The following is a 72,089-nucleotide window of genomic DNA, read 5'->3' as shown; positions in this document are numbered from 1 at the left end:
ACTTTTAAGTATTTTGAGCATTTTGGAGTGGTTTTTGATACACGAAGAAAAACCTTTGAACATTTTGAGCATTTTAAGCATTTTGGAGTGATTTTTGATACATGAAGAAAAGCCTTTAAGCATTTTAAGCATTCTTCGCCAAGTAGGCATATTTGTTGATTATATTGTTAAATGGAATATGTTGTGTTGTTTAAAATTGTTGATTTTATAAAATGGAATTCAGTAGTTTTGGTTGTTTTTAAGTTTTACGTAATTAGTTTTTGGACATTGCGTAACTAGTTTTTAAGCATTGTGTGACTAATTTTTAAGTATTACGTGACTGGTTGATAGGCATTGCGTGACTAGTTAGTAAGGCATTGCGTGATTAATTAGTAAGGCATTGCGTAACTAGTTTTTAGGCATTGCCTAAAAATCAGTCACGTAATACCTAAAAGCCAAAGACGCAATAATTAACTCACACAATACTTAAAATCCATCTCACAATACTTAAAAATTAGTGATACAATATCCAAAAACCAGTAATTAAATAGCTAATAACTAATTGATTTGCTTACTCACAACTAGATTTAAGTTGCCAAAGTCATACAGTATTCTAATTTACAGATATGTCTAATCAATTTCAACTCCTTAACTTTGGGATTTTAATGAATATAAACCAATAAACTCAAGAACCTAGAACATATACTTCGATGTCATCTTTACTTTTTGGGATAGCGAGAAAGAGCTGGATGGCTAGATAGACAGTATTTGGCAAGAAAGAGAAATCAGGATTTAATTTTGAAATTTTTATCTGGATGACGGGGATAGAAAAAACTGAAGCTATTTTAATTTATCTGAAATTATTTAAAAAGCATTATTGTCCAGTCATACTAAAAATTGGCTAAAAATAATTAAAATTATAATAAATGATTTTTTTGAATTGGACTTATGAGAAAGATTATCTTTCACAATTTTTTTTTTAAAGGTCAAGATATTATTAATATAACAGGAAAGGAAGGAATCCCTGTGCAATAACCACCAGCAAACAGCAAAACAACAGAACAACTCAACCAAAGGATGAGAAAACACAACAGACGAATCCATCTTGGCCAAAATAGGAAAAAATAACAAGAAACAGCCTTGCGGAAAACAACCAAGAACTTGAACCAGAAGGCACAAGAAAAAATGCCCATCAACAAGGGAAACACGAAGAATCAATATTGTCAAACAACAAGGCACAGAAAAGCAGCAAAAATCATGATGAAATCAGAAACTATGCCGACCCCCTCCTTAGCCAAGCAATCAGCAATGCCATTACCAGACCTTGGTAAATGAAAAATCTCCCAATTGATCACTTTAGAACTGATGCTCTTAGTTTGAAACATAATGTTGCGAAAATGCCGAGGAACAGTCGATGGATCACGAATCCACTTAACCACATTCATTGAATTACTTTCAATAATAAGATTATGAGAACTCACCCATGTTAAAGCAGTAAAAAGGAGAAATGCTTCTCTGACAACGAGTAACTCAGACATATTTACATCTCCCCAACCTGTAGATTTAGAGAATTGCATCTTTATTCTACCTTCACTATCTCTAAGAACACCACTAATCCCAGTCTCACCGGGACAACTTTTAGAAGCTCCATCCATAGTGAATTTGAGTTGACCAAGAACTGGTGGTTTTCACAAAATATTTTCCTTAGTCAATTTCTTTGAATTATGATCAGGTTTTTTCCTTTTGGGCTTCCAGATATTCTTAAGTCCGTATTTAGTGCTTTATGGGGTTTTTTTTCTATAGTTTTATTTTATTGTAAGTATAAAATCCAAAGTTTTCTACTTTGACAATTACTAATAAAATTGCATACCTTTAAAAAAATTTTGATCGCTGATATTTTCTAGTCAAATCGAGTTAGAACCGGTTCGAATTTGAGTGACATTACAACAATATTGAGTTTTAATCACATCTCTTTAGGCGACATATTTTTTTATATAGTAAAATCTTAAAAAGTGCACCTATTTAATATTTAGCTTCGCTTTTTTCACATTTAGTAGTAATATAAAAAAGTGTAACCTTTGTTAGTGTATGCAATTTCTATGATTACATTTTATTCTTAATGAATCTAAAAATTTATATGGTCAAATCAGATTTACAAAAATGTTCTTGAAAACATAAAAAAAATATTCTTAAAAATATTTTTAACAACAGATTTTAAAAATACGCTGCATTAAATCAAATTTGTTGTAGTGTCGAATCAATTTTTCAAGTTTAGATCAAATGGGCTAGCTCTATCCATCTTTCAATCCCTAGTACAAATCTCCAATGATGTATGTTGCATATCCATCAAAATGATTTACACATGGGTTCTACTATTTGTTGGCATAATGCTTATATAAGTAAATAATTTAAAAATTAATTATTTGATTAACAAAACCGAAAGACATATTTTTTATCATTTCCTACTTTCCAATTGCTAAACAAGATCAGCTATTTCTGCTATTAGGTTATGAATAAATTCTTCATTGCATCTCTATAAATACCTGTAACCGGTCGAGTTACAATGCAATATTAATCATTTTAATATTATCATGGAAGCAAAAGGTATTGAACGGCGATCAGCAGGTAACCTTCCTACTGTTTGGAATGGTGAACTCGTCAAGTCCTTTACCACACCCTACTCAGTAAGTTTACTTTCATTAGATGCCCAAGCTTCATCACCTTGGAATTACTCTGTGTTTAACCTGCACCACTTTATTTTGGCTAACCTTGCGGTTCGAGAGCCATGGCACTCGTCTTGAGGAACTTAAGCAAGGTGGCAGGGATTTACTTGCTACCATGAAGGAACCACGTGACCAACTGGATCTGATCAACACACTGCAACGCTTAGGAGTGGCTTACCACTTTGAAAAGGATATCAAGGATATTCTTGCTAAACTTGTTGATGCTAACATTGCCACTGATCTTTACACTGTTGCCTTGCAATTTAGACTAATACGTCAAAATGGTTTCTTCATTAGTACAGGCTATTTGCGCAAAATGTTATCGTTATATTTAATTTATTTTTTTAATTTTTAGAATAGCATTTCATTAAAGGACATTGTATCTAATTTATGGTCATTTTTTTTTTATTTTTATTTGTGCAAGTAGTCGAATTTGAAAAGTTTGTCATTTCGTCATAGATAACGTTATCAAGCCCCATATTAAAACTTAAATATAATAATTGTCCCTTTCCTATCAACTAAGGTTTTGGAATAATTCGACACCTAACTTAACATGATATTAGAGCTCTAATTTCGAATCGTAAAAGATGTATTTTTCTCCCTTTAATATTGTTTCAAGTGTTTGGTTACAAACTAAACTTTGCAATACTTCTGTAATTTTTTTTGGTCGCAGGTTATTTCAACACTTGAGTCCACCTGCAAGCCTATTAAATATTCATATGAATTACATGTGAAGGAGCGTGTTAGAATTTAAATACAATAATCAAGTTCTTTTCTATTAATTTAACCTTTTAAAATAATTGATCATTCAATTTAACATGTCAGATTGACTAACAAGGCTCAAATGATCATGTTAACATCTTTTTTATTTTTAATTTTGCTCCTTATTTATTTATATATCATTTTTGACAAATCTGATTTATTTTGATTTATACGAAGCTTCGTACCTTGGGATGCCAGAAGAAGATGTTTTAGACGAGGCCCTGAATTTTAGTACAAAACATCTGTTAGTGTTAAGGAAGAAGATGGATGGAAATAAAGCTGAGCAAATACAACAATCACTGGAATATCCACTGCACTGGAGGATGCCCTGGACAGAAGCACGAGATTTCATTGCTATCTACCAATATGATGCTAAGATGAATTCGGTTTTGCTCGAGCTTGCCAAGTTGAACTTCAATATCATGCAATCTGTTTATCTGAAGGAGCTGCAGGAACTAGTGGAGTAAGATTTATTAAAATATAAATCTTAAAAAGAAAAAAATAAGAACTGTTAAGCTAAGATTGTTATCAGGATTTTAAATTACCATTACTTGATATCATTAATAAGTTAAATTACATTGGTAAGAAATCATATTTTTAAATTACTATTACTAGATATCATTAGTTAAATTAGATTGAAAATAAATAAGATTTTAAAATGTTATAGTTTTTTTTATGGGTAAAAATAACAATCTGATAGTTAGGAAATTTAATTTTCTCATCAACTTAAATCATTGAAATTGTTATTGTTTTACAATTGATTGGGCAGGTGGTGGGAGGACTTGAACTATAAGGAAAGGCTACCTTTTGCTCGGGATAGGCTACTTGAGTGTTATTTTTAGGGGTCAACAGCTCTTCCTAACAATACCCTTTATGATACTGTCACTATCTGTTTTTAGGGGTCCACGACTTGCACAAAAACATAGAGACGGGTATAGCCCACTACACCTAAGCAAGCCTCTTACATTCATATTATGAAACTCTTACCTTTTATGAAATGATGTTGTTTAAACTTAAGTAAATGTTGGACAGGTTTGAATGAATTATATGTTAATGTAATTTGAATGTTGGTTGAGTTTTTCCAACTATATTCACATGAACATCCTACTGTGATGTTGTTGGATTAATTGGTATCAATGGTTGAAAGTATGATTAGATAAGGAAGCCAAAGGAAAGTAATTTTTGCAAATAAGGCATGAAGGGTTGATCCCATGGCAAGGACGGGTCGATCCATAGAGGTTTTAAGCTTGATATAGCTATTGGAATAGCCAAGGATCAACCTCCATGGACAAGTAGATCGATCACCACAGCACAAGGTGCTTGTATGAGTGTTGTTGAGTTTTCACATGAGTGCACGGTATCGTAAACAAGTAATATAATAACAAGTAGAGTACTGTTCCCAATAAGGATTTGTTCCTAAAGTTTTACTAAGTACTAAAATTTTATAACAAATCAATCTTATTTAAATAACTGAAATTTTAAGAAAATTAATTAATACTAAATAAAAACAAACACTAAATTAACTAACAAAAATTAAAGTTACTTGAGAAAGACCACTAACTAAAGACCTAGGATTATGGTTTCATTTAACACTTTATCTGATACCAATTTCTCTTATTATTTACTTTCCTGGGTGGTTTTACTAACCTAAAATCCAATGCTATGTACAAGTCTCCATCTAGATGCTTGCACAAATATCTAACTTAATTAGTTAACTATATGTTTATAGGAATCAATTAAATTAAGTTCATTAAAATAGTGTCCTAATTTGACTATGTATGGCAATTGACATATGTCTACCCGCATCATGATCACCTAAGTGGCATGAGCATGCACAATTCAAATCTTAGTCAATCTAAAATCTCTCTGTCGAGTCTCAATTAGATTTACAAATTAGTTAATTGTTGATCAAGCAATTAAAAGCATTAAGAACATATTTGAATAAGCAAAACTATATCCATTCATGATAAATAAAAGAGAAACTAATATTCAAACTACATTTTAGAATCAACTATAATCCTCGAAAAACAAATTAGTTCATGATATCTAAGTAAAATATTATCCAAAGAAATTTTGCCATGAATTCAAGTCAAAGGAAATAAGAAAAACACAAAATAGAGAAAGAAAATAATGTTGAAGCTTTTTGATCTCAAATCTCTCTGAATTTCTCTTGTTCTCTTGCTTGATTCTTAGCTCCAATTCTCTAAACTAGTTGTTGCTGTTGTCTCTCTAAAATTCTCTAAAAAAGTCCCTTAAATAAGCACAAATTCACTTGATTTCCAAATTTCCTGTTAGACAATTATTTTTGGAAATAGGCTCTAGTGCCCCAGCTCTCAACATTTCTAACTTTGAAGTTTGCCACAAATTCCTTTCAGTGCCACGGCTCTCAAGTGTTCTATCTTTGTTTTACTTTCTTGGTGCAGTACTCTCTATTTGACACAGATTTTAACCACCTTCCAATTAAAACAAGGCAATGTGATAAACAGAAACGTTGTAGCCCTTCCTCTCAACTTTCTATTGGTTAAAGAATCATATCATTTGAAGTTCTTTAAAAAGAGTTATGGAAGAAATACTGCAACATATTCAGCAAATTCTGCACCTAATCATTTTGTACATTTCACTTCCATGAAGCTTTTTACAGTTGAGAACATTCAAAATAGAGAATAAATTAGTGATTTCTCAAATTAAGACTTTTGATATGAAAATGAGCTCAAATTACTCAAATTATAAATAATTCAACATGCATTAAACTAAATAAAGAAAAATATAAAAATTACCTAAAATTAACTTGAAAACACAAGGACTTAGCTATTTTTTTATTGTCAAAATGCGGCAAAATAACTCTATATCATATAGTTATTACACCCCAAACTTAATATTTTGCTAGTCCTTGAGCAAAAACTAAGAAAACAAAATAATATAATTGAAAACATCAAACTAACAAAATCGGATGCACCAATTCATTGACAACATTTAATTTCCTCATAAACTATCCATTGACAACATCTTATTTCCTCATCAACTATCTTATTTTTTCAATTCAAAGTAAAACATAAATATTATCTAAATTCACATTATATTCAAATGCAAGCTGATTTTTGGATAAGTTCTTATGTGTGTGTGTGTGTGTGTGAAGTCTCTTGCCATGAATCTCATGCACTTTGGATAAGTTTATGCTCATGCAAACTTCAAGCTAGTTTNTAAGTGAAGTGTGTGTGTGTGTGTGAAGTCTCTTGCCATGAATCTCATGCACTTTGGATAAGTTTATGCTCATGCAAACTTCAAGCTAGTTTAAAATTTCATAAGGTTGTTTTTCATCTCCCTCTCCACTAATGTAAGCTAATAATAAATTAAGGATCCTTAGAACTTTATTCAGCTTGTAGTGTATGGCTAGGGTTGAGCTAGAATATGGGATAATATATAACTTAAGTCACCCTAAACACATAATTGTTTTAAGACCTATATAGCCTCATTATTTTTCTTCACTAAGTACACCCTTTTTCTTTCAATTTCACTTTTCCTTCAACATACTATATATTTTTTTATTTCAACACCCCTAAACTTGGTTTTTTCATTAATAGTGGGATGAATACATTAAAAACCTTTTGCATGTTTCTCTACATTTCATCTTTTTCACTTTTCTTATCAAATAGTCTAAACATACATTTCCTAAAACAATATATATGCTTAGGAGTGAGGGTTGTAAAAATGAGAGAAATTTGTCAAAGGTTAAGCTAATTTTATTTATGGGTTAAATCAAAGAAAGGACAATTTAAGCTCAAAATGGCATACTAGGGATAAAGATGTAAAAAAGTTGGTTTAAAAGGCTCAATTAGTCCAAGGATGGCCTAAGTCATTTCCCTAACTAAGTATAGCGATATGATTTTTCCTCGAGGAAGAATTAAGCTATTTCTAAAACTCCAAACATATTTCTAAAATCTTAATTTACATAAACTTTCTCTAAAGAGACATGATATTTCAAGATAAGAGATGTAGTGCCCAAGTATGAAAATTTCATCCGATCATGATGCTAAGATAAGACTTCACATGACATTGAAACAATATTCATGATTACTAAGAGTAAAAGATTAACAAGATAATTAGTTATCATTATCGGATAGGTGAATTAATTTTATTGGTGCAATAATTTAGCTTTAATTTTTAAACAATTTCCTAAATTCACGTACTCCTAAATTATCATGCTAAACAACTTTTAACTTGAAAACATATAAATTTTACACATAAAAATTTTAAACCCCCCCCTCCCAACAAAAACGTAAAGTAAACATTGTCTCTAATGTTATGAAAAATAAGGAAGAGAAAATACTCCCTTAAATCGTGGTTGCACCCTACTGCTCATCCTCATTGTAGTACCCTGTATTTTTGTATGGTGACTAATAAAGTTTACAGATGCCAATTGAGGTTAACTACCGAGTTAAAAAGGGTAATTCAGAAGTGAACTTGTGAAATCTCGATCTTCATAGACACATAACTAGAAGTAGACGTGATAATGCGGACCAGAGGTAATTTCGCAATTTCTCTTGGTGAGCTCGTACGAGTGGGCTTTTTTTATGCTATTAAGGTCTAATTAGGCCTAAGGAATGAATGAATGATGTTTATGATGGTAAAATAAAGGAAGAAGATAAAAATAATGATAATTTCCACAGTAGGGGCAAAATTATCATTTTGTTTCTCGAGTCTAACTTTTTATTTTTTCATGTGCTTGAGTATTTCTAAACTATTATGGACCTTGCCCTAGTGTCAAAAGAGTAAAAGGTTGCACAAAGGATGGGAAGAAGACAACGTCACCATGTTAAGGGTATTTTGGTAATTTATGTGAGAAATGGATAAACTTTAGATATAAATATCCAAAGCTCTAGCAAATTTCCAGTAGCTTTCAACAATTCTTCTTCTTCCTCCCCTCTCTTCTCTCCATTTCATGTTTTCTTCATCTTCCATGGAAGCCTCCCATGGTAACCCTAAACCTTGTGTTTTCTACACCTTTTCATAGAGTTTTTCATACTCTCTCTTCTACACCTTAAAAGCCCTTAAAGGTCTTTCCTTGGTATATTTTCTCACTAGCTGGACGGGTGGAGAGAGAGAGGGAGATTGTCCACAATAGCTTGGAAGCTTTTGAAAAGGAATTCAACTACAGAAAAAGCACCAAGGTGAGTAATGAATTAGGTTTAATTTTCAAGTTGTTGATAATGGCTAACAATGGGGTTTGTGAGTGTTTTATCATTGAGGTTGTTTATTCACTCTTAGGGTGACTAGAGAAGTGTGAATAACTAGCCACTTAATGGCAATTGGAAGCTAGTTAGAAATAACTAGTAGAACTTGATTTGGGAAGAGCTTTTGGAATTATATTAAAGCCAATTTGGGTTGGTTGTGATGTTGTGTTTGTATAGGTTCCAACAAGGCCTCACATATCCATTTGGAGCATTAGTTGAGGTTAGAGTCAAGCAAAAGAATCAACAAGACCAGTGAGTGAACTTGCATCAAAGTGTTTTTGGGAAATACATATGTGTTGAGATGAAGCATTTAAATGATTTTAATTGGTTTTCATTAAATTATGCATGGGAACAAGCCCTTGATAAATGTTTTGATGTTGTGAAAATGTGAAATGTGTAAAAAGATGAATCCATATGCTCCTATATTATGTTGGTATGTATATATATGAATATGTATTGTGCATTGATGAATAATGTTGTGTGATAATGATGGCCCTACTATGTGTGATGTGGGAGTGCACATGAGCTGATGATGACCTGACTATGTGCGAGTAGGGAGTGCACATAAGCCGATGATGACCCGACTATGTGTGAGTAGGGAGTGCACATAAGCTGATGATGACCCGGCTATGTGTGAGTAGGGAGTGCGCATAAGCCAATGATGACCTAGCTATGTGCTAGTAGGGACTGCACATAAGCCGATGATGATGACCCGACTATGATGATGAATGAAGTGGGGTGGTGTACATGTTTATATATGTTTATATATGTATATGTGATAAGAAGTTTATGATTATAATATTTGATTGAAATGAATAATGAGAAACTTGATTATTGTCAATGTGTTCACTTTGATGTGCAATATGGTAGGAATGGATTTTGTGGCATGTGAAAATCCCTTAATTGTCATCTGCCCTGAATCTCGCTGCAGCGAGAAACTCTCGAGTGGTTGGGACACAAACCAGCCCTGTTTCTCGCTGCAGCGAAAAAGAATCTCGCTGCAGCGAAAATAAATCTCGTTGCAGCGAGAAACTCTCAGGTTCTAGTGCAGTTCTTTCACTTTTACGAAGATTTTGATCACTTTCCTATCATAACTAAGAAAAGTAGTAAACATAAAAGTTGTATCCCTTCCTCTTGTCTTTCTAATGGTACAAAAATCAAGTCAATTGGACTTCTGTAGTAGGAGATATACTTAAAAAACTGAAACATATGCAAACTAAGACTGTTTCTCGCTGTAACAAGAAACTTGCTGTCATGCTTGCTATCTTAGTTGATTTTGACATATTTTTCACCCATTTAACTTCATGGATTGATCATGGGTTTTTGAAACACTATGAGGTTATTAATCAAAGTTTGAAATGAGGGGTTTTTAGTAAGAAATTAAATCAATTGTATTGTTTTTGAAACAAGTGCATCATGATTTCCCAGTTCTCCTTATCGATTGCTTGTTCCCTTCTTATGTTCACTCACTGAGTTTTATACTCACATTTTTAAACTTCATGTTTTTAGATTTGAAGGAAGTTGGGACCTAGATTGAGTGTCCACGTGTGCTCGTCCTCTGGGTAGGTACTATGGCAACTCAGTAGTTGTACCTTCACTCACAGTCACTCCGCTGACGATCACGAGTCTGTTACTTGTGAACATGTATATGTAGTGTAATCCGTAAGGATCCATGTCATAAGTCAAATATGTATATTTGATTACTAATGCCACTATGAGTTGGCAAACGGGTTACATTATTTTGATATAATAAAATGGTAAGTATTGGGTCACTATAAAATGTTATTGAAATATTTATAATTGAGAATTGAAATATGTGGTTTTAGAAATGACGGTTGAGAATGATGATTGGGATTGCATAAAAAAAAAAGCTTTACTTAGGCTTAGTGGGCTATGCCCATTGGGCCCACGCCCAGGTCATGGCCCAAGATTTGAGCTATGACACTCATCATCCTCACTAAAATTGTCATCAGAGTCTGAATCCATAGGCAATGAAGGGAAAGTTGTGATATCTATCCCGACATGCTCTGTGTCATGAACTGCGCTCCTTCGCCAAAGTATGTGATAGTCTATGTGACACTTAAGTGGACACTTCCACACAAGTCACCTGATACTTGGTTATATCTTATCAAACATTAATAATAGTAACAAATCAGACTAAGAGAATCCACATCAAAATCAAAGGGCATATCGAATGCCATATATGCAACCACTAAGCCATAAAAAGAAAAAATGTTTTATTAATGTGAAAATAATTACAAAGAGACCAAGACACACCATCGTTGGTGTAAAACCCGACCCTATAAACACATGTCATGACATGCATGCACTGAGTAGCATGTTATTACGTTAGGAAAGCCCTTAAAAATAGACAAAACCCGATATTGTACCTAACGGTACACTTGAGTTGATTTAACCTCGAACCAGTTCAAATAGGAATCGTAGGATGAAATTTAATATTTTACAATCCAGGAATGACTAAAAATGATTGTTCAGAGTTCAAGAGTTCATTTAGGGAAAAATTGAAAAGTTTGATGTTTAGGGGTAAAATCGTCATTTTGCCACCTAAGATAATAATTTGATCATGGAGTGAAATTTTTGACCAAGATTAATTATTTGGAGTATAATTTAATGATAGGAAGTGAAAAATTTTAATTTCGGTAATTTTCAGAACATAAGGGTAAAACGATAATTTTGTCGTTCCAGGGTAAAAACAATAATTTTCACCACCCAAAACTTGTCAAATCATAAGATTTATTAATTTTTGGTATAAATAACTATGGTATATTAAGTGGTGAAAAATTTAAGTTTAAAAGATGAAATTTTAAAAACGGGCCAATGGGAAAGTGACACATGGTACTTTTTAATAATTTAATATAATTTTAATGAAAAGTCAGCCCAATTAAACCCCATATTAAGTGATGGCCAGCCATAAGGAGAGAACAAGAGAGAAAATAGAGAGGAAAGGAAGAAAAGGGAAAAACCAAAGGAAAACTAGAAAATTCAAAGGGGAAATCGCGTTTTTCGTCTGTTTACGCATCTAAAGGTAAGATTTTTCGACTTTAGCTTGATTTCTACCTTTCCTATGCCTTTATTTCCATTTAGCATGCTTGAGGAGAGAGATCAAAAAGTGAAACCAAGGGCTGGCCAAATTTCAAGGGGAAAGATTTTGAAATTTTTAGGTTTTGATTCTTAGTTAAATTAGTAGTTTTAGTTAGTTAAGTGTGTATAGAAATCAAATTGGGCAAGAAAGCATGAAATTCTTACAATACCCACCCTTGGCCGAATATGCATTGATGTACAATGATGATGAACTGATTTTTATTCTAAGAGAAATGAAGAGAAAATGATGAAAACTGGTTAAATGTGATAGAAAAACAAAGTGGAAAATTAACAGAGTAAATGTCCCATTTTTGACCGAATTTTCCCAGGAGGAAAGTGAGCTGATTTTGGTGATTTTAGAAGGTTATTGGCTGATATTTAATGGTTAGAAATGTTGGAGAGAAAATGGGACAATTTAGAGCTAAAATGAAGCGAGTTAGCAATTTAACAAGTAAAGTGCCAAAAATAGGTTAATACCGCGTTTAAGTCATTTTAGGCTATTGCATTTCATACCATGCATTAGTATAGGATTTAAGTCAATTATATAGTGATTTAGCATTAATGTGGTGAATTGGGTAAGTTTTGCAATTTGTTTAGGAGGAGAGCCTTTCGGTAAAGGCAAGGAAGTCGTACCTGATGAACAGTGATCGGGGGACCTAAAAAGCAATTAGTTTGTACAATCGGTGAGTAAACCTATTATTATTGTAAATTATCTAGAGTTTATTTTTAAATGCTCTTCATGGATTTTATGAAACGAAAATGAGATTAAAATGGGATTTGTGATGTTTTAGAAATAAATGTGACAAATAAAAATATATTGTGTTCATTATGAAATTGAGTAATTGAAGGCTACCAATTGTCTTGAAAAATATATTTTCCTATGAATGACTTTTGATATATGAGTATGTGTGGCTATATTTTATAATTGGATTGGGAATTTATGTAAGTTGTCTTTTACTATGCAGACTAGGTAAATAAATAAAAGTCACGTTATATTGTCGAAGTTTTATTAAAATTGGTGGGTTTAGTCAGTGCAGTGACGGGTTTCCATGCACTGCCTATTAAAGGGGCACGGTAAACCCAGTTATATAGTTACTCCGATAGTAGAGGCGAGGAGGGTAACTCTTGGGGTAGTGTTAGAGTTCACTTCACGTCGAACCCCCACGTGAATGTGTAACTCGGCCAATGCCAAGGAACGACTTGTTTTCAAAACTAACATGTGTTTAACATGTGAATATCTTGACAACCTTGGCGGACTCGGTTAGATGCCTAGGCCAAGGTATCCCCGAGGACTAGTTTTTGGCTTGAGCCCTGTTTTTAATAAAAGTCAGAAGCCTTAACAACTGTTTTGGTAAATTATAAATATTTTATGGTATAAGAAATAAATTGAAAACCTTATGAAATGGTTTGTGATTTGTTGTTTAAACTTGCCTCCATGTTACTCACCTTTAGATATTTATGATAATGTCTGTTTACTCATTGGGATTGCGAAATCTCACCCATCTTTTTTCCAAATATTTCAGGCCTGTGGTAACTTGTAGTTACTGATTTTGTCGAGGATTCCAGTTGACCCCTCTATCTCACAGACAATAGGTTACTATCGCCAACACTTGGTATATTTAGGGGCCACTTGTCATTGTAATTATTATTGTACATTATAACTTTGTAAATTATTGTATGTATGAATTTATTTTACTTACATGTGTTTTTATAAATATTGTTTTATATAAAAATGCTATATTTTTGTCTTTTGATTTACTTGAGCTGGAAACAACTGGAAATTGTTTAAAACTGATATGTAAGCCGTGCGGGGTTCCGATTGGTATTCTGGGTAATGAGTATCAATCGGGACTTCGCGGCGGTTGTCATGGGCTTGAGGGAGGTTTTGGGTCCTGACAATTCGGTTGATATTAGAGCTTTTGGTTTAAAAGCTTATGGTTTTAAAAGAAGTTTTTGATTTTTGAAGTTCTTGGATTTAAAGTTATTTAAAAATAAATTACAATGTCAGTGTGGCCCAGTTAAGATTAGTTAGTTGCATGTAGTTACATATAGAGTCTTAAGTCGTCTAAACCAATTTCGTTTTTCTTGTAGATCATTATGCCTCCTCGACGTGAGCTACCACCTATCACTAGATCTACCAGTAGGGGAAGAAGTCACCTCAAATAGAGTCGGCTGGATTTCATAGAAGAGGAGTCGGCTACATCTTCTTTTAGAGCAGTTCCTACTGTTGAGTCTACTGACATTCCTATACCTCCTCCACCACCTGTTGCTACTCTTGGCGTACCAGCCATGTCACCCGAGGCAGCTCAGGCATTAGCGGCTTTTCTTGCTGCTCTTACGAGTCAAGCTCAGGCTGGTCCAATTCCACCCGCTGTTTCCCCTGTAATAGCCCCAGTACCACCACCTCCTATTCCACCCTAGACACCGGACGTCTTCATTTCTAAGAAATTGAAAGAAGCTAGACAGTTAGGTTACGTCTCGTTTACTGGTGAGTTGGATGTGACCGTAGCTCGAGATTGGGTTATTCAGGTATCGGAGACACTGGTAGATATGGGATTAGATGATGAAATGAAATTAAAGGTGGCTACACAGTTATTTGAGAAGAGAGCCCGTACCTGATGGAATTCAGTAAAGTCTCGCTCTTCTATATCGCTGACTTGGATAGATTTCCTTCAAGAGTTCGATGGTCAGTACTGCAGCTATTTCCATCAGAAAGAGAAAAAGAGAGAATTTTTGAGCTTGAAATAAGGGAACATGACCATTGAAGAGTATGAAACTTGTTTTAACAAGCTGATGCTTTAAGTACCTGAGTTAGTGAGATTGGAGGAAGACCAGGTAAACTACTTTGAGGAGGGACTCCGTAATGAGATACGAAAACGTATGATAGTGACTGGCAAAGAGTCATATAAGGAAGTTGTGCAGATGGCCTTACTGGCTGAGAAGCTCGACACTGAGAATAGATGGATCCGAGCTGAGTTTGCAAAGAGAAGGAATCCGCCTACGTTCCCGGGTCAGTCTTCAAAGAGAAGTAGAGATTCGACATCGGCTGCAGGAAGTACTACCTCAGCGTCTGTGGCATCCACTAAACCTCCATCTCAGCAGTCACAGCTGAGATCTTCTAAATTTGATCGGCCAGTGAGTAGTAGTCAAGAGGGGACTTCAGGAGGATTAGACAGATGTCGTAATTACGGAGGATTTCATGTTGGGTCATGTAGAAAGCTTATAACGTGTTTTCAATGCGGCCAACAAGGGTATATCAAGAGAGATTGTCCTTAGTTGAGATGAGGTACAGTAGCTACTTTTACTCCTCCGACTCGTCTTAGTATACCATGAATAGACAGTTCGAGATCACAGTCTAGATAGGGCCTAGTGATACGGTCAGGCATGAGGAGTAATACCCCAAAGCAGCCATCTTCCAGACCGCAGCCTCAGATTTTGACCAGGGTTTTTGCAGTGACTGAGGATGAAGCCCGAGTTTGACTTAACGCAGTGACAGGTACTATGATTGTGTTTGATAGAGATGCACATGTTTTGATAGATTCGGGCTCCGATAGATCATACGTGAGCATATCATTTGCATCATTCTCAGATAAGAACCTATCACCATTAGAGGAAGAGATTGCAGTGCATACTCCTTTAGGCGAGCGGTTAGTAAGAAATACGTATTATAAAGACTGTGGTATTAAAGTTGGGGAAGAAGAATTTATGGGTGATTTAATCCCTTTGGAGATTCGGGACTTTGATTTGATCTTGGGTATGGACTGGTTGTCCACTCATTGAGCAAAGGTGGATTGTTTTAAGAAAGAAGTGATTCTCTAGAGTTTAGAGGGAGTAGAAGTTGTATTTATTGGGGAGCATCGAGTATTACCGTATTGTGTAATCTCGGCCCTCAAGCTTTGAAATTGGTGCGAAAGGGATATCCAGCATATTTGGCTCACGTGATTTATATATCGAGGGAGGAACCTAAGTCAGAGAATGTCCCCGTAGTAAGTGAGTTCCCTGATGTATTTCTTGATGAATTATCAGGACTTCCTCCCGATCGTGAGTTCGAATTCACCATTGACTTACTTCCTGGTACTGCTCCAATCTCTATTCCTCCATATAGAATGGTTCCGGCAGAGTTAAAGGAGTTGAAAGTACACTTGCAAGAGTTAGTGGACAAGGGTTTTATACTCCATAGTACATCTTTGTAGGGAGCACCGATTTTATTTGTGAAAAAGAAAGACAGTACACTTCGGTTATGTGTAGATTATCGACAGCTTAACAGAATGACCATTAAGAACAAGTATCCATTGCTAAGGATTGATGATCTTTTCGATCAATTACAGGGAGCTACAGTATTTTCTAAGGTTGATTTGAGGTCTGGGTATCATCAGTTGAGGATTAAAGAACAGGATGTACCCAAGACAGCGTTCAGGACTCGGTACGGTCATTATGAGTTCTTGGTCATGCCTTCGGGTTAACTAACGCACCAGCAACTTTTATGGATCTCATGAATAGGGTGTTCCACCCTTACTTGGACAAGTTTATTGTGTTCATTGATGATATCCTGGTTTACTCGAGAGATAATGATGAGCACGCTACCCACTTGCGTATAGTATTACAAACTTTGCGGGAAAGATAATTGTATGCAAAGTTTTCGAAGTGTGAGTTTTGGTTATAGGAAGTGGTATTCTTGGGACACGTAGTATCGGGAGCTGGAATATATGTTGATCCCAAGAAGATAAGAGGCAATTTTATAATGGGAGCAACCTAAGACAGTGACGGAGATTCGTAGTTTTCTCGAATTAGTCGGTTATTATCAGAGGTTTTTTCAGGGGTTTCCTTAATAGCAGCTCATTTGACTCGTTTTACTCGTAAAGGAGTTAAGTTTGAGTGGGATGATGTTTGTGAGAGTCGATTTCAGGAGCTAAAGAAACGGTTAACCTCCGCTCCCGTTTTAACACTTCCTGTTAATGGAAAAGAATTTGTGGTATACAGTGATGCATCTAAGTTGGGGTTAGGATGCGTACTGATGCACGATGAAAAAGTTATGGCTTATGCTTCTAGACAGCTAAAGAGGCATGAAGCAAATTACCCTACCCATGATTTAGAGTTAGCAGCAGTGGTGTTTGCTTTAAAAAATCTGGAGGCATTACTTGTATGGTGAGCATTGTCGGATATTTACGGATCACAAGAGTTTAAAATATTTGCTCACTCATAAGGAGCTTAATTTGAGGCAAAGGCGATGGTTGGAGTTGATAAAAGATTATGACTTGGTGATAGACTATCATCCGGGAAAAGCGAACGTTGTAGCTGATGCCTTAAGTCGTAAGTCTTCATCGTCTTTAGCCGCACTTCAGAGTTGTTATGTGCCAGCATTTTTAGAGATGAAATCTCTTGGGGTCCAGTTGAGAAATGGTAAGGATGGATCCTTATTGGCAAGCTTCATTGTGCGACCTTCATTACTTAATTAGATCAAGGACATTCAGAGGTCTGATGATGAGTTAAGAAAAGAAATTCAAAAATTGACTGATGGGGTATTCAGTGAGTTCAGATTCAGAGAAGATAACGTCTTGGTGTTTAAAGACCGAGTTTGTGTTCCTGAGGGAAACCAACTGAGACAGGCGATCATGGAAGAAGCCCATTCTTCTGCCTTTGCATTACATCCTGGAAGCACCAAGATGTATAAGACTATCAAGGAAAATTATTGGTGGCCAGGTATGAAATGAGACGTAGTAGAATTCATAGCAAAGTGTCTCGTATGTCAGCAAGTTAAGGCGGAGCATCAGAGGCTAGTAGGTACACTTCAGTCTTTACCTGTTCTCAAGTGAAAATGGGAGCATGTAACTATGGATTTTGTTTTGGGACTACCGCGAACACAGAGGGGAAAGGATGCGATCTGGGTGATCGTAGATCGGTTGACTAAGTCCGCTCATTTTTTAGTTGTCCATAGTACATACTTTATTGAGAGGTTGGCTCAGCTCTATATAGATGAGATTGTGAGGCTACATGGAGTTCCCGTTTCTATAGTGTCAGACCGAGATCCTCAATTCACTTCTCTATTCTGGCCGAAATTTTAAGAAGCTCTCAGAACCAAATTGAAATTTAACACTACTTTTCACCCACAAATGGATGGTCAGCCAGAGAGGACTATCCAGACTATGGAGAATATGTTGAGGGCTTGTGTCATGGATTTTCTTGGGAGTTGGGATAGACACTTGCCATTAGTGGAATTTGCTTACAACAACAGCTTCCAGTCTAGCATTGATATGGCACCGTGTGAAGCTTTATATGGAAGGAAATGTCGTACTCCACTTTGTTGGGATGAAGTGGGTGAAAGAAAGTTAGTTAGTATAGAATTGATCGATCTAACTAATGACAAGATCAAGGTTATACGAGAAAGGCTAAAGGTAGCCTAAGATAGGCAGAAGAGTATGCAGATAAATGGAGAAAAGACTTGGAGTTTGAAATCGATGATAGAGTTTTTCTTAAGGTTTCTCTGTGGAAAGGTGTGATTCGATTTGTGAAGTGGGGAAAACTTAACCCGATGTATATTCGACCAATTCGAATCATTAAGAGAATTGGACCAGTGGCTTATCGGTTAGAACTACCTCCGGAGTTAGATCGGATCCACAACGTTTTTCATGTCTCCATGCTTAAGAAATATGTACCAGACCCCTCTCACATCCTTGAAGCACCTCCGATCGAGTTGCATGACGATTTCAAGTTCGAGGTGTAACTTGTGAGTATCTTGGATTGAAAGGATCGAGTATTGAGGAACAAGAGTATTTCAATGGTCAAAGTGTTGCGGAAAAGTGCTCGAATGGAGGAAATGACATGGGAACTAGAGCATCAGATGAGGAACCAATACTCACATCTATTTGTCGAATTTGGTAAGTGAAATTTTGAGGTCAAAATTTTATTTTAAGGGGGGTAGAATTGTAAAACCCGACCCTATAAACACATGTCATGACATACATGCACTGAGTAGCATGTTATTACGCTAGGAAAGCCCCTAAGAATAGACGAAACCCGATATTGTACCTAACGGTACACTTGAGTTGATTTAACCTCGAACTAGTTCAAATAGGAATCGTAGGATGAAATTTAAAATTTTACAATCTAGGAATGAGAAAAAATGATTGTTCGGAGTTCGAGGGTTCATTTGGGGAAAAATTGAAAATTTTGATGTTAAGGGGCAAAATCGTCATTTTGCCACATAAGATAATAATTTGATCATGGAGTGAAATTTTTGACCAAGATTAACTATTTGGAGTATACTTTAATGATAGGAAGTGAAAATTTTCAATTACGGCAATTTTCAGAACATAAGGGCAAAACGGTAATTTTATCGTCTCAGTTTAAAAATCGTAATTTTTAATACCCAAAACTTGTCAAAATCATAGGATTTATTTATTTTTGGTATGAATAACTATGGAATTTTAAGTGGTGAAAAATTGAAGTTTAAAAGACGAAATTTTAAAAACAGGTAAACGGGAAAGTGACACATGGCACTTTTTAATGATTTAATATTATTTTAATGAAAAGTCAGCCCATTTAAACCCCATATTAAGTGATGGCAGGCTATAAGGAGAGAACAAGAGAGAAAATAGAGAGGAAAGGAAAAAAAGTGAAAAACCAAAGGAAAACTAGAAAATTCAAAGGGAAAATCGCGTTTTTTGTCCGTTTATGCATCTAACAGTAAGATTTTTTGACTTTGGCTTGATTTCTACCTTTCCTATGCCTTTATTTCCATTTAGCATGCTTGAGGAGAGAGATCAAAATATGAAACCAAGGGCTGGCCGAATTTCAAGGGGAGAGATTTTGAAATTTTTAGGTTTTGATTCTTAGTTAAATTAGTAGTTTTAGTTAGTTAAATGTGTATAAAAATCAAATTGGGCAAGAAAGCAGGAAATTCTCACAGTACCCACCCTTGGGTGAATATGCATTGATGTACAATGATGATGAACTGATTTTTATTCTAAGAGAAATGAAGAGAAAATGATGAAAAATGGTTAAATGCGATAGAAAAACAAAGTGGAAAATTAACCGAGTAAATGTCCCATTTTTGACCCAATTTTTCAAGGAGGAAAGTGAGCTGATTTTGGTGATTTTAGAAGGTTATTGGCTGATATTTAATGGTTAGAAATGTTGGAGAGAAAATGGGATAATTTAGAGCTAAAATGGAGCGCGTTAGCAATTTAACGGGTAAAGTGCCAAAAATAGGTTAATACCGCGTTGAAGCTGTTTTAGGCTATTGCATTTCATACCATGCATTAGTATAGGACTTAAGTCAATTATATAGTGATTTAGCATCAATGTGGAGAATTTGGTAAATTTTGCAATGTGTTTAGGAGGAAAGCCTTTCGGTAAAGGCAAGGAAGTCGTACCCGACGAACAGTGATCGAGGCACCTAAAAAGCAATTAGTTTGTACAAACGGTGAGTAAACCTATTATTATTGTAAATTATCTAGAGTTTATTTTTAAATGCTCTTCATGGATTTTATGAAACAAAAATGAGATTAAAATGGGATTTTTGATGTTTTAGAAATAAATGTGACAAATAAAAATATATTGTGTTCATTATGAAATTAAGTAATTGGAGGCTGCCAATTGTTTTGAAAAATATATTTTCCTATGAATGACTTATGATATATGAGTATATGTGGCTATATTTTATAATTGCATTGGGAATTTATGTAAGCTGTCTTTTACTATGCAGGTTGGGTAAATAACTAAAAGCCATGTTATCTTGTCGAAATTTTATTAAAATTGGTGGGTTTAGTCACTACAGTGACGGGTTTCCGTGGACTGCCTATTAGAAGGGCACGATAAACCCGGTTATATAGTTACTCTGGTAGTAGAGGCGATGAGGGTAACTCTGGGGTCGTGTTAGAGTTCACTTCGCGTCGAACCCCCACGTGAATGTGTAACTTGGCCAATGCCAAGGAACGACTTGTTTTCAAAACTAACATGTGTTTAACATGTAAATATCTTGACAACCTTGGCAGACTCGGTTAGATGCCTCGACCAAGGTATCCCTGAGGACTAGTTTTTGGCTTGAGCCCTGTTTTTAATAAAAGCTATAAGCCTTAACAACTGTTTTGGTAAATTACAAATATTTTATGGTATAAGAAATAAATTGAAAACCTTATGAAATGGTTTGTGATTTGTTGTTTAAACTTGCCTCCATGTTACTCACCTTTAGATATTTATGATAATGTCTGTTTACTCATTGGGATTGCGAAATCTCACCTACCTCCTTTCCAAATATTTCAAGCCTGTGGTAGTTGGCAGATACTGATTTTGTCGAGGATTCCTGTTGACCCCTCTATCTCACAGACAGTAGGTTACTATCACCAACACTTGGTGTATTTAGGGGCCACTTGTCATTGTAATTATTATTGTGTATTATAACTTTGTAAATTATTGTATGTATGAATTTATTTTACTTAGACGTGTTTCTATAAATATTGTTTTATATAAAAATGCTAGATTTTTGTCTTTTGATTTACCTGAGCCGAAAACGACTAGAAATTGTTTAAAACTGATATGTAAGCCTTACGGGGTTCCGATTGGTATTTCGGGTAATGAGTATCAATCGGGATGTCATGGCTGTTGTCATGGATCCGAGGGAGGTTCCGGGTCGTGATAGTTGGGCCATGGGGCAACCTTAGATGATTCGTTATAAACAAACCTTTACTAGTGAGGTAACCCAATGATCCATCGATTGCTCACCCTCATAAAGAGTTATGAGATTTTACATGTATTCTACCAATAGACATTATAACACTTGAAATGAAGACATTCATTTCCTAAAAGGTCTTTCCCCCTAAAGATATAACAAGTATTTTTAGAGATGTCATTACGAGCCATTACAATGTTTGAAAGAGGGAAATTTTCCCCACAAGTACAGAAGACTAAATCTCATAGATAACTCTACTCTATCATAGTCTTATACACGGTTGGCTTATGACATCCTCCCACACTCCATCTGTTGATGTCCTCGTTGAATGGTAGGCTTGAAATTCTTTAATCTTCTATTAGAAGGCACGAAAGTTGACTTATTTCTCCCAAGTGATCTCCTTTGGCCCCAAACCTTCCCATTTCACTAGGTACTCTTGTGTTGATCGTTGGTTGATTGTCGTCATCCTCCTTGCCAAAATCTCCCCCATTAAGCACTGTGACGGTGGCTTAATGCTAGTGATAGCTCTTGTGGCTTGACACTTACTTGCATTTATTGGATTTGCATGGAATAGCTTTAAATTGCTAACGTAAAACATGAGGCGTACCTTTATCCACTTGGGTGGATCAATCCTATAAGAAGTCTTCCCCACCTTGGCTACAATCGATATTGGACCTTCATACTTTCGTATTTGTCTTCGATCTTTTTTCCTTAGGAATCGAAGTTATTCAAGTACCAATTTCACTAGCACCAGGTTTCCCACCTTAAAGTGTTGCTCCCTTCAACTTTTATCTACCCATTTCTTCATGCTGTTGGAGGCTTTCTCTAAATAAGCTCTGACGATTTCAGTGTTTTATCTCCACTCTTTAGCAATGTTGAATTTTCGTGTACTCTTCTTGTTATATGATCCCATTGAAGTATGAGAAAGCTGAGGTTGTTGTCTAATGATGACCTCGAAAGGGGCTCGATTGGTGGTTGAGCTATTATATGAGTTGAAACATAGTTGAGCCACATCTAGTAGGGTGGGCCAATTCTTCTGGTTCGCCTCTACAAAGTGTCACAGATATGCTTCCAATGACCTATTGAAGCATTTTGTCTGACCGTCTGTTTGTGGGTGATAATTAAAAGATATGTTGAGTTCTAACCCCAATAGCTTGAACGACTCTTTCCAGAAAAAGCCTGTAAACCTTGACTCTCTGTTGTTGATAATGCTCTTAGGAACACCCTAATATTTTACCACATGTTTAAAAACCATGCAAGCCATTTCTTCTGTGAAGCCAAACTTCTGCACTAGAATGAACATCAGTACGTAGAAAATTGATCCACCATTGCCAAGATCGTTGTCATATCTCCCACTTTAGGAAGTCCTACAATAAAGTCTAAAAAAAATGCTTTCTCATGGTTTGGTTAGCACTAGTAGAGGTTTGAGCATCCTTATCGGTTTCTGTCTATCTACTTTGTCCTATTGGCAAATGAGACACATCTTCATATAATCCATTACATCCTGTCACATATGAGGCCAATAGCAACCCTGTTTTAGTAGTACAATGATCGATTACCAACATGGATGCCTTGCTCAAGGAGTGTCGTGACATTCCCGCATTAATTTTTACCTAAGCTTTCCTGCTCTTGGAACAAATATGCGTGGTCCCTTCGTTAATAGGAGTCCATTTTCCACCCAAAAGTATTTTGACCTTCCACTCTCCACCAACTTTCTAATGGCCATTACTTGGGGGATCTCAATGCAAAATTTTCTCAATCAAATTATGGATATTTGTCGTTACTCTACTAGCTGTCATAGGTGTGATCACCCTTAGAGTTGCAAATTCGACCTTCTTATCGAGGGCGTTTACCACACAGTTCACTTTTCTAACTTTATGTTTGAAGGAAAAATCATACTCGGCTAGGAACTCTTGCCATCTCCCCTGCTTAGCTGTAAGTTTTAGTTATATGAAGAAGTGACTTACGATTGTATTGTCAGTCTTAACCACAAATTGTGATCCTAGCAAGTAGTGTCGCTAGGCTCGTAAACAGTGAATCACTGCAAGTAGTTCTTTCTCCTGTGCCATGTATCTCTTCTCAACTTCATTCAACTTTCGAATTTTGAATGTAATCGGGTGTCCTTCTTGTAGCAACACTCCTTCAAGGATAAAGTTTGATGCATCTGTCTATACCTCGAAAGGCTTTGTAATATCGGGGAGTAATAAAATAGGACCGTCATCATCATGTCTTTCAAACCTTCAGAGGCTTCTTGACACTACAGCATCCAACTTCACTTTTGTCCTTTTTTCAACAATTCTGTCAGTGTTACTATCCTTTTTAAATATTCTTTGACAAATCTTCAATAATAATTGGTTAGCCCTAAGAAAGAGCAAAGCTTAGTTGTATTCTTAGGGGTGGCCCATTCTTTGATAGCTTTTACCTTCTACATGTCCATCCAAATGTGCCCTTGTACAATTATGTGGTGAAGGAACTAGATTCAGGTTTATGCGAATGCACATTTCTTCTTTTTTACATATAATTGGTTGTCGTATAGCCTTTGGAAGACTTGCCATAAGTGTCGTTGATGCTACTATAAGGTCGAGTTGTACACCATAATATCGTCTAAGTAGATTACCACAAACTTGTCTAGATAATCATGGAACACCTGATTCATTAGTGTGCAAAAGGTAGCAGAGCATTGGTTAGTCCAAAAGGCATAACAAGAAATTCAAATGCGCCATACCACATTATGCAGATGGTTTCGGCTCATCTCCCTCTGCTACTCTTACTTGATGGTATCCTAATTTCAAATCTACTTTGGAGAAGTGCTTTGCACATAGGATATTTATTCTTAATTGTGACTTTATTCAAAGCTGAGTAATGCATGCGCAATTATAAACTCCCATCTTCCTTTTTCTGAAAAAGTACTGGGGCTCTAAAATGTGCTTTAGATGGTCAAATAAATTTGGCTTCAATTAGCTAGTTTAATTGTTTCCTTAGCTCCGCTAACTCTTAAGGAGCCATCCTATATGGCCTTTCTATCGACAACTTGACTCTTGGAAGTAATTCTATCCCTTGATCGATAACTCATCGAGAAGGTAGGACCCTTGGTAGTTGTTTTAACATCATATCTTGAAATTCTTCCAAAACCCATTTCACTTATTTGGGTATTGCATTTGTGTCATCTTCACCTTTGTAGATAGGCAAGCCACGTAAAAGAGCTTACCTTTCTTGATCCCTTTCTTAAACTGTATAGCTGATATCATCTTCTTCTCACTTTTAGGTAAAATTGTAGTTGGTACCACACATGGTCGTTCTCCAAAAGAAGTTCAACAACTTGTAGCAAGGAAAAGGATGGCTTGTGCTATTGTCATAAAATCCAAGCCCGAGACAAAATGAAAGTAATCTATAGTGTCTACAGTCAAGTTTATCTTCTTTTCCCAATAACGAATCTTAATCTTTACGTTTTTGGCATTTCCCATGATAGCCGAAGCTGGCAAGTTGACTACTTTCATCTATCCAAAGTCCTTCTTAACTTTAAGATTGCATCTCTTTACCTCTTTAGAGGTGATGAAGGTGTTTGAGGCCCCCATGTCGAGCAAAGCCTGGTACTTTTCTCATTCAACAACACCTCTACATATATTAAACCTTTTTGAGGCATCTTCTCCATCTTTACTAGTTGTGCTTGTAAGGTGCTGAGGAAATGAATAAATCCCACTCATGTTGGCTGTTTCTCAGTTTCTTCGATTGTGGTGTAGGGTGGGGTTGTCTCAACATCGGTAGTGCATATCGTACTGAGAGCTGCTCGGTGAGGATAGTCAGCTACTCGACGAGGTTCATTTTATAAAAAACAAGATACCGAAGGTCGTGGCTTGAAGTTCCATAGCTTGTTTGTTCTTGGTTGGGATGAGTCTCTAGCATGTGGTTTTCTATTACCTCCCATACTTAAGAATCTTCTTGCTCTCGAAAATTTTACCACATTGTTTAAGCTCGAGCTACTAGTCCTGGATGAAGGGTCCTTTATTTTATTGGAGTTTTCACTATAATCAGTAAGGTGCTCAATAGTCGTCATCACAAAAGTCAAATATTGTACTTTCTATCGCTGTAACTCCGTCTGCGCCCATGGTTTCAGACCCTTGAGGAAATAAAACAATCTATCTTTTTCAATCATATCCTTGATATCTAACATTAAAGTGAAGAAGTTCTTCATGAACTCTCGCAACTTTCGTCGTGCCTTACACTCAACATTCTCAGGGAAAAACTGGTTTTTCAATTCCTACTTTAGGTCCTCCCAAGTGTTGATGTGGCGCTCACCATCAATGAATTTGGAACGCCACCATAACTTCATGTCCCTAGCAAGATACATTGAAGCCATCGCCAATTTTTCCTCCTCTGACGCCATGTGCACAGCTCAAAAATATTGCTCCATATCAAAAAGAAAGTTATCCAACTCTTTAGCAGCTTTTTCCACTTCGTATCGCTTAGGTTTTGGCACTTTGGCCCTTTTACCTCGATCTCCTAAACTTCCACAAGCATTACCTGTAGTAATAACTGAAAGATTTATCTGAGCTTTCAATTCTCCAATCTTGCCTTAGAGAGTGCTCAATGCATCCTTGGTCTCATTACTCAAGGTATTAATCATCTTGGACACTTTTTACTGGACTGTCTTAATTTCATCTATTTGCTTGCGTGGAACCATCTGAGCTTTTACTGCAGCCATCGTAGCCTCTAGCTTATCAATCCTCTAATGCACCTCTGGTGCACTTCGCGTGGTCACCATTTTTACTCTTTAGATCAGCATGTCTTGCTCATGCTCTGATACCAACTGTCACAAATTACGCTCCTTCGCCGAAGTATGCGATAGTCCCTGTGGCACTTGAATGGATGCTACCACGCAAGTTAGTCGATACTTAGTTACATCGATGAAACATCAATAATAGCAACAAATTAGACTTAGAGAATCTGCATCAAAATAAGAGGGCATACAAAATGCCGTATATGTAACCACTGAGCCATAAAAAGGAAAACTATTTTGTTAATATGAAAATAATTACAAAAGGACCAAGACACACCATCGTTGGGCCATAGGGGTAGCCCTAGATAATTCACTACAAACATACCTTTACTAGTGAGGCAGCCCAACAATCCGTCTACTACTCACCCCCTATAAAGAGTTTACAAGATTTTACACATATTCTATCAATAGATATTACAACGCTTGAAATAACGATAGTCCTTTCTTAAAGGGTTTTTGCCCTTAATGACTTAACATGTATTTTTAAAGATGTCATCATGAGCCATTACAATGTTCGAAAAAGGGACATTTCCCTTACAAGTACAAAGGACTTAGTCTCTCAAACAACTTTACCCTTATCATAGTCCGATTCAAGGTTAGCTCATGACACTTTGCATAGGCACTCATCAGTTGCTCAAGTGCCCACTTCTACCTTTCTTGGTGGTCCATACGACGATCAATCCGTTCCATCCATTGAGTTACATTACAAGTTGGAGCTCATTGTAAAGGTTACATAGCAGCCTAAGAAGAACTACCAACCACTACTGTGGATTCTTCCAATTGCCTTAGAATTGCAATGGTGATTGGAATTTTAGGTTATTGCAACTAATCATTATCATTCCATCATACACCAGCTTTTCCACACAAAGCAATTAGCAAAGGAGGAAATCCTATACCATCTCGTTTGATTTAGCCTGTTTGAAGTATAACATGAGAAATAACCTTCCTGATGTATATGGATTTATGAGTCAGAATACCGTAGATAAGAATTGTTAGTTAAAATTCTACCTATGTAAGTATACGTATCAAAAGATAATATATTGTTAAGCAGAGTATCGATCCCACAGAGAATTGATCTATAATATTACTAAGTACTAAAATTAGAATAATTTAGTTTTATTCAAACAATTAAAATCTAAATTCTAATTAAACTGAAAAGTACTCAACTAAAACTAATCTAATTAAATCTAATTAAAAATTAAAGCAAAACGACAATTCGGTAATAAGCAATTTTAAAAAGTCTCATAAAAATTGTAGCTCTGTCTCTTAGCTTACTAATGGCTCAAGCAATGCATCATTTGGACATCTAGAGTGCGAGTTATTGTCAACAAACTAAAGCATGTACAAGTAGAATTCTAGATCCTTCAAACACCTTTCTTTCCAAAATTAAACCATATGCCCTTAAATCCTACAAAAGCATAATAACTAATAAATAATAGCCAAATTAAAGTAAAAAAACATAAAATAAAAATAACTAAATAAAAAGAAACTAATTATAAAAACAACAAAAATTAACTAAATTCTAATTGAAAATTAAGGACTTAGCTAACATTTAATAACAAAATGGGACTAAATAATTCTATAAAATAGAATTATCATGAATTACGCAATCCTTTGTAACATTGCTGATGTGGGTACATGAGAGCAATCTCGTTGCCATAAAATGTAACTGCACTTTTAGCAACTTCTTCATTGCACTTTGTTTTAACGAAACAGGCTCTCCATGAGACGTTTTCATTGTTGGGTGAGGGCTGATCATGCATCAAATGCAAATAAAACGCAACGAAAATAAATTTAAAAATTAAATTTACTCCTCACCCTCTTAGAATCTTTTTTATGCTAAATTGAGTACATAATTAAATTAAAAAATATAAGTATATGATCAAATCACTTTACCTAAATAACAAAGGTTGGTGAATCCTTTGTTAAACCACCAAATCAGCCTTCAAAAAGCTCAACCACCTCAGTCCGATTGTTGCAAACCAAAGCTGTTTAAGGAATCCTTGTGCAACCTCTAATGGTGATCCACACCAATGAATAAGAAACTCCTTCTATAAAGATTAGGAGTGCTAAGCCTTGACAATGTGCTAGCAAATATGAGTTTCATAAACTCAAAATCCAAACAAAATTGTGGGGTTGAACACACAAAAAATAAAGTGAATGAAAAACTATTTTTCTTCACACAATGAACAGTAAGACAAAAGAATTTCTAATGTGTCGTTCACTACCTTTTTTTTTTCAGCCGTTTTCCACGCTCTTGTTTGGAGGCTATGGCAAGGTATTTATACCTTGGATTAATTTTAAACCCTAATTACAAAACTATTTTGTAATTACCAATTAATCCAATAATTTGATTAAATAATTTAATTAAGTTCTTAAGAAGCCCAATTAACTTAATTGTTTAATTTAATCAATTAGGCCCAATAACTTAATTAAACAATATAATTAATTAAGCCCAATAATTTAATTAAACAATTTTAATCAGCTAGGCCTAATGACTTAATTAAACAAATTCAATCAATTAGGCCCAATAACTTAATTGTTTAATTTAATTAATTAGGCCCATTGACTTAATTAAATAATTTAATTAATTAGGCCCAATGACTGAATTAAACAATTTAGTTAATTAAGTACAACTTAATTAAACAATTTTAATCAACTGCTTGAGAAGCTCATAACTTCTAATTTGATTAACTCCAACTTAATCACCTCTCCCATTTTATTTTCAACATTCATTTTAGGTGCGTGACCCATTAGGCTTCTAACATATTGGCAATGAACTCAACATATAATTCTTAAGCTAAACTTAGAATTGGATAAATTTAAACTACTTTAAATTTATCATTAATCAAGTTAACTACCTAGAGTTCATAGACCAAGATTGGGATCTAGCAATCCATCATGGCCACTCAAATGTTAGAAGAGTCAAGATGGTTTGACTAAATCTTTCAGTGATCAGCCTTTCAATGTAATTCATTCCTTCATCATATATCTCGAAGATGATAAAAGCATGGTGCAATGTCTACTTTTATTGATCTTCATATTCATTCTTAAAGTTTGATCATCAGCTTTATAAAGACTTATGAAACTCCTTTCATAATCTACAATTCACCTTGGTCAAGGACTTCAGTAAGCTAATATCAACCAAGAACAACTAGGATATGTCCCCTGCATCACTTAGGGTGATGATTCTTATCTTGACCACTCATTTGCCTTCACTTGCTTCATGCTATACCCAAAAGCATTCTGTTTCGGCATCCTTGGTTAGGCACCCGTAGGGATTAAATCAAAGCATAGCACTCCACACATAAGAAACCCTTGTCACGACCCGATTTTCGAGCCTTGACTGACGCATGGACCCAATGGGCATAGCCCACCAAGGCCAAGCAAGCCTACTTATATAATCCTGCTCATCGTTCCATCAACTATTCTTAAAGTCACCTTTCATACTTTCAATCTATAAGAACCTAATTAATATGCTATAGCAATCAAAACTGCATTTCACATTAACCTAAATAATGTTATCCATTGCCACTCATGGTGGCTTACCAATCAGAATATTCATATATGCTTTAAGGCTTTCATTTTAGTTTTTTACATCACATGTAGGTATTTACAAACAAAATGACTCTGGGCTTCCAACGGAATGACCAAGGTGAGGGGATGACTACTGAATGCCAACATACCTACCAAATAGATGAAACTACATGGACACCTCAGCCTAGGTTCCAACTGCCTCTTAATCTGAAAACATGAAGTTGAAAACGGTGAGTGAACATAAGAAGGGAACAAGCAACAATAAGGAAAGTTGATAATCATGATGCACTTATTTGAAATTAATGCAACTTAGTTCAAGTTCTTATTAAAATCCCTCCATTAAACCCTTGGTTATTAAATCATTTAATGATGAAGGAACCATATTTAGCATGAAATTTGAAAGAGAGGAAATTTCCAGCAATCATTCCATTTCACCCAACTCTTGTGCATCCCACCACAACGTGCACATAGCCGGACAGTATCACCATCCATCTCCCTCACTACCGTCATCACTAGCAAGTGTACACTCACCCCGCACATGCACGGTTGCATTTGTCACGCAATGGTATCATTTCTGACATAGTATAAATATATATATCACCATCATACAAAAACATATGGATTCATCCTTTTACACATTTCACATTTCACAACATCAAACATTTTATCAAGGGCTTGTTCCTAGGCAATTTTAAAGCAAAAATCGATAAAATTCCCAAATGATTCATTGAAACACGTAAACATTTCCCCAAAACATTTTGAAATGCAAGTTCACTCACCAAACTTTATTGATGTTTCGGTGGGCTTTAACTTCGACTAATGGTTCAAATGGGGTTGAGGGCCTCGTTGGAACCTATCATGCACAAAACATCATAGCCAATCCAATTTACATTAATATCACTCCAAATGCTATTTTCCCAAATCAAGCTTCACTAGCCCTTCCTATCTATCTTCCATTACCATTTGATTGGCTATTCAATTATCTACTTTAGTAACACTAGAAATAGCTAAACAACTTTAGCAATACACAATTCATAACTTTAATTATTAGCCTTTATCAACAACTTAAAACCAGTCCTAATTCATCACTCACCTTGGTAGATTGTAATGAAATTTTTTCCCAAGAGTTCTCAAGCTATCATGAAACCTCTCTTTCTCTCTTTACAAAGTTCAGCTGGTGAGAGAAAGTATTAAAGAAAGACTTTTAAGTGTTTGTTTAAGGTGAGAGAGTAAAAGAGTATGAAAAACCCTACAACAGGGTGTGTAAAGCACAAAAATTGAGGTTAGTTTGGGAGAGTGATGGAAGCTTGAGAGAAGCTTTCATGGAAGAGGAGAGAAACGTGAGATGGGAGGAAGGAGAAGAAAAAGTTGCTGGAGAAGTGAAGAAGCTGCTAGAAGAATGAGATTTTTATAGTTAAAGCTTATCTAAATCTTCATGCAATTATAATAATGCCCTTAACAAGGCCACTTGTCTTCCTCCTTTTCTTGTACAATCTTTTACTCTTTTGACATTGGAAAAAGTCCAAAATCCTTTGAAAAGGGACCCTTAAGTAGCCCCCAAAAGTCTTAGCTTAAAAAATCCCCTAAACTTGTTATTTGTGGAAATTACGGTGAGGGTCGCGGTTCTCAATTTCCAGCACTGCGGCGCTCAAATGTTCTGTTTGAATCTGTTCTCCTATCCCAGTACTTCCATTTCAACAAAGAGTTTGACCATTTTCTTGTCAAAACTGGGCAAATTGGTGAACATCAAAGTTGTAGCCCTACCTCTTGGCTTTCTAATGGCTTAAAAATCATGTCATTTGGACTTCTGTAGTGGGAGATATTCTTGAAAAACCAAAATATATGCAAATAAAGCCACAGCCCATTATACACCTTTCTTCACCAATTGAAATTATTTTTGAATCCTACTCCTATATTTTTGAATCCTACTCCTATAACGACGTAAAATAATTATAAGTAATGTAAAACTAGCATCATTAGCTCAAATTAAACCTTTAAACATAAGTTCCACCTTGAGTTACGCGTCTATGAAGGTCGAGGTTTCACAAACCTAGTGTTTCAAGTCTAGGGAACACAACTGACACATGAGAAGTATTGCATAAACACTTGAGTGAAATACCAAATGCACTTCTCATGGCGGGTCATGTTCAGTGAACTTGCTCTCCTAGGCAAGCACCTACATTCTAGTTCCAAGTATCTATATACTTTGAGCTCTGAGATTGGTTGCTTACTTCTCAAGTAAGGAACATAGAATGTACCAGTCTCTAAGTATCATTGGTGTCCAGTCTCAATGATACATTGACCAAGAACATTTTGAGATTACGCTTTGATGCATGAGGATCTCATAACTGCAACCCATTACAATTCTCTTGCAAGGCATATTAAACTCATGGACTTTATCCAATTAGACTTATAACTTGTTATAATTGATGTCTTATTGATGAAGGAAAACCTTTAATCATTCAACATGAATGATGTTATTGCATGATTGGAATCAAGCTTTAACCAATCCCAATTGGCTGCAGGGCTCATCCTAACATCTCCCACTAGCACAAAGCCAATTGCTACCTCATCGTATATGGATTCAAATCCATCTATCAATCGTGTCTCCATATAGACTCGCTTGTGCCCTTCAATGTGGTTAATTGCTTTTATTTATCTTCATGATGTCCACATATCACATCATGTCATATTACTATATCTAGATCCAATGAGACCCAGGTTCTACTATTATGGCTCCATTGTTACATTAATAATGTTCAGAACCCTTTATTAGTTCCATGAACTAGCGATCTAAATATCTTCCTATTTGAGCCCTTTATAATAGGATTTATATGACTTTATTTATATACACGTATAATCCCTTTTGCTTCTTGGGACCATTCCAACTAGACTATGTTGTATGCATCATATGCATGCGTCACTCTATGTTATGCCATTTGGCCCCTTTAAACTTTTTATTGTCATTGGGCTCCCACTAAATCCAAGATCTTTTATGAGAATAATATTCAAACTCTTTTAAACATCCCATGATGTATATACATCTCAATGTATGCTTGTAATCATATTGGTTTGGAATATCATAATGGGCTTTTACGTTGGAGAGATATGGACCAAATCATATTGTAATATGAAGTTGCTTTCTTTCTTGAACATTCATCTATATGTTTTGCTCTTAAGAAAGTTCCATTTTATATGAATCAAAATTCAATCGTTTGATCAATTGAACATATTTCATAATTGATCAAATATCATTGCAAGGATAAACATGAAGCTAGGATAATTAAATATGACATAATTATTCCAAATAATTATTCAAACTGGAAACATATAAGCTTCCACATCCAAATGCTAAAGACAAATGTTTCACCAGCCATTCCCATGGCAATCAAATAATTAATGTTTCAAAAACATCTAAATAAATTATCCAACATGTCAATATAAATAGGAATGTAACCATCCAATGTGGCATCTAATGCTTTAGGTCCATCCATGTGGTCACCTCCTTAGCCAAGATCCTACTTATCTTTATCTTTGGTCCCTACAATATGTCAAACATATGACAACCAACTTTGAGGTATCATATACCTTTAATAGACAATGTAGAATTATTTAGCAAATGGTACCTGAATCAGAAACTTCAATAAGCTTCTTTTTTTTGCTCACAGTAGCTAGGTACTCCTTGCAGTTCCTCCTCCAATGTCCAAGTTTGCCACAATGATGGCAAATATCCTTTTCTTTGACTTTTTTCACATTTCCCTTAGGCTTCAAGGCCTCCTCATTTTGGGATTTTACCTTCTTCCCTTTTTGGGCTTTCTTCTTCTGTTGCTTCGTATAAGCCTTGGAAGAAGAAACAAGAAGCAATGATTCCTTATCTTTCCTGATGGACCTCTCTGTTGTGTCTAGCAATTCAAAAGTTCGGGAAGAGTGGCTTCCAATCAATTGATATGGAAGTTTAACACGAACTGACTAAAGCTATCAAGAAAAGATTGTAGAACTAAGTATATACTTAGCTCATGATCCATTGCTAATCCCAATTGTCCAAGTCTTTCGATGAGTCCAATCATCTTCAGCACATGGGGTCTAATAGAACTGCCTTCTGCCATCTTGCATCGGAATAGTTCTTTAGAGATCTCATATCCCTCAGTGCGCCCCTCCTTATCGAACAGTTCTCTAAGGTGAAGACTCATGGATTGGACATTCATATGTTCATGTTGCTTTTGGAGCTCAGGGGTCATACTGGCTAGCATCACACATGCTGCCTGATCACCGTCATCCTTATGACGTTGATATGCTTCCTTATCCTCAGCACTAGCATCAGTAGCAGGGACTGGTGGAATAGGAGTGTCAAGGACATAGGATTTCTTCTCCTGTTTCAAGACGATCTTGAGGTTCCGAAACCAATCGGGGAAGTTTCGGCCAGTGAGTTTGTTTGCATCCAAGATGCTACGCAGTGACAGATTATTAGCCATGTATATAAATTATGCCTAAATAGATAAATTAAAGCAATAAGTAAACATCATGCATAAACTATTTAAAACAAGGTTTTAAAATTTTAAATAGTTCTCCCACTATTTTCTACAAGATGATAACCCTTCATATCACCTCAAGAGTTCTCTACTAGGATTCTCTTAGTGGGCTACGATCCCATCCACATAGTCATGGCCTTGAGTGTGCTCAACAAACCATGATAGGTAGATTAGGTAGGTTACTGAGCTTATAAATTGTATCTCTATACAACTCGTAAATCAGCTAGGTGACAACACATTGCCCAAACATATCGTATATGTTTCGCCTAGCCTTTGCCTCTAGTTTCCATAATAATCAAGTTTCCAAGCATTCAGATTTTATGAAACTAGTTAAGTAAGACCCACCAATAGCTCAAACATACTCGTGTAAAAGTGTGGCCTTGAGTGTGCTCAACAAGCCTCCGATTAAAAGAGTAGCTAGGTTTTCTTGCTATATGGTGGAAGGCAACTTAATCATATGTGGCATGTGACTCAGTATTTACCGAGGGATTTTATCCTTTTCGTTTTATTAAGGTCTCATTTGATTAGCATGCATAGCATTTAATATATCGCATAAAATTAAATCTATCACATGCTGTTCTACTAAGATGGTTATGGACTTTTCCACTCTAGTTATGAACATATAAAGTAAACATGCTCAATATGATGATGATCTTGCATTTCATTTGAAAAATGTCACTCAACAATTGAGGATCATAGTTCAAATCATTTGGTGCTTAGGTTTGAAAAGATTTAGTAATTTTTTTTAAAATTACTTAATAAAGGAATTGATCATATCAAGGCCTTTAACTTGCTCAAATCATATTTGAATTAATTCTATTAGTAAGTTCTTTCCAATTAAACTTCTTTAATTAGAAATCTAAACCAATTTAGAAAACTTCCTAATTTGAGTATGTATCATAAAACATTTTAAAAGGTTTCAAGATTCAAATCATGTGTCCTAAATATTTTAGGAAGGTCCTTATCCACTTTTTAATCTTGTATTATCCATTCACTAATTGTAGAGTTCTAATCATTATTAGAAGTACTAATTTATTAGTAAATTTATCTTAATAAAAATCTATCCTAATCGGATTAGGATGTCATCAACTCAAGTTGACTTTCAATTTTAATTAAAATTATCTAATCTAATTAGATGTGGATAAATTTAAATCATAATCCCTTAATTTAGGGAGTCCTCATCAAATGAGGAAGACTTAATATTTTTGGAGATTTAATATCAATCAATTTAAAATTGATTGATTCCACCAAGGATTCAAATTCCTTGATTTTAGGCATGTATTGCTAACATTTAGGAGGCAAGATCAGCTAAGGAAAGAATCCTTCCTGATCATTGAGTGTCCAATTTCTCCAGGAAACAACCTCTTTCCATAAAGCGATTGCATCCATGGAAATGGAAGGTGAAGCATCCATGTGTGGCAGCACCATGCACAAACTTTGTCATGAGTGCCCGTTTCACATGTAAAGGACATTCCTTTAATTTAGTTAAGTGTCCAGCCACTCAAAAATTAATTCAAATTCCAAAATTTATCCTTTAATTGAACCTTTCAAATGAGGATAATATTCTGAAATTTTCAGAATTAATTTTGCAAGATTATCTTGCCATTCAAAACCGATTTCCAAGCTATAATTATTCTGTAAACTGTTTTCAAACTTTCAATAATTAATAGCCTAAATCAGTTTGTTTGGCCATGAAAATTTCCAGAACTAATCTTCATTGAACATTTTAATAAAGATAATTTTTCTGGAATTTTTCATAATTAATTTTCAAGAGTTTATTGTCAATTAAAACTGAAATTCATGCCAAAACAGTGAGCTGGATAGAATTATATGTGCACCAATTTTCTTGCTCGAAATCAGCATGTTTGAACATGATATTTTCCAGAAATAATCTTTATTGAACATTTTAATAAAGATAATTTTCCTGGAATTTTTCAGAATTAATTTCCAAGACTTTCTTGTTAATTAAAACTGAAATTCATGTCATAACAGTGAGCTGGACTGCTTTCACTTTTTGCTCCAATTTCTTGCTTAAAATCAGCCTATTCAATCAAGAACATTTCATGATTTGCTGTCCACGTATCCAGCAATAAATGTGTAATGATTACATATTTTATTTGCTGGAAATTAAGCACAAATCGAAGCAAAATTCTACACCTAAAACAGTATGTCTGCTGCCTTGCAAGAGAGCCTCCAAAACCGTGCCATATGGTGTCCCTTTTTCTTGTGCTTCCTTAGCACAATGTAAAACACACATTAGTTAAGTCTATATATGATTCAAATAAGTTAAGATTAAAGGAGGGTACAAAGGTTGCTGGACAGAATTAAATGAAATTGGCAAAGCAGATTTTTTTTGAAAAATCGATTTTAGCAAAATCGCACCAAATCAAAATACAAAACAAATATTTGTTAATCAAGCATCCATTGAACATGAACAAGCACTCAAATGGCATGAAAGGGGCTCTGATGCCACTGTTGGGTGAGGGCTAATCATGCATCAAATGCAAATAAAACGCAACAGAAATAAATTTAAAAATTAAATTTACGCCTGACCCTCATAGGATCTCTTTCATGCTATATTGAGTACAGAATTAAATTAAAAAATAAAAGTATATGATCAGATCACTTTACCTAAATAGCAAAGATTGATGAATCTTTTGTTAAACCACCAAATCAGCCTTCAAAAAGCTCAACCACCTCAGCCCGGTTGTTGCAAACCAAAGCTGCCCAAGGAATCCTTGTGCAGCTTCTAATGGTGATCCACACCAATGAATAAGAAAATCTTTTTGCAAGGATTAGGAGTGCTAAGCCTTGACAATGTGATAGCAAAGATGAGTTTCATAAACTCAAAATCCACACAAAACTATGGAGCTGAACACACAAAAAATGAAGCGAATGAAAAACTATTTTTCTTTACACAATGAATGGCAAGACAAAAGAATTTCTAATGTGCCGTTCACTACCTTTTCTTTTTTTCAGCTGTTTTCCACACTCTTGTTTGCAGGCTATAGCAAGGTATTTATACGTTGGATTAATTTTAAACCCTAATTATAAAACTATTTTGTAATTTCCAATTAATCCAATAATTTGATTAAATAATTTAATTAAGTCCTTAAGAAGCCCAATTAACTTAATTGTCTAATTTAATCAATTAGGCCCAATAACTTAATTAAACAATTTAATTAATTAAGCCCAACAATTTAATTAAACAGTTTTAATCAACTAGGCCTAATGACTTAATTAAACAAATTCAATCAATTAGGCCCAAAAACTTAATTGTTTAATTTAATTAATTAGGCCCAATAACTTAATTAAAGAATTTAATTAATTAGGCCCAATGATTAAATTAAACAATTTAGTTGATTAGACACAACTTAATTAAACAATTTTAATCAAGTGCTTGAGAAGTTCATAACTTCTAATTTGATTAAGTCCAACTTAATCACCTCTCCCATTTTATTTTCAACATTCATTTTAGGTGTGTGTCCCATTAGACTTCTAACATATTGGCAATGAACTCAACATATAATTCTTAAGCTAAACTTAGAATTAAATAAATTTAAACTACTTTAAATTTATCATTAATCAAGTTAACTACCTAGAGTTCATAGACCAAGATTGGGATCTAGCAATCCATCATGGCCACCCAAATATTAGAAGAGTCAAGATGGTTTGACTCAACCTTTCAGTGATCAGCCTTTTAATGTAATTCATTCCCTCGTCATATATCTCGGAAATGATAAAAGCATGGTGTAGTGTCTACTCTTATTGATCTCCATATTCATTCTTAAAGTTTGATCATCAGCTTTATAAAGACTTATGAAACTCATTTCAAAATCCTTAATTCGCCTTGGCCAAGGACTTCAATAAGCTAATATCAACCAAGAACAACTAGGATATGTCCCCTGCATCACTTGGGGTGATGATTCCTATCTTGACCACTCATTTGCCTTCACATGCTTCATGCTATACCCAAAAGCATCCTGTTTCGGCATCCTTGGTTAGGCACCCGTAGGGATGAAATCAAAGCATAGCGGTCCACACATAAGATAACCTGGTGTCTCAAGTCTAGGGAGTATTTACACAACTGACACATGAGAAGTATTGCATAGACACTTGAGTGAAATACCAAATGCACTTCTCATGGTAGGTCATGTTCAGTAAACTTGCTCTCCAAGTCAAGCACCTCAATTCTAGTTCCAAGTATCTCTATACTTCAACCTATGAGATCGATTGCTTACTCCTCAAGTAAGAAACATAGAATGTACCAGTCTCTAAGTATCATTGATATCCAATCTCAATGATACATTGACCAGGAACATTTTGAGATTACGCTTTGATGCATAAGGATCTCATAACTGCAACCCATTACAGTTCCCTTGCAAGGCATATTAATCTCATGGACTTCATCCAATTAGACTTATAACTTGTTATAATTGATGTCTTATTGATGAAGGAAAACCTTTAATTATTCAACATGAATGATGTTGTTGCATGATTGGAATCAAGCCTTAACCAATCTCAATTGGCTGCAGGGCTCATCCCAACATTCCATTAGGCTATCGCAACACAAAGCTCCAAGATGATTGCATCACAATCTTGATGATACCTTATATATTTCCCATATTCATCATTTTCAAGATTTGGAGTTCCAAAGAATTCGTTGATGGCTTAAATGTGGAATGGTGCCTATTTGCCATAGACAAAAACAACCTCATCAACATGCTTAAATACATTTGAATAGAACTTCCTTACCACTAGCAAAACTGTAGCTTCAGGTTAGGCATAAAATCGTTGCCAGTGTCATTCTTCAATCATCTGATATATCTCCTCATAATGGATTAGAGGAATTTTTAAACCTCATTTAGGGATGGGCACCTTGTTAACCAGTGAAGTATAATATCTTGTTGAAGCATCAGCTGAGACAAACTTCATTCCTTTGAACGTGCCACTTGAACTTGGTTTTGAAAACGTAGGTGCCGTTACTATAGAAATGCCAAAAAACCAACCAAGATAAAATCCAACCAAAATAACAAGAGTTTAAGTATTTCCAAAATCTAAAAAGAATTTGAGCTTAAAATATAATAAGTGTGTAAAAGAAACCAAACCAATTTGTTTCAACACAAATTATTTTCAAAATCACCACATGTGTAAAATGCCATAGTCTATTTGTTTCCTAAGCTAAAATTGCAATTATTGCTACATGCTTGTAACACCCTGTACCCTCGTATAGAAGACAATGTGAACTTATCGACAATACGAAGGGTCAATTAACGTAAATTTAAGTGCGAAAGAGTGGTGATGGGCGAAAGGAATATTTTCAAATAAAATATTTTGTACCTAAGAAAATAATAATTAAATAATAATAATTTTATCGAGCATGAATTAGCAAGTTAAAAGGTGATTTGGAAGTGAATCAAGGTAAAGTGAAGCACTTTGAAACTCGAGGAGACAAGTGAAAAATTTTGGAATAAAATATTATTTTATTAATAAAATACTATTAAAATATTAATATTTTATTTGTTGTAGAAATAAGTCAGAAAGGAGGAGTATATGGTTAATATAAGTGAGGGAGAAGAAGTAAGAATGAATTTTGAGGAAAAATGACATAAGCGAGGCCCACGTGCCTTTATTTAATGAAGTAAGAGCGGGTAAGTAAATATTTAAATATTATGGTGATATATTGGTGGAGTGCAAATTTGATATTTTATTTGTACTTGTGCAAAGGAAGAAAGATAAAAGGAAATTGGAATTAAAAGAAAGGATTGAAGGACCGAATTGTAAAGGATGAAAAGTACGGAGGGTCGAATGGTAAATAAGGAAAAGTTGAGGACTTGTGTGCAATTGCAACATTTGAAGCTAAATGGAAATTAACTAACTAAGGAAAGTTAGATTATGTGGGATAATGAGAGGTGCATGTAAATTCACTATTACATGCAAACTGTAGCATGCAAAAAGGAGGAAGTTAGTGGGGAACATGCGGGGAACCCCACCATACATAGTAAAAGGAAGAATAAGACTAAATCTATCTGCATGTAATGAGATTGGTTCATTAGGTGGCCAATAAGGAAAGAAAGATGTGTGGTGCATGTGACTTAAATAATTTAATGAATGATCAAATAAAATATAATGTAAAGTTTGTGCATGAAATGTGATTGGAGGAATAAGGTGGTGCAGGAATAAAGAAATGAAGAAAAAAAGAATGAGAGAGTGAGGTGGCAGATGGAGAGAGAATGAGGATGGATTTTGGGCCAATGGGCAAGGGAGGAAATTTGTGCATGAAGCACCATTGGATGGCAAAGTGGCAAAATGAAATAAGAAGAATAAGAATGCATGTGTGTTTTGATTGGCTCGTGAGGGTGGCCAAATGAAAACAAAGGAAAATTTGTCCATGAAATGTGATTGGTTCCAATGGGCGACAATATAAATATTAAGTTGCAAGAGTGAAGGAGAAATGTGAAGAGGGCTTTGGTGAGACTTGAGGGCCAGGCATTTAGAGAAGAAAAGAAAGGAAATGAAGCTTGAAAGGTTCCACCCGAGAAGAAGAAAAAAAAGAAAGAAAAGAGAGAAAGAAAGGGAAGGCTCGGTTTTGCACAAAATCAAGAGGAACTGTGAGGTTTCCTCCCTCATCTTGTAGATTTGTGCTAATTCATCACCCAAGGAGTCTTAAATACACAAGAAAGAAGCCACGGAGGGTTGATGAAGTTGTAGAGCTCGGTTTCAAGAAATAAGAAAGATAAGGTAAGGATTTTGGTTTTAGCTTGAGTAATCTTTGAAGATGAGTTAGTGACTAAGAGAAATGTCTTGTGGTAGCAAAAATTGACTTGATTGGAGAAGATTTGGTGACATGCAAGCCATCAAACCCGTGGGTGCATGACGGACTCAAAGTGGATAAGAAATGGTAAGCATAATATTATAATTTAAGGCCTACGGTTAGTTAAATATTGTGAAGAAATAATTGTGCAAAATGTTGGCAGCTTGGAAGACCAATGAGGTTGCATGCAAGGTTAAATCCATAACAAAGGTAAGGCATGCAATGTGTAGTGTTTATGTGATGCCTTGGGTACGGTTAGAAAGCAATTATGTTAGTTGAAAGCTTGGAAAAATGAAATGTGCGGACATGTGTTGTTGTAAAAGGCTTAAAAGATTAAAAATGTTGGTGCGCATTAATGAGCATTGATGTGGTGCATGGTGGCAGCATGTAAATGTAAATAGTGGTGCATATAAGCTTAGAAAATGCTTGGTGAAATTAGATTTACAGTTGTTATCGTATGCATGAATAATAGTATGAAAATAATAAGTTTCCGGTGCATATAATATAAAGAATTACGCAAGCAAAAGATAAGAATACCTTTAGTAAAAATGTGTCAAGATGTATATGAATATGCAAGGTTAAGTGAGAAAGAATGGTGATTCTAGCAAGATGTAAGTTATTAAAATGATGATTGATGCTTAAAGAAGAAAGATAAATGGGAATGATGAACACTAAGTATATTAAGCTTCGCTTATTGCTAGGAAGTGTGCAAGTGGAAAAGAATATCGTGGCAGTTAACTAAAGGAGGAAACATAACCAGATAAGTGGCAAAGTGATATCTCGCCATTGTACGGTGAGTAAGGAGTGTCTATTTCAAAATCTCCACACTATATATGGATTTATGTTAACAAATGTTTCCAGTTTTCTTAATTGCAATTGTGGATAGTAGGAGCTAGTGGAAACCATAGGAAATTGTGGATGTAAGTGATTTGGAAATTGTTTGTGTAGAATATATATATACGTATGTAAAGAGTTTTAAAAATCGGGAAACAAGCCTTTCTGCATTATTTTACATCAAAACTCCGTGCCTCGTATTTTTGTGTGACATACATAGTTATATGCATTCATTAAATGGTCTAAAATTAAAATTTTTGAGAACCAGTTGTAGTTTGACTCTTATACTAATGTTTACACCATGCCATTTAATGTGAAAAGCAAGCTGAAGGGTTATTGAACCTTGATTTCAAACGATTTAAAGGAAAATCCTCAAAAAACTTGATTTACTTTTGAAAACAGTTTTGACAAATCCAGAGTGTAAAGAGTTGGTCGAATGTCACATCAGGATAGTGTGACCCTTGTGTACAAGTGAGCTATAACCAGAGAACCTTTGGGTCACTGATGGGTTGTTAGACATGGTTGGGGCCATGGTTTGTGATTATACGTGGAAGTGGGTCCACGTGTTGGTTATAATGATTACTTACTCGAGAGCCTTGAGAGTTTTTAGAACTCGTACTCTTTTGCATGGTGGAGAGTTAATGTTTTTCTGCAACTCCTTTATTACTTGCAAGCTTTCAGTGCTTTATAAGTTGATTTTGAGTTGATACACATGGTCGTACATGATTATTTTTGACATACCACTCATTTTGGGAGCATGTGTACTTTTATACGGTTGTTTGTTTTTAATAAAAAGAGATGATTTCAATGACTGAAAGTTTTATTTTGCTATGCTTGTTTTCAGCATTGTGTTCCCACGAAAGATATTGTATTATGATTTTACAGCATCACTTTTACAGGGCACAAATACCCTCTTTGTGATTGGTTTTGTAAGATTATCATTTTTATTCTAATTTTACTATTCAAATTTGTCTGCTTTATGCTTGTTTCCCATCTACGCCCTACTAACGGAGTCAATGATCACTGAGTCTATGAGACTCACCCCCATATTTCCCTTTTGCAAATAGTGATCAGCCTAGCGAGCATACATCGACGATCATTGACCACCACAGATAGGTAAAGGCATCTCATATCATCTTATTTCGTGTCGCTCTACTGCTAGAGGTCAAGTCATTGTAATGTTTTTTATTTTTGTAAATGGATACTGAACTTAATATAAATATTCAATTGGGAGTTTTAGACTATGATGTATTTACTCCCAGTTATATGGAATAAAGGTCAAGTTGATTTCTTATGTCTATTGTTCAAATCATGTCATAGGAGTTATACGATCTAAAGCCATAACATAGTTTGGTGAACAAGTATAGTGAATTAATGAGAATTTCTAGTAAGGCTTGTTCAGAACTTGACGGGTTCTCCCGAAAGTCTTGGACGTCGATAGCAATCGAGGAGTGGTCGTTACAATGCCCATCATCCACCAAGCAAATTTCTGCCAACTCACACCATAAGCAACAAGACTTTCAACATATGCATTATCAAGCACACAAAATTCTATGAATCCAACCCATAATCAACAATAATTTCACTATAATCATTATCAATTAAACAACAATTCACCCCACCCAAAGCATAATCAAGAAGCAAATCTTCATTCCTGTCATCAACCACATATAAATTACCCATTCAATATGTAAAATCTATGGAATCTAGCAAAGGCAATTACTATAAAAAAATTTCTCAAAACAAATGAAAATTGTTGAAGAAAACACTTACTTGATTGAATATATGGAAAAATAAGGAATGGTGAATGAGTTGGTGAATAAGATGACTGCACACACTTACAACTTGAAAGCACAAGTGGGTGAGTATTATGGAGGCAAAAACTAAGGAAGCAGGAGTTTTTGGGAGCTTAGGTTAAATGCATAGGTGACTGGAGAATGAAAAAGGAATGATGAAAAACATGTTTTAAACAAGGTTGGTGTTAGCCTTCAACCCAACACCATAGCTCTCATTTTGTTTGCACTCAAAGCATTAAGCTTCAGGTTTCAATGTCGTGACGCTCAAGCTTTCTATTTCTAGCAAACTTAATTCCTTATTCCAATGCCTGAACTCTTAATGTGAAGGTAGGGGCTCTCAACCATTCTATTTTGGACATTTTTTTCTTCATTGCTAGCTTTGCGACTCTGAGTAGTGAGGGCCGCGACACTTAACCATTCTGTTTATGAATAGTATGTTACCTGCTTTCATAGCCACGACTCAGAATGTGAGGGTCGTGGCTTTCTTTTTTTTTTTTTTGATTATCACTTTACTCTATTGTATCTCTAAGAGCTGCAAATTTAAACATAGAATAGAAAGGAAACATCAAATGATAAGCAAAAAGATTGTAAATTACTAAAACTAAAAAAAAAATACTAAAGTAAACTAGGCTGAGAAACTTGGGTTGCCTGCTAGGAAGCACTTCCTTTATAGTCATTAGTTGCACTCTTTTAAGCTTATTTAAGATAGGAGAGATAGATGGAAGATTGTTGACAATTAATATTTCCTCCCTAGTAGTGCTTCAATTGTTGCCCATTCACCTTAAATGTCTCATTTGTTGACCTATCTACTATTTCTACTGCTCCATGGGGAAACACCTTGGATACAATTAAAGATCTGGACCATCTTCGTTTGAAATTGCCTAGAATAGGTTTAATCATGAATTGAACTATAACACATACAGGCCTGGCTTGAAATACTGCTCAACAATCCTTTGATAATGCCATCGCTTCGTCTTTTCCATGTATAATTTGGCATTTTCATAAGCATCTAATGGAATTTCATCTATCTCATTTAATTGAAGCAAATGTTTCTCACCCATTGCCTCCAAATCAAAATTTAATTTCTTGATGGCCCAAAATGCACTGTGCTCTAATTTAACTAGGAGGTGACACGTTTTTCAAAATAACCAATTGATATGGGACATACCTATCGGAGTTTTATAAGCAGTCCTCTACGCCCGTAATGCATCATTAAGTCATCTGGCCTAATCATGCCTTGATGGTGATACCACTTTCTCTAAAATTCTCTTGATTTCTTAGTTTGACAATTCAACTTGTCCATTTGCATTAGGGTGATAGGCCGTGGCAGCCTTATGTGTCACTCCATACTTAGTGAGTAATGCTATAAAATACTTATTACACAAGTGACTCTTTTTATCACTCACAATAGCTCTTAGTGTACTGAATCTAATGAAGATGCTCTTCTTCAAAAATTTCATCAGCACCTTAGCATCAGTTTTAGGTAGAGATGAGGCTTCCACCCACGTTGACATATAGTCAGTAGCCACCAAAATGTAATGATTATTGAATGAGGATATAAATGGTCCCATGAAATCAATTCCTTGAACATTGAAAATTTTTACTTCAAAATTGTTGTCGAACGACATCTCATGTCATCTGAAAATGTTCCCCACTCTTTGGCATCTATCACAATGCAAAACAGCCTTATGAGCATCCTTGAACAGTGCTGGCCAATATAAACCTGATTGAAGAAATTTGACTACTTCTCTATTTCCTCCAAAATGGCCCTCATATTTTAACGAGTGACAATGTTTCAACAAACTTTCAACTTCCTCATCTGGAATGCAACTTCTTATCATTTTGTCAGCACATTGCTTAAACAAAAATGGTTCATCCCACATATATAATTTAACATCACGTAGAAATTTCTTTTTCTGCTAAGAAGTTAAATTTGGAGGGAGAAACTTACTTACGATGAAATTGACATAGTCAGCATAACATGGTAAATTCTTTTGACCAACATGTAACAATTGTTCATCCGGCAAAGTTTCGTTGACCAAAATGAAGTCCTTACCTTGGTTATCATGCTCTAACCTTCCCAAATGGTCTATTACTTAATTTTTTGAACCTTTTCTATCTTAAATTATCAAATCAAATTCTTGTAGCAATAGAATCCATCTTATTAACCTTGGCTTGGCATCCTTTTTAGAAATCAAATACCTAGTTGCAGAGTGGTTAGTATCAACAATAACTTTAGTGCCAATCAAGTATGTACGAAACTTGTAAAATGCATACACAACAACTAATAATTTTTTCTCGGTGGTGGTGTAGTGCATCTAAGTTTCACTCAAGGTTTTACTTGCATAATATATAGAATGAAAAATTTTATCTTTTATCTACCCTAACACTGTACCTGTATCTCACAACCCAATTCTAGGGCCATGACCGATGCAAGAGCCTAATAGGCATAGCCCACCAGATCCAAGCAAGCCTCTCTTTCTTTAAGATCTATTACTCAAAATTTCTAATGAATGTTTTTTCAAAATTAAACAGTGAGAACCAAGTATATATATATATAACATCCCCAACATAGGGTTATCATTCTTCAAACCCAACCGATAGGGGTAATCAATCAACATACAAAGTGCAAAACAATCTCATAATTTACATTTCAGTAAATATACACACTAACAAAAGACCTTGACTATCAGTGGAGTGACTTTGGGTGTGGGTGCCGCTACAGGATACCATGGTACCTATCAAATGAAGAATACAAATGGACACTTCAATCTAGGTCCCAACTACCTCCAAATCTGAAACCATGAAGTTAAAAAGAGTGAGTATAAACCTAGCGAGTAAACATAAGAAAGGAATAAGCAAACGATATGGAGAACTTTTTGAACACGTGATGCACTTGTGTAAAAACAATGCAATTTTATATATTATCAACAAAACTCGATGTCGTGTTGTTTTTCAACTCATTTTAAAACATTTAGGAAATTCAAGCAAGGTAAGCATAGCAGAGAGAATCTTGCTATAGCGGAACAACATTCTATAGCATATAGTACAATCACATTTTTTATTTTCAAAACTTGTCTATAGCATATATATATATATATATATATATATACACACATGTACACCACCGCCGCCTTACTCTGCTCATGTGTACTCCTTACACGCACAAGGCAATATCATCATGTGCACTTCCTACACACACATTTCAATATCATCATGTGCACTCCCTACACGCACATTTCAATATCATCACACGCACTCTTGCCCACATCATTACCAGCATGTGCACTCCCGCACAACACACCACCGGCACCGTCACGTGCACTCCCACACCGCACATGCACGGTTATAGCTATTATACAGCATTATCACTCAAAGCATAACACACATACCCACATAATATAGGAACACATGGTTTCATTATATCACATATTTTACCACATAAAAACATTTCATCAAGGGCTTGTTCCTATGCACGTTTTAAAGAAAAGTTCGATAAAACATTTCAGGTGATTCAATTAAACACATATGCATTTATCCCAAAACATTTTAATGCAAGTTCACTCACCTTACGATAGCGGGATATTACATCGCTATTAGTTCAGAGCCGTATCTAGCTATTTCTACTTGCCAATCGCTCGTTATTTCCTCAAGCATGCCACCATAGTCTACTATCTTTACTTTTGCACTTCCTAGCAACAATCATGAATCCTTATTCAACTAACTTATATCTTGACACATTTTTACCATAGTTGCCTTTATCCTTTACTTGCGTAATTCTTTAAATTATAATTATCGGCAACTTCGTTATGACTGTAGCACCCATATTAACCTTTTTTAACCATTTTCATTCAAATTCGTCTTATATTTCCACACATAATCCGCATATATGGCAGCAACAATCATCCTCACTTTCACTCAATTGTTTCCAAGCTTACAATTAATATAATTGCCTTTCATCCATACCCAGGACATCACGATAACCCTACATATTGCTCACAATCATTCTCACCATATTAAACCAATCATATGCTTCAAATTGTAGAATTAAGCTTACCACTTGGTTTTAGCTCAAATTTGACCCAACAAAATTCATAATTTCCTCACACCCATGGCCACCATAGCTACCACAAAATGGTTCACACATTATTTCTCCGAAGATTTAACCAACCATGAGCTTAAAACACAAAAATCCTTACCTTATGTTTCTTGAATCCTGAGACCCACTTGATATTTCTTCAATTACTCTTGAATAACTCACTACCCAAGCCTCTCACTTTTCTCTCATTTCTTTCCTTAGCCAATTCTCTCTATTTTTCCTTTCAAATGCATGGTGGCAAGGTGAAATGGCATGGAAGCTTGAAAATGGCGTTGGGTGGGTGAAAATGGCGTTGGGAGCATGAAGGTGGAGGAGAAAATATCTTTTGGCTAAAGATAAGAACCAACCATGGGATAAGAATGAAGGAAGCTTTGACCACTAATGGTAAAATTACCATTTTACCCTAGAAGGTTCTCACCCTTTTTAATTGTATCCTCCCACAATCTTTTAATTCTAATTTCTTTCCATTTTTCTTCCTTAACACTTTTATCAATAAAATATCAAGTTTATGCTTCAACGTGGTATCATCACAATATTTAAATATATACTTACCCGTGACAACTTTATTTAATAAAGACAAGCGAGTCCCATTAACCTCATATTTTTCTAAAATTTCCTCGTTCTTCTTCTCCCCCACTTAGATTGACCATATACTCCTTCTTCATGGAAAAATTTCGACACTGAATAAAATATTAATATTTTAATATTATTTTATTTTAAAATTTCTCACTTGTCTCGTTGGCACCCAAAATGTCTTATTATGCCCCGATTCACTACCTAATCACTTTTTATATCATTAATTCATTCTTAATAAAAATATTATTATTTAATTACTATTGTTTCCCGTGCAAAATATTTCATTTCAAACTATGCCTTTCACCCTTCATCACTTTTAAACACTCTAATTAATCTTAATTGGCATTCGATAAGCCTTATTAGCCAACATATCAAAGTACAGGGTGTTACAATGTAGCTGATCACTAGCATCACATATAAGCTCAAATAGGAGTGACCAATCAAGAACTACAATAATTAGTGCAGATGTTAACTTTTTTTTTCAATTCTATGAATGCAACATGACACATCATCAAATTTAAATGGGAAATCTTTTTCTAAGAGATTGCACAAAGGTTTAATAATTTTAGAAAACTCTGTAATGAATCACTGATAAAAACCAACGTGTCCAAGGAAACTACTAATACCTGTTATTGAGGTTGATGGTGGAAGCTTTTTAGTGGTCTTAATCTTCACTTTATCCACCTCCAATCCATTGCTTGACACCTTGTGACCAAGATGCCTTCTTATACTATAAAATGGCACTTCTCCCAATTATTACCCAGTTTGCCTCTTAATATCTTTGCAACACCTTATCAAGGTTTAACATGCATTCATCAAAATTATTACCAAAAATCAAGAAATCATCCACAAATACCTATAATAATTTCTCCACCATATTAAAAAAGATAAAAATCATGCATCGTTGAAATGTGGCTAAAGCATTGAACAATCCAAGTGGCATATGTTTAAAGGCAAAAGTACCATAGGAACATGTGAAGGTTGTTTTCTCTTGATCTTCTGGTGCTATGTCACTTTGATTATATCTTGAGTACCCATCCAAGAAACAATAGTACTCTTTTCCAACTAACTTGTCCAACATCTGGTCAATGAATGGTAATAGGAAATGATCTTTCCTTGTAGCCTTATTTAGCTTCAAGTAATCCATGCACACTCTCCATGCAGTTGCTATTTTTGTGGGAATGAGCTTATTGTTTTCATTTGTAACCACTATCATCCCACCTTTCTTTGGTACACATTGCACTAGACTTACTCACTCACTATCCAAAATAAGATAAATGATGCCAGCATCTAGCCATTTGATTATTTCCTTTTTTACCACTTCTTTCATGATTGGATTCAATTATGAGACCTTGATCTTTATAGACTTATAGCTAAAAGTAGACGCGATATCACGGACTAGGGGTAATTTCGTCATTTCTTTCGTGAGCCCTTTGAAGTATGCTTTCAAACATTATTAAGGCCTAAGTAGGCCCAAGGCATAAATGAATGATGAAAATAAGGATACAATGATGAAGGAAATAGAAATAATAATGATTTCCAAGGTAGGGGCAAAATGGTCATTTTTCACTCAAGTTGAAATTTTTAAGTTTTCATGAACTCGAGTATTTCTACACTATTATGGACTTTATCTCATTGTCAAAAGAGTAAAAAGATTGCAAAAAGGATTGGAGGAAGACAAAGGTAACTTGTTAAAGGCATTTTCGTAATTTAAATGAAGTTTAGATAAGTTTAGGCTATAAATATCTCATTTCTCCAGCAACTTCCTCATTTTTCCAGCAGCTTCTTGTTCTTCTTCCTCCCATCTCACATATCTTCATTTTCCATGGAAGCCTCCCTTAAAGCTTCCATAACTCTCTCTCTCTCTAGCTTCTAATTTTCATGTCTTTTGAGCTACTTTTTAATATAACCTTTTGTGCTCTTTCACTCTCTCATCTTAAAACCCTCAAAAGTCTTTCCTTCACACTTTCTCTCACTAGTTGGAAATTTAGTAGAGAGAGAGAGAGGGAGAAAGAGAGACTTTCCATGATAGCTTGAGTATTCTTAAGAAGGAATTCAACTATAAATCCACCAAGGTGAGTAATGAATGAGGATTGATTTTAGGTTGTTGATAATGGCTAATAATTGGAGTTGTGAGTTGTTTTATTGTTAAAGTTTGTTTATTTATTTCCAGTGTTACTAAAGTAGAGAAAATAGATAGCCACTTAATGGTAAGTGGAAGCTAGTTAAGAGATAGCTTTTAGAATTATAGTTATGTGAGTTGAGTTGATTTGTGATACGAATGTGATGATAGGTTCCAACGAAGCCCCACCGCCCCATTTGGACCATTAGAGGAAGTTAGAGTTGGGTAAAGATTTAACAAATACTGGTGAGTGAAATTGCATTAAAATGTTTTGGGATTAGAGCACATGTGTTTGATTAAATCCATTGAAATATTTTATCTGTTTTGCTTTAAAATATGCATGTGAACAAGCTTTTAATGAAACGTTTTGCGTTGTGGAATGCGACTGTGATGAATCCATGTGCCCTGTGTTATGTTGATATATATATATATATATATATATATATATATATATATATATATAAATATATATATATGATATGTATTGACAGTAATATTGTTTGTAATTATAACAAAACATGTGCACGATGTGAGGGAGCACGTGCCGATGATGACGGGTGCGAGAGTGTGGATGATGATATTGCTTGTGCGCGATGTGGGGGATGCACGCGGCAGTATTAGTTGTGAACGATGTGGGGAGATGCACACGACGACTCCAGCTATATGCACGATGTGGGGGTTGCACATGAGTTGGGTGAGGCAGTGGTGGTATTGGTGGTTATGTATGTATGTATGTATATATATGTTATAAAAGCTTATGAAAATAATTGTGATTGTGTTGCATGTTGGCATTGTTAATTGCTCCCAAATTGCTTTTCATTTCAACAAGAAAATGGCTTTTGATATAACAAGACCCTTTTTTACTAGATTGCTCTATTTCTCACTGTAGCGAGGTTCATTTTTGCTGCAACGAGAAACTTTCGGGTTAGGGAGGGTTACACTAGCCTGGTTCTCGCTGGTGGTTCCAAAATTCTATATCAGTGCTCTCAATTTTACGAAGATTTTGACCAACTTTCATTCAGAACTGTGAAAAGTGCTAAACATAAAAGTTGTAGCCCAGCCTCTTATCTTTCTAATGGTCAAAAAATCATGTCAATTGGACTTTTTTAGTGGGATATATGCTTCAAAAACTGAAACATATGCAAACTAAGACTGTTGCTCACTACTGAGAAACTTGCTGTCATGCTTGCTACCTTGCTTGATTTTGACCTATTTTTCACCCATTTAACTTCAAGGATTGATCATGGGTTTTTGCAACATTATGAGGTTATTAATCAAAGTTTAAAATGAAGGGTTTTTAATAAGAAATTAAATCAATTGCATTGTTTTTTGAAACAAATGCATCATGATTCCCAAGTTCTCCTTATCGATTGCTTGTTCCCTTGTTATGTTCACTCACTGAGTTTTATACTCACATTTTTAAACTTCACATTTTCAGATTCGTTGGTAGTTAGGACCTAGATTGAGTGTCCGCGTATGCTCGTCTTCTTGGTAGGTACAATGGCATCTCAGTAGCGGTACCTTCACTTAAAGTCACTCCGTTGACGGTTGAGAGTCATTTGTTTGTGTACAGGTATATGTAATGTGAACTACTAGGAGTCATGTAATAAATGAAGTATGTATATGTTGGATTCATGATGATGCCCTTATGAGACGGCAATGAATGACAGTACCTTGAGATAATACAAATATGAATATTCGGTTGCTATAAAATATTACTGAAACATTCATCGTTGAGAATTACAACACATGGTTTTCAAGATGATGGATGGAATGAGGAATAGGATCTCATAAAGAGGCTTGCTTGGGCCTAGTGGGTTATGCCCATTGAGCCCATGCACCGGTCATGGCCTGAGATTTTAGGCTATGACGTCAATTTTCTTAGATGCTCGATAGTGGCTCTGTGATTATCCTTCAACAAAATTTTGGGCATGCATATTAAACAACTTATACCTTTAATATATGCTATTGTCTAACCAAGTGCCTTTTTATGCTTTCTTAGAACTCTTAGCAGCTTATCTTCCTACTTGTTAGTAAGATTAGATGCAACAAAAATCGAAAGAGTATATAAGTCTCCAAGATATGTATACCTCAAATGATGATGCAATGGTTTGAGTTCCAATTTAAGATTCTTCAATTAAGGTCTTCGCTAGTGAAAATGAAGATGTAGACAAATTTAATAGCTTAAATTGAGTTCCCAACACAAGAGATGGGGCATTCAATGCATTAACACATTTTATGACATCCTCATCATTTGACTTAGATTCAAAAATCAATGATACTTCAAGTGGGTCAATAGGATGACTTTCCATGAAGACTTTATTTCTGGCCTTGTCTGTCACACTAACTGCAAAACACTCATCATGATCATCAGTAAACTTTAAAGATTTAAAAATATTGAATGTTACCTCTTGAACTTGTACTCACAAGGAGAAATCTTTCTTCTCAACATCAATAAGTGCTTTAGTAGTGTGTTAGAAAGGTCTCCCAAGGATAATAGGAACCTTTTCCCCCATATCAAGATATATAAAGTCCATCAGAAAGATGAATTTATCCACCTTTACAAGCACATCTTTCACTATTCCTTTTGGATAGATGAAAGTTCTGTTTGCTAAATGTAGAGTCATAGTCGTGGGTTTAATCTCCTCCAAGCCCAACTTATAGTAAATTGACAAAGGCATCAAATTAATACTTGCCCCTAAATCACTCAAAGCCTTGGCAAAGAATAAAGCACCTATTATGCTTGGAATAATAAAGCTACTTGCCTTAAGCATTGGAAGGAGTTTATTCTGAATGCTTGCACTACACTCCTCAGTGAATGTTATTGTCTCAAATTCACCTAACCTCATTTTCTTGGATAAAATTTCTTTAAGAAATTTAACATATGAAGGCATTTGCTCTAAATGCCTCTGCAAATGAACTATTGATGTGAAGCTTTTTAAACACCTCCATAAATTTCTGAAACTAACTTTCCTCTTGTTGCTTCTTGAAACGTTGAAGAAAAGGTGGTGGTGGTAAAATTGCCTTAATCTCTTTTGCTTGACACTGCTCACTAGAACTTGCAATCTATGTGTCACTCTCAACACTGTTGTCATTCTGTTCAGCTCGTTGTGGCTCACTTTCAACTTCCTTACCACTTCTCAAAGTGATGGCCTTGACATGTTCCTTAATTTCTCTTCTTATATTTGTTTTTATAACACTAGGTAGTGTTCCTTGAACTTAGTTGTTTAATAAATTGGCAAGTTGACCAACTTGAGTCTCGAATGTTTTGCAATGATGTTGTTTGACTCTGAACGAAAAATGCTTGACTTTGAATGATGCTATCATGTTATGTCATGTACTGCATTAGTAAATCCTCTACAATTGGTTTTTTATCTAAGATAAGCATTCTTGCTTGTTGCTGGAATCCTATAAATGCATTCAACCTTGAAGTTGAGTATGATCCTTGATTATTGGTCCAAAAGAAGTTTGGATAGTTCCTCCACCTTGGATTGTAAATGTTAGGGTATGGGTAATTCTGCTGTCTATTCCCCACAAATTACACTAGTTCTATCAAACTTGGACACTGATGGCTTGCATGATCATCTCCAAAATACTCACAAGCTACAAAAAGACCTTGAATGGAGTTAGTACCAAAAGATTCAAGTGTTTTAGATAAAACTACTACCTGTGCAGATAGTGCCAAAGTGGCATCTACATCATGAATTCCAATTACTCTCCTATGCATTGATCGCTCTGTTGGCCATTGGTAGTATTTTGCAGCCATATTTTCTAACAAATCATATCTTCATCAATTGATTTAACCATTAAAAGTCCTCTTGCATGGCATTAATGGTAGTTCAAACATGACCACTTAAATCATTGTAAAATGTTTGCACTTGAAGCCACTTTAGGAAGCCATGATGAGGACAACACCAAAGTAATTCTTTACATCTTTCCCAAGCCTCGTACAATGATTTAGAATCTTGTTACATCAATGATGTGATATCATTCCTCATTTTTGCTCTTTTGGCCAAAGGAAAGAAATTAGCAAGGAACTTTTGAGCAAGATCATCCCTTGTTGTTATTGAGCCAATAGAGAGCACATTCAGCCATGCGTTAGTTTTATCGCTTAATGAGAAAGGGAAAAGCCTTAAAGGAATTACATCAACTGTGACACCATTGTGTTTAAAAGTATCACATATCACCAAGAAGTTGGATATATGGCCATTTGGATCATTATTTAGTAGACTCCCATACTGGATTGAAGTTTGAATCATGGTGATGATGGCCAATTTGATCTCAAAATAGTTGTCTTGAATAGCCAACCTTCGAATGCTGGATGGAACTCCTTGCACCAATGGTACATCATAATCCCTTAAGAATGATTTTCAGCTACTACTCACTCTTGGATTTGTTGCTCAACTTGTCGATCATCCATTGTATATGTTTGAGCAAAACCTTGTTGATTTTCTCTTCGAAGTCTTTGGAATGTTCTCTTAATCTTTGGATCATAAGGTATAATCTCCAAGCTTTTTTCCCTTCTCATACAATGATGAAACAAACCTACAAAAGAAAGAAGAAAAACTTAAATTATGAGTAATTTGTGAAATTTTAATATTAGCAAATAGAAACAACAAAATTGTCGGCTACGACACCAAAAACATGTTGATTTTTCATGCAAGTGCACATTAACGTAAACAAGTAATATAGTAAAAAGTAGAGTATCGTTCCCACAGGAATTTTGTTCCTAAAGTTTTGCTAAGGACTAAAATTTTGTAACAAATCAATTTTATTTAAGTATCTAAAATTTTAAGAAAATTAATTCAAACTAAATTAAACCAAGCACTAAATTAACTAACAGAAATTAAAGTAACATGAGAAAGATAATAGACTAAAGACCTAGGATTATGGGTTCATTCAACATTTCATCTGATACCAGCTTCTCTTATTATTTACTTTCTAAGGTGGTTTTACTAACCAACAATCCAAAGCTATGTACATGTCTCTATCAAGATGCTTGCACAAATACCTAACTTAATTAGTTCACTATATGTCTATAAGAATCAATTAAATTAAGTTCATTAAGCTAGTGTCCTAATTTGGTTATGTATGGCAATTGACATATGTCTACTTGAGTTGTAAATCAAATCACCTAAGTGACGTAAACATACACTATTCGAATTTTAGTCCAATTTAAAATCTCTTTGTCGAATCTCAATTAGATTCACAAATTAGTTAATTGTTGATTAGGCAATTAAAAGCATTAAAAAAAATTTTGAATAAGCAAAACTATACCTATTCATGATACATAAAAGAGAAACTAATACTCAAGCTACATTTTGAAATCCACCATAATCCTAGAAAAACAAATTAGTTCATGATATCTTAGTAAAACATTATCCAAATAAATTTAGCCATGAATTCAAGTCAAAGGAAATAATAAAAACACAAAATAGAGAAAGAAACTAATGTTGAAGCTTTTTTTATCTCAAATCTCTCTTAATTTTTCTTGTTCTCTTGCTTGATTCTTAGCTCTAGTTCTCCAAAATAGCTGCTGCCACACTCTTTCTAAACTTATTTGAAGAAGTCCCTTAAATAAGCACAAATTAACCTAATTTTCAAATTTCCCGTTAGACAATTATTTTTTGAAACAGGCTCTAGTGTCACAGCTATCACTTGAGAGCCGAGGCTCTCTACAATTCTGACTTTGAAGTTCGCTACAAATTTCTTTTAGTGCCATGGCTCTCAAGTGTTATGTCTTTGTTTTACTTTCCTAATGTAGTATTGTCTTTTTGACATGGATTTTGACCATCTTCTAATCTAAACTAGGAAAAGTAATAAACAACAAAGTTGTAGCCTTTCCTCTCGTCTTCTAGTTGTCTACGAATCAGCTCGTTTGGAGTTCTGTAGAGAGAATTATGGTAGAAATACCGCAATATGTTTAACAAATTCTACACCTAACCATCTTGCGCATTTCACTTCCACAAAGCTTTTTACACTTAAGAAACTTCAAAATAGAGATTAAATCAATGATTTCTCAAACTCAGACTTTTGATGTGAAAATAAGCTCAAATTACTCAAATTAAAAATAATTCAACATGCACTAAACCAAATAAAGAAAAGTATAAAAATTACTTAAAACTAGCTTGAAAACGTAGGGATTTAGCTATTTTTTACAATCAAAATGTGGCAACATAACTCTATATCATAGAGTTATCAATGAGGTTCTAGAATTATCCAAGATCAACCCCCCTTTTAGAGGAGGGTCGATCCCTACATGTAAAGCTCTTGGAGTAGCCTTTAGAAATGACTAAGATCGACCCCCATGGAAAGGAGGGTTGATCCCAACAAGGGAAAACACTTAAAAAGATTTTTGTAAACTCTAAGATCAACCTCCAATGACAAAAAGATTAATCCCTACAAGCTAAACTTCAAAATAGGCTACTAAAACCCACAAGGATTGACCCCCCTTAAGTCAAGGGGTCGATCCCTACACCATTAGGCAAAAAAATAAAAACCTACAAATTGACCCCCAAGGATAATGAGTCGATCCTAAGGCTCTAGGTTAAAAAAAATATAAAAGCTAGTCGTCATTCTTCAATCATTTTTCACTTCCCTTAACTCCCACACACTTTCTCTTTCTCTCCAAACCCTCATTTAGCCTTTATGGACTCCATAGAGTAAAGACCTAGCTTCCAAATTTTTTGGAGTTTAATATATGCATTTGCACACTTAGTTTAAGCAAACAAATACAACACATTCCATAATCAAATTGTCCAAACTGAAAAAAATATCATTTGAGGCAACCTAACATTTTGGTTCAACATTCCATTCAACCAACTTATAATTTCAATATCTTTCAGGATGCTGCATCCTAATGTTTCCAACAGCACAGAATAAATCTCTACTTTGGATTACAAAAGGTCAAAGAAGGTTCAGATCAATGTTGGAAAGAACATATGGGAAAATGTTTAATGGAAACCTTGAATATGCCAATATTTGGTATAAAAATTGTTCAATTACAACTAACTGCCAGATCAGAAATATAATTGGTAGATGTAGCGATAAAGAATCAAATGTAATTGAATAATCACTTGCTTTGGAAGCAAAAGTTCAATCAGTCTCTCCTTTGTTGTCAAGTTGAATGAAAACTTACTGTTACATAACCTCACACTGAAGTCAGTAGGGTCTTTTCTATAACTTTAGTTAGATAAGGGAAGTGATCAGAGTACAAGAAAATAGTTCCCTGCCAAATTAACTCTGCCAAGTCCTTAAAGTTGGGCTTCATCTCAGCATTGTTTGTGCTATTGTCAATCTAATATGAATTTCACCTGATAATGATAAATAAGTAAACAACATCCTGAGAGGGAATGTATGCCAACTACTTTCATCCATTTTAAAATACCATATGAACCTCTACCAAGCATTTAAATAGCTGGGAGGCATCTCCCTGTATCATAATTCAAGCAAAACCATAAAGAAGAAAAGAAGGCAACTAATTAACAAATAAATTGTTAGAGAATAACCCCTGCATGAACACGTGGAAGCTTTTGGACAGCATGATCTGTATGCTTACTAATTGTCAATATTTTTTATGTTAGAATAGAACAATGTTTTGCTGTTTGCATCTAATTTGATCACCTGTTAAGCGATTTGTTACAGGTGTTACATACACTAACATTTTGTAACATATATATGATCATTGTGTGATCATCATGCATATAAAAGAATTCTCTGCTTTTGTCCAGCAACTTACTAGTTCTCTCTTTCTCAAGTCATAGTTTTATATCATGATATTAACATGGTATCAGAGCACCTCCCGATTCTTGTAGGACCTTAGATAACTTCCTTTCAATACTCATGTGTTCTTAGTGGTTCTGCTTTAACTTCTTGTTCAAGAATTAGTTTCTTTTTATAATGACAACTCCAAACATAACTCATCAACCTCCACCAGTCTCCGATGGCTCCAATTATGGAGTTTGGGCCGTGAAAATGAAGACTTACTTGAAAGGTTATAACCTGTGGAATGCAATAAAACAAGATGTTGAACCACAAGCACCAAGGGAGAATGCTCCTGTTGCTCAAGTTAAGCAATATGGAAAAGAAATTGCAAAAAAAGTTTAGAGCTCTTTCATTCATTCAGTCTGCTATCTTTGAGGATATTTTCAACAGAATCATGGAATGTGAAACAGCTAAGGCAACTTGGACAAAGCTACATGAAGAATATGTTGGGACCTCTAGAACAAGGCATATGCAGGCACAGAACTTGAGAAGGTACTTTGACATGATGCGAATGAAGGAAAGTCAGTCTTTAAAAGAATATATAGACCAAATTCTTAAGCTTGCTAACCTAATAAAGTTGTTTGGTGAAGAGCTTAAAGAAGTTCGAGTAGCTAAGAAGATTATCAACAATGTACCAAGGAAGTTTGAACCTACAATAGCATCCCTATTACAATCAAAGGACCTGTCTGACATTTCAATTACAAAAATTGTCAATGCCTTGCAAGCTGCAGAACTGAGAATATCAGCAAGAGATGAAGCTTTTGGGGAGAAAGCCTTTCTTGCTAAAGGAAAAGGCAAAGCCAAAGCTGAGGCTTTTACCAAGAAAAATTACAAAGACAAAAATAAGAAGATTACTCAATCTGGTCAATCCTCAAACAAGAAAAATAAGTTCAAGCCATGTTCCTACTGCAAGAAAAGGAATCATATTGATGATTACTACTGGTTTAGGCCAGATGCAAAATGTAAAATATGTAGTCAATTAGGACACACTGATAAATTATGCAAGAACAGAACAATTGAAGATAAACCTGCACAAACAAATGAAAGCTCAGAATTAGCTGAAGAAGTGTTGTTCATGGCTCAGTCAGATTTTGCAAGTGACTTTGGTAACTGTGAATGGCTCCTTGATAGTGGCAGCTCACGGCATATTGTACTTTTTGAAGCTATGTTTGTTGATCTTGATAAGAACCATTGATCAAAAGTCAGAATAAGGAATGGTGGTTACCTACAAGCATATGGTATAGGGAAGGTTCGAATACAAAGCTCAACTGGACACAAGTACATATATAATTTTTTGTTTATACTTTCTTTTGCACAAATTCTGAGTGTTGAACAATTGTTAGAAGATAGTTATGTTCTGTTTTCAAAGATAAAGCTTGCCGAATTTATAACCCCTCAAGTGCATATCTTATGACTATACCAATGAGGAATAGATGTTCTCCTATTAAACCTAAACATCTATGCTTGCAAGTTGAGGAACAATCTGTTTCACTAATTGATCTTTGGCACAGAAGACTTGGTCACTACAATTCCAAGACCTTGGAACAAGTCAGCAACTCAGTTATGCTTGATAAGCTTCCAAAGTTATCCAATAATGCTTCAATATGCAGTGTATGTCAGCTTGGTAAGATTTCAAGGAAACCTTTCCTTTGAGTAGTACCAACAGAACCAAGTCAAAGCTTGAACTTATTCACTCTGATATAGGTGGACCTCTAAGTGAGGAATCACTAAATGGCAGTAAGTTTTATCTTCTATTTATTGATGATATGACCAAATGGAGTTGGATTTTCTTTATGATATTCAAGTCAGAAGTCTTTGCTTTGTTCAAAAACTTCAAAACCAAAGTTGAACTTGAAACTGGTTATCGAATCAAAATATTGAGGACTGATTATGGTGGTGAATATACTTATAATGAATTCACTCAGTTCCTCAATCAGCAAGGGATAGTTCATCAACTTACTGCTCCATACACTCCTCAGCAAAATGGAGTCAGTGAAAGGAAAAATAGGACAGTCATGGATATGAGCATCTTTCTGTTATATCAGAAGAGGATGCCTCAAAATTTTTGGGTAGAAGCTGCAAATACTACTGTATGTTTACAGAGTTTGTTACCAACTCATGCCCTGAATAACCGAATCCCTTTTGAAGCATGGTATGGTTTCATGCCCTTAGTTACTCATTTGAAAGTGTTTAGTTGTGTATGTTATGGGCACATACCAAATATCTTGTAAAACAAATTGAGTGAAAAAGCTGAATCAGGAGTATTTGTAGGCTATATTACTTAAGCTAAGGCATACAGAATCTATTTGCCAAGCAAAAATAAAGTTGCTGTGAGTTGAGATGTAGTGTTTGATGAAGATTCCAGCTGGAACAGGAATGAACCTCAACCTCAACTGTCATCTCCAAGCCAACATGATAAAATTTTTGCTTTTGATACTCAAATTGAAATTCAAGAAGATGAGAGTATAGATGATATGCCAGTTAGGGGAACCAGATCACTTGAAGACATTTATCAGAATAGCTTGGTGACTATTGAAGAACTTAGTTGCCATACTAAAGCTGATAAGGATTCTATTTGGTTTAAAGCTATGTAGGAAGAACTTCAAATGATCTAGAAAAATGGCACCTGGTCTTTGGTTGACAGACTTGAAAATAGAAACATCATTGGTGTCAAATGGATATTCAAGAAGAAGTTAAATCTTGATGGTTCTCTTAATAGATACAAAGCTCGGTTAGTGGCCAAGGGCTACAGTCAACTACCTGGTGTTGATTATGGAGAAACATTTGCTCTAGTAGCTAGGTATGACACAATTCGATTATTGTTAGCTCTGGCTGGTGCACTTAAGTGGAATGTCTATCATTTAGACATAAAATTTGCATTTCTCAATGGCATCTTAAAAGAGGAAATTTATATTGAACAACCTGAAGGGTTTGAACTTTCATCAGGTGAGAACAAGGTATATAAGCTTCACAAGGCTTTATACGGATTGAAGCAAGCACCAAGGAGATGGTACAGTAGAATCAATGACCACTTGATTCATCGAGGCTTTGTTAAAAGTCAGAATGAAGCCACATTGTACACTCTTGAATCAGGTAACAAATTGCTATTGATAGTGTCATTATATGTGGATGATCTGTTAGTTACTGGAAATTGTGAAAAGGCTTTGGAAAATTTTAAATCTCAGATGCAAGCAAAATTTGAAATGACTGACTTAGGACTTATGAGATATTTTCTTGGACTTGAAATTCATCATTTGAGAATTGGTATTTGGTTATCTCAGCAAAATTATATCTTTAAGGTGCTCAAGAAATTTCAAATGTCAGATTGCAAGTCTGTGTCAACTCCTTCTGTTGTAAACAACAAGCTTTGTGCAGATTTTAGTAACCAACTTGAAGACCCTTTTGCATATAGAAGACTAATTCGATGCCTGCTTATATTTGTGCTTCAAGACCAGATATACAATTCTCAGTGGCATTTTTCTCTTGATTTATGCAAGTACCAATTGATCAGCATATGATTGCTACCAAGAGAATTCTAAGATACTTGAAGAAAACAGAATTTTATCGGATTCATTATACCAAGTCAACAAAATTTGAATTGTTTGGATATACTGATTCTGATTTTGCATGAAGCAGTGAAAATGCAAAGAGCACATCAGGTTATTTATTTACACTTGGTAATGGTCCTTTTTCTTGGAATTCACATAAAAAACCTGTTGTAGCTCAATCTTTAGCAGAATTTGAATATGTTGTTGCTACTGCTGAGGCTGCAAATCAAGCTTTTCGGTTGAGGAAATTACTTATGGACATCAAATTGGAGCAAAAGTTTCCTACAAATTTGTTTATTAACAATAAGTCTGCCATTGCTATTGTAAAAAATCCTATCTGGCATGGCAAGACTAAACACATAAATGTGAAATTTCATGCCATTGGAGATACAGTGGAAAAGAATGAGATAAATATCCAATATTGCCTTCCAGAGTTACAGCTAGCTGATATCCTAACCAAGCCTCTTCAGAAGTCAAGAGTTGAATCTCTCAGAACTAAACTAAATCTCTCCATTGCAAGTGTTAAGGGGGAGTCTTAGAGGATAACCCCTGCATGGATACGTGTAAGCTTTTGGACAGCATGATCTATATACTTACTAGCTGTCAATATTTTTGATGTTAGAATAGAACAATGTTGTGCTGTTTGCATGTAATTTGAACACATGTTAAGCGGTTTGTTATAGGCGTTACATACACTAACATTTTGTAATATATATATGATCACTATGTGATCATCATGCATATAGAAGAATGCTCTACTTTTGTCCAGCAGCTTACTAGTTCTCTCTTTATTTCTTTCTTTCTCAAGTCATAGTTTTATATCATGATATCAACATAAATGCTAAAACTTTTACCCATTGCTTTTGTTTGTGTCTGTTAGGGGGTTACTGACAAATAACGACGCCTTCTAGCTCCAGATAAACATATGTCATCATGATTTGGTGTACAATACATAAAATCACAGTTGGAAGCTGCAATAAAATGAAAAGTCTCTTTCTGGCTAGTGTTGCTCTGCCACCTTTAGTACTAATTCTTGTTCTTTATGTCCCACTTTGTTCGGATTTAAAGGCTCCCTACAGGATAAACAAAGATGCATAAAAAGAACCATATTGCTTTAGTAAAAGATCTTTGCTCACCGATGGCCATTTTCAACCAAATAACGCCACTTTCTTCCTTTCAACCTCCTCTCATCTTTAATCAGACTAGCTTTCCCCAAAAAAAAAAAAAAAAGACCCTTGATCTAAGAAAAATCAAACAAAAGCTTTACCATTCTCATTTTAGATGATTCTTGTAGTCAAACAAGACATTAAATGTGTTTGTTGGAGTTCAAGGAGACTCCAACCGCACAGGAAAATATAAACAAAAATGGAGGGCTTAGTGGCTAGCCAATTTCGTGATTAAATCATATTTAACTAAAATTTTTGTTAGCTACACTTGATAGCGAAACCCCAAACTACATAAATTAGTTACCGATAGATTGCCAACCCTTTTATTGTATCATTAGCCAGATGTTGAGTAATGTCAATCCATTAATACTTGTTAGTGGTCGAGTTACAATGCAATATTAATAATTTTAGTACTATCATGGAAGCAAAAGCTATTGAACGGTGATCTGCAGGTCACCTTCCTACTATTTGGGATGTTGAACTCGTCAAGTCCTACACCACACCCTGCTCAGTAAGTTTACTTTCATTAGATGCCCAAACTTCATCACCTTAGAGTTACTTTGTGTTTAACCTGCACCACCTTAGAGTTCGAGAGCCATGGTAGTCGTCTTGAGGAACTAAAGCAAGGTGCTGGCGATTTACTTGCTAGCATGAAAGAACCACGTGACCAACTGGATCTGATCAACACAATGCAACACTTAGGAGTGGCTTAACACTTTGAGAAGGATATCAAGGATATTCTTGCTAAACTTTTTGATGCCAACATTGCCACTGATCTTTACACTGTTGCCTTGCAATTTGGACTTATACGTCAAAATGGTTTCATCATTAGTACAGGTTCTATGCGAATAATGTTATTGCTATATTTAATTTATGATCATCCTTTCTTATTTTTACTTATGCAATTAATCAAATTTGAAAGTTTGTCATTTCATCCTAGATAAACTAATCAAGCCCTGTGTTAAAACTTAAAACTTAAATAAACTAATCAACTAAAGGTTTGGAATAATTGGACACCTAACTTAACACACTACAACAAATTTGACTTAAAACAGCACATTTTTAAAATTTGTATTAAAAATATTTTTAATAACACTTTTTTTATATTTTTTAGAACATTTTTGCAGATTTGACTTCACTATATAAATTTTTAGATGTATTATGAATAAAATGTAACAATAGAAATTACATACACCAGCAAACGTTGCATTACTTTATATTAGTATTAAATGCGAAAAAAATGAAATTAAAAATTTAAATGGGTACAATTTTTAGGATTTCACTATACAAAAAAAAGGTTACTTAAAAAAGTGTAATTAAAACTCAATTTTATTGTAGTGACATGATATTAGAGCTCTGATTTCAAATAGCAGAAAATGTGTTTCTCTCCTTTTAATATTGTTTCAAGTGTTTGGTTACAAATTGAACTTTGCAATACTTCTTTAATCCTTTTGTGGTTGTAGCTAGCTTCTTTCAACACTTGAGTCCACGTGGAAGCCCATTAAATATTCATCTAAATTACATGTACAGATGTGTTTAACAAGTTCATGGAGAGAGACGGAAAATTCGTGGACAGCTTATGAGAAGATGTTATTGGGCTATTGAGTTTATACAAAGCTTCTTACCTTGGGATGCCAGAAGAAGATGTTCTAGATGAGGCCCTGGATTTTGCTGGAGCTTCCCAAGTTGAACTTCGATATCATGCAATCTGTTTATCTGAAGGAGCTGCAGGAACTAGTGTAGTAAGATCAATTAAAATAAATAAACTTAAAAAGAAATGAATAATAAACTGTTAAGTTAATATTGTTATCAGATTTTTAAATTACTATTACTTCATATAATTAATTAGTTAAATTACATTGGTAAGAAATCAGATTTTTAAATTACTATTACAAGATATCATTAGTTAAATTAGATTGAAAATAAGTAAGATTTTAAAGATGAAAATGCGACAGTTAAGAAATTTAATTTTGGCATCAACTTAAATAATTTAAATTCTTACAAAATAGCATTGCTGTTAAATGGATATATATATATATATATATATATATGATTTAATGGAAAATGTTCCTAAATCTCAAATAGGTAGTATTGTCTCTCTTGTAAATTGTAATAAAGCCTACAACTTGAATTAAGTTGATTTCTGTATGTCAAATTTTTGACATTTTTTCAATTGATTGAGCAGGTGGTGGAAGGACTTGAACTTTAAGGAAAGGCTACCTTTTGCTTCGGATTGGCTAACTGAGTGTTATTTTTGGGCACTGGGGAGTTGCCCTCCGAGGCCCCAATTACCCATATTGAGGAGGAACCTCGCGAAATTTGGATCCTTGGCTCACTTGATGAGCTTGAGAAGTACACGGATGCAGTCAATACGTGAGAAGTTTAGATTTTAGCAACTTCTATTTAAAACTTTCGAAATTTTGTGTTCATTCTTGGACAACATTTCAGGTAAAAATGACAAACTTTTCCCAAATTGCCATTTACAACCGTTTACAACCATAAGATGGGATCTTAATAAGGCAATGGAGGAACTTCCAAAGTACATGAAAGTATCCTTCTCAGCCATTTACAACCATGTTAGTGAAATGGTCCAAGATGCCTTGAAAGGTTATGGCATGGATATTTTACCCTATATTAAGGAAACGGTACGTTCATTAAAAAAAAATGTAAAAGTTATGGTACATAATCGAATGGCCAAATAAAATATTATTTATTTGTTTTTCTTGAACTTTTATGGAAATGAAGAAAAAAAAACCTTTAGTTTTAGTCTATTTGTTAAAATAATTTCAAAACAATTTTGTAAATTACTTGATGTTTTACAATTTTTAATGCTGAGGAGTAAAAGCAAATCATAATAATAATTTATAAAATATAAAAAGAATATTAGATATTTAAAAATATGACTTAATTTTAAAGAAAGATACATAAAGAAAAAATGAAAATTATACAGGCAGTACATACATAATGAGAACTTTATTTATTAATTATAATTTATGCTGACAAGGTGACATTCAGTTTTTGTAGTGGTTGTGTTATGTTAAAGGATATCTCAAAGAAGCAAGATGGTTTCACAGCGGATAGGCATTATTCGACTCATTGATGATTTAAACACTACCGAGGTTTGTTTTTTACATGCGTTGCTATTGCTTTATTGTTGTCAGCTGCTGACACTTGCTGACAAAATCTCTTTTTCCACTCCAAAAACGAATCATAAATGTAATCAAAATCTCTTTATTGATTTAATCATGTTGCAGATTTGCAAGGGAATTATTTTTATTATTTTATAAAATAATAAAATTATTTTTTTGTTAAGTCACATATTGCTTATCTTTTGAAGGTTGAAATAAAAAGAGGAGAATCGATGAATTTCATCCATATTTACATGACTTAAGAAGGTGTTTCGGTAGAAGAAGCACGTGATCATGTGAAAGGCTTAATAGGAAACTTGTTGAAAAAATTGAACAAAGTAATAGTTAAGGATTCTCTTCGAGCACCCGACATTGTCAAAGTAGCTATCGAAATGACACGATGTATTCATCGGATGTACCAATATGGCAATTGGTTTGGCATTCAAAGCAAAGAAAATAAAGATTGTGTCATGTCAATCCTTGAGCCCATTTTGATGGAACAATGTGATCATGCTTTACTGAAATAAGATTTTGAAATTTCAGCCAAAGAGTGGCTTAATAAGTTGAGTTTATGCTTTATGTGGTCTTTGAACAAGAGGTTGCTTATCTTTTTCTAGCTGAGTCTTGCTTGTTGCTATTACGCTATCTTGTGTTATTTATTGCACTTAATTCTAATCAATTATATCTATACTTGAAGGAAAATTTGTTAAAGCTAGCAGGGGTCCTATGTAATACATATTGAATCAAAATATTAAATGCAATCTCCATTTCGAAATGGATATTTGGTCTTGCTATTAGCAATTTTGTTGTAATTAGAAAAAGAACTACTAACCATAAAAATTTTCTCATTAGGAGAAAATTTTTTTTAACCCTTAAAAATAACGTGCTTTTGTAAATAAGCCTCCAAATAATTTTAACTGTTTTTAGCCACAAGAATAGATTTGGAGACAAAAATGCCCTTAATGAGCCATCTTCGTTAACGCACACTCTCAAACAGGTGGAAAATGGAAAAATAAATATACAAAGAATTTGCGAACATCTAATTTTGTGCAAAACATCCATTTTTTTTTTCACGAAGCTTGTGTAAAGCAAAATAATGTTGCATGAGATGGTTTTTCAGAGATTTGGGACATGGCATTCAGATAATAGGAGAAAAGTGATATTAAACCGAACGAGGAACCGACCTTGATGAATCAAAAGCTTAGAGAATGATGTGAAACTAGAAATCTCTGATACGATGGTGAATCGAAAGGAGAAATATGTGAATCCAAAGCACGAAATGCTCGTGCTATAACAGGCCATATGTGAGACAGTTGTGGCAGGGCAGGGTTTAGAGTTTGTGAAATGGCATGTTGGGAATGTGTGACACGACATGATAGGAATGTGTGACACGGCTATGACATGGTAGGGTTTAAAGTTTGTGACACGACATGGTTGGAATGTGTGACTTGGCTGTGACACGGCACGGTTAAGAGTTTGTGACACGCCATGGAGGGAATCTGTGACACGCCATGGAGGGAATCTGTGACACGCCAACATTCAGAGTTTGTGACATGCCATGGAAGGAATCTGTGACATGCCAGGGTTCAAAGTTGGTGACATGCCATGGAGGGAATCTGTGACACACGCCAACATTCAGAGTTCATGGCACGCCATGGAGGGAATCTGTGATATGCTAGCGTTCAGAGTTCGTGACACACCATGGAGGTAATCTGTAACATGCCAGTGTTCAGAGTTTGTGACATGCCATGGAGGGAATCTGTGATATGGCAGGGTTCAGAGTTTGTCAGACTCCGTGGAGATCCGTGACACGACAGGGTATAGAGTGTGTGACACGACATGGCAATTTATAGGTGACACGACATGGTTTGAAAAAAGAAAAAAAAGTAGGCAAATAACGAGGAAATCGATTGGACTTCAACTGAATGAATTCAATAAATGAATATTTTAGAGGAAATTGTGAGGCCATTTCATTTTAATTAAATATTTTTCAAAAATCGCAAACGTTTGTGTGAAGAGGTTCATTCCTCATTCCTCATTCCTAAAGATACTAGAGTGTTCGACTTTCTTCTTTGCAAGCTTGACGACACCGCAGCAACAATGTCGGTTATTAGTGAAGAGGTCAGTTAGTTTGAAAATAAAACCTTTAAAACTTTCTTCTGTTTGTTGATTTTTTGCTGCGTTTGTGTGGTATGTTCGTGTTTTTTCAATCTTTCTCAATTGTTATGTTTAAATTGTTTTCTTCCCAGTTTATTGGTCATACCAAAGTTTTGAACTACAACAAATATGGCGTGTAGTGGGTAAACTGCTTTTTAGGGTTTTTAACGTGTCACGACATTGGTTATTTTAGCAGTTCATGTAACGAGTCAATAATTACACTGATTGGCATGTCACACGCTGTGGGTATTTTAGGCTAGTTTGTGTAAGGACACAATAATTATAGTCATTGACGTGTCAGTGTTGGCGTGTTACAACATTTGACTTGATACGCATGGCGTGTTACAACATTTTACTTTATATGCATGGCGTGTTAAAACGTTTTACAATATATGCATGGCATGTTACCACATTTTACATTATATGCATGGCGTGATACAACATTTTACATTATATTCATGACGTGTTACAACATTTTACATTATATGCATGGCGTGTTACCACATTTAACGTTATATGCATGGTGTGCTTTCGCAATATGGGTTAACTCACTCGTGCATGTGTGCCATGTTTTACAGATGCAGTCTAGACAATATGAGGATCTTGACAGTTTGCTTATTATGTTGAGGGAGAAGTGTGCATTCAATGTCGCTATTAACACCCACTGTAAGTGGTCGCAACTGCATTACATCAACAAGACTCTCCAAGAGAAAGGGGAGTACGATGCAGTGAAGCGTACGTGCTTCAGAATGCTGCTTGACGTATATCCACAAGCCTACTTCTTCGTTGGTCTCCTACATAACATCATGATTCATCGAATCAGTGTGATAGATTTAATGGAGCATGAGCTATGGTTTGCCATTGGCAAAAGCAACGCGAGCATATCAAAGCAAGAGTTCTGCCTTATCACCAAATTGAAGTTTGGTCGAATGCCCGATGTGTTCACACGATTGTATGAGGTTGTTGTGGATGGAATTCGTGTGCGATAATAGAACAAGCAACAAAGCTTTAAGCTACAGGCCTTGCTTGAAACGTTATGCGAAGGCAACTTTCAGCAACCAGGAGACACGACCAAGATGGCACTCATTTTGATTGCGAATAACATTTTATTTGGTCAAGGCTACCATAGACAGGTGACACCTTGGCTCTTGTTGTTGGTGGAAGACATTAGTGCTTGGAATGACTTCCTATGGGGTCACTATGTTTGGAGGCTAACCTTGGACTACCTTTTCAAGGGGTTGGAAGTGCCTTCCTCGAACGTGCAGAAGGATCATTTATGGTACAACATTTACGGATTGCGTGGGTGATACAGGTATTGTCACATAACATTTTTTACTATCCTTTTGACATAATAGTTTATGGTTGCAATCGTTTATCATTTACGGTCTGATAATGGTTATATTTGACTTGCAGTTTTGGGCAATGGAGGCAATTCTGGCCTTGTGAAAGATAGTTGCCCCTTCTTCTTTGAAGGACGTCTACCCACGCATGTGTATATGGCAATGCAACCAGAAGCCAAAAGATTTCTACAAGGTAGTTGAGATGTTGGAGTCATCTTAATAGGTGAGTGAACAACTACTAATTTTTGTTGTGAATTTGTATAATAATTTTTCCTAAAATTTAATCACGATCCCTATTTTGCAGTTGTGGGCAATGGAGACCTTGGAGCCCACCCCGAATGAGGCCAGTTAAGATTATTTTCTGGACATTGATGTCCCGTTATCTGAGGGCTACCAATACGTGCCAATAGGGCACATGGAGGATCGTGCGGACTGAGGCTTAGGTGCAAGGGAAAAGAAGAGAAACTTGAAGCACAAAAGAGCCACTAGTTCCATGAAGTGGAGGCGCACAGCCGTTGCTGTCGGTCCCCAACTTGATGGAGGAAGGTGACGACCATGGCAATGGCAGTGAAGAGCCGATAAGGACGGTTCTAAAGGTTTGTGTTCAACAATGTCACGACCCGAAAATCCCATCGGGCCCGTGACATCCGCCGCGACGTCCCGATAAGCACTCATTACCCCGAATGTCGATCGAAATCCCGCAAGGCTTAGCATCAACTTCCGCATCTCCCCGGTGAGCGACAGTTATTAAATCTCGCATTTCAAGAAATCATAAGTTCTTTCCAACTCAAAATAATAAAATATTATTTTCTAGCTCACAAGGGCATTTTCATTATTTTTTTTTTCAGAATTTCGAAATCCATAAAAATGTAATATGTAAGTGGAAACACATATTTCATGATTTAAATTAAAATTTGAAGTCTAAAACATTTGTTTAAAGTAAAATTATAGCTATTTGAATATAATAAAAATATTAAATAAAATATTCTATTTTCTTAAAACAGTATTTTCAAAGTCTTCCTAAAATAACTTTTGTAGCGTAAGAGTAAAATAAATTTTTTTATATAGTAATAAAGATAATTAAAGTATGAAATTTCATTTACACTGACACATGGGTCCCCAACTAACCAAAAAGGTGTAGAGCTACGAACCCTTACTTCCTATGATGCAACTCCGAGATTAATTCTCGTCTTAATCAACTATCAACAAACTGTCTTGAGCCTGTAAAATGGATAAAAAGAGGGGTGAGATAAAATAATCCCAGTGAGTAAACAATTACCATCAGAAGCATCTAAAACCGAGTAGATGGAGACAATATAAAAGCATTATATCTCAATAATGTTCATAATGCAAAATTCGTTTCAATCTATACCAAATAATTTCTTTTCATCAAAATTTCCCGGCTTATGAATTTCTTAAACTTGGCCCCTGCCAGAACCATTCTCGCGGGTACCTTCCTCAAGGTATCCCACTAAGACCGCCAAGGCTGTTCAATGACCCATACCCATAAACATATTTTCACATCTAACACACAGCCGTTCCTTGGCGTTGGTTGAGTCTTACTCTCACGTGGTGGCCCGAATGTGAGGTGCACCCAAACCATACCTCAGGAAATACTTCACCCAACATATCCCCCCGGAGGTAAGTATATAATTGAGTTACCGTGCCCCTCTCATAGGTAGTCCATGGAAACCCCCACCACTACAGTGACCGTTTAATATACCACCAGACCCATAAAATTTCCAACAACATAATATGGCGAATAAAATTTAATCCAGTCTATCGAGACCAATCCAAAACTGTTCATATATTTTATGCCAACCTAAAAAATCTAGCCATCATGCTACCATATTGTCATAAGCCCCAATTTCAATAACATATAAAATCATAAATTTCAACACAGTCTCCATATACGTAATTTTCCCAAAACAATATTTGATTTCAAAACCAGTATCAATTTCATTTTTATTAAAAAACATTTTTATTGAAAAACATAATATTTTATAATTCCAACTCACCATTCAATAAAAACATCAAACACGTATAATTACTCTAGATATTTAAGATGATAAATTATCCACTCACAGTTCTAGGAGTCGATGTACTCCTAATCCCAGTCTTCAAGCACAATTTCTGCACTTTTACTAGTGTAAGTTGCTCACCACCTATCCACAATGTACAATACATAATTCACCACATCAATACTTGACCATTATAAAATCAATTCAGGCTCAGTATATATGCATGATATGACATGCAACTTATCCGACTATCACTTAAATGCGGTGCTGACCTAATTCGGCCTATTACCCGATTAAATTACTAACGCGTCCGTTTAAACTCCAAATTAATTTTTTTCAGTTTTCATACCTCAATTGCACCCAAATTGACTTAATTTCCCTCAGTGTGGTGCAAATTATTAGTCCCGATAGCAAATT

General features: G+C 35.0%; 4 protein-coding genes across 4 annotated transcripts; 3 read left to right on the top strand and 1 right to left on the bottom strand.

Annotated features, from left to right (window-relative positions):
• Window positions 3,637-4,306, top strand: LOC108662815 ((-)-germacrene D synthase-like). The gene is made up of 2 exons (XM_018124405.1): window positions 3,637-3,927; window positions 4,234-4,306. Exons 1-2 carry the CDS (start codon window positions 3,656-3,658, stop codon window positions 4,304-4,306), a joined length of 345 nt encoding a protein of 114 aa, XP_017979894.1. The 5' UTR covers window positions 3,637-3,655.
• LOC108662814 lies at window positions 33,297-34,250 on the bottom strand. Its single transcript, XM_018124404.1, has 3 exons — window positions 33,788-34,250; window positions 33,405-33,680; window positions 33,297-33,319 (listed from the first exon to the last, which is right to left on the bottom strand). Exons 1-3 carry the CDS (start codon window positions 34,248-34,250, stop codon window positions 33,297-33,299), a joined length of 762 nt encoding a protein of 253 aa, XP_017979893.1.
• LOC108662813 lies at window positions 58,626-59,507 on the top strand. The gene has a single exon (XM_018124403.1). It carries the CDS (start codon window positions 58,626-58,628, stop codon window positions 59,505-59,507), a length of 882 nt encoding a protein of 293 aa, XP_017979892.1.
• Window positions 64,680-69,300, top strand: LOC108662812 (gamma-terpinene synthase, chloroplastic-like). The gene is made up of 4 exons (XM_018124402.1): window positions 64,680-64,765; window positions 65,212-65,378; window positions 65,475-65,671; window positions 68,890-69,300. The coding sequence occupies exons 1-4, from the start codon at window positions 64,680-64,682 to the stop codon at window positions 69,298-69,300; spliced, it is 861 nt and encodes a 286-aa protein (XP_017979891.1).

The sequence above is a fragment of the Theobroma cacao genome, chromosome 7 (genome assembly GCF_000208745.1).
Source record: "Theobroma cacao cultivar B97-61/B2 chromosome 7, Criollo_cocoa_genome_V2, whole genome shotgun sequence".
Taxonomy (NCBI): Eukaryota; Viridiplantae; Streptophyta; class Magnoliopsida; order Malvales; family Malvaceae; genus Theobroma; species Theobroma cacao.
This window is presented reverse-complemented; position numbering and strand designations above follow the sequence as displayed.

What these genes read in the sequence shown, in the direction of transcription:
- LOC108662815 (XM_018124405.1), top strand. Translation starts at nt 3,656, where the DNA reads ATGCCAGAAGAAGATGTTTTAGACGAGGCCCTGAATTTTAGTACAAAA. An exon ending in GAGCTGCAGGAACTAGTGGA is followed by an intron (nt 3,928 to 4,233) that starts GTAAGATTTATT and finishes TTGATTGGGCAG; the next exon opens with GTGGTGGGAGGACTTGAACT.
- LOC108662814 (XM_018124404.1), bottom strand. Translation starts at nt 34,250, where the DNA reads ATGGCTAATAATCTGTCACTGCGTAGCATCTTGGATGCAAACAAACTC. An exon ending in AGCAATGGATCATGAGCTAA is followed by an intron (nt 33,681 to 33,787) that starts GTATATACTTAG and finishes TTGAATTGCTAG; the next exon opens with ACACAACAGAGAGGTCCATC. An exon ending in TATTGAAGTTTCTGATTCAG is followed by an intron (nt 33,320 to 33,404) that starts GTACCATTTGCT and finishes GACATATTGTAG; the next exon opens with GGACCAAAGATAAAGATAAG.
- LOC108662813 (XM_018124403.1), top strand. Translation starts at nt 58,626, where the DNA reads ATGGAAAAGAAATTGCAAAAAAAGTTTAGAGCTCTTTCATTCATTCAG.
- LOC108662812 (XM_018124402.1), top strand. Translation starts at nt 64,680, where the DNA reads ATGAGGCCCTGGATTTTGCTGGAGCTTCCCAAGTTGAACTTCGATATC. An exon ending in TCACTTGATGAGCTTGAGAA is followed by an intron (nt 65,379 to 65,474) that starts GTACACGGATGC and finishes ACAACATTTCAG; the next exon opens with GTAAAAATGACAAACTTTTC. An exon ending in TACCCTATATTAAGGAAACG is followed by an intron (nt 65,672 to 68,889) that starts GTACGTTCATTA and finishes CATGTTTTACAG; the next exon opens with ATGCAGTCTAGACAATATGA.